Below are 61848 nucleotides of genomic sequence, written 5' to 3' on the forward strand. Positions count from 1 at the left end.
ACCAAGGGGTTTTTATGATTTTTTAATGCTCTGATGACAGATATATGAAAATGAGTGCAAAATGCACAGAAGAAAATAAGACCTCACCGTAGAATTTGCATAGATAAAGAAGAAAGTATAATTTTCTAGCACTGACGACAGCATAAGCACAGAGTAACTTTCAGGAGAATTATTTTTGCAAAACACCAGTATGTTTCACATGCTTTGGTTTCTAATATGTCATTGTTAAATCAAAGAGTATTTTTTTTTTCAGGCATGTAGAAGAGTTAAAAAACATGGAACAAATGGTAATACTACCAATAAGGCTTTTTAAAAAATGAAGTAACTTGCTTATATTATTCCTGTAGATGAAGCCAGCAGATAAAATAGCTTACAGTTTTCCAGCACAGTACATAAGCATGCAAAATATGGTAATTAAATCTTGCAGGAAAGTTTTATATAAAAGTGTAATTATATCTGACATTTCAGTTTATCACTTTCTGAGGATTTATGCAGGAGATAGGTGGTAGACAAGTCATATCTTCTTATTGTATCTGAGCAGGACTAAATTTCACTCTGTTTAATCTTTGTTTACTCTTCTCATTTTGCATACAAAACATTAAGTAGCTCAAGCTAAATTTTAGGGAAATTACATAGTTAAGCTTTCTTAGACCTGAGGGTTTGTCTACAGTACTCTATTCCAGACTACCTATAGCTGTGTGATCCATGCATGGATCTCTCAAGTACAAAGACACATTATTCTGTGTTAGGAAACAATTCAGGATTTTTGCTGATTTAAAATATTGCATTCATATCACACAGAAGAACTGAACATATGGTTTTATTTGGACATCTACAATTCAACTGCAATTGAATACTGAAATTAATATCACTGATGAAGATAATCATACTGTTGCACTAATCTTCACATACATGAAATGGCTCTAAATTTTAAGTTGCATGTTATCTTGCTAGCAGTTAATCCAACATATCGTTTCTGGCTATCATTTATCCCTACAGTGTTATAAGCACTATAATAAAAACAAAAATATAGTATTCCAAGAAATAGGAATTAAATTTCTATGAAAACAATTTGGTTTCATTGAGTGAAATTGGAGAGCAGCTTAAATTAGCAAGGTACCACACCACAAGTCTAGTTCCTAAAAGCAGTTAGCAATGATCATCAATCAAGCTATTGAGTTTTCATTTTGTGTAAAATAATCTTTGCATTTGTATGTATTCTATGTCAGAGTACTTCTCTGCTATGTTCCTCGGATACCATGTTTATATAGCTCCAATATCCCACTATATTTTACATCTTTTATTAAGTCGTACCACATCCTAGATACTTTGGGCACTTCTATGGATACAGGTATAAAATTACATTCCATGGTCTATAGCAGCAAATTTGCCATTCTACAAGGGAGTAAAGATACTTTAACCAGTCAAGGTGTGGGTTTTTTTTAATGTTAAGAAATTAAAAGTATCTAAGCTTGTGCAAAATTTCAGCTGAAAGCATGCAAAAAGATGAGGGGTTAATGAGACTAGATCAAGAAGATGTTATTTTAAGGAGTGTTAAAAAGACACCCAGAATTAGCCAGTACTGTGTCAGTGAGCTACAGTACTTGTCCCCAAGCATCCCCTTAGCCTATAGGAAAAGGATAATTCCAGGAGCATCTCTCCCAAACAAACAGAGAAAACTAAAGTTGCATGACTCTGCTATAAAGCAGGCACAAACACTTTCAGGGCCAACACATAGCAAAGTTTAAAGTCAGAGCAGCCTTACAGTGTCCCAGCCCAAATTCTGCAGAAAAATGGCTGGTTAATGACTACCTTACAAGGCTTCTGGAGACTTCAGACACCCTGTTGTCCCAGAAGAAATATCCCATCCACACAAGCTCAAGCTACTCCTTGCAGAAACCTGCAAGTAGTTCACAAGCATGTTGCTAAACTTCACCTCCAGGAAGTTGGGGAGGAGTAGGAATAGCCAAAGTACATTCTGAGTGTACTGCTCAAGCGTTTCTAAAATTAGAAGTAATTATATGCCAAAATGATAGCAAATAGATTAGTAATAAGACAGAAACTTTGGGAAAGAGGTTCACACTACCAAACAGAGGAACAAATAAAGCCAACTTTCTTAATATTGGTTCTTGAGTTTTAAATTTTCAAGAAAAAAAAAATCCTGAAATCTGTGACCCAGGTTTACCTCCTCTAAACTATAATTTGGGGTGTTACACCTAAAAAACTCTTAAAACTTTAAATAATTTTGATTTTTTACTTCCTGTAAAATCCAGTCTTATAACCCTGCCAGCACCCCAGTCTAGCTGAAAACTCCAGGTGTAATAGCCCTGCCATGTCACTTCATGTCGTGACTGGGTATTTCCGAAGCAATTGAAGAGGCTAAAATGTAGCCCAGCCCAGACTGAAGCTGGCACAGCGACACCAAAGATTAATTTGGTTCAGTTTTTTTCAGTTTCATTTTTGTTCTCCTGTATTTATGCTTTTAACATGAAAATAACTTCAAGGAAAAAATCTCCTAGAATACATTTGTTGGTTGCCAAGACTGTCATTCCAAGAATTCTGTAATGAAAAGAAAAAGGATATCAATTCCAGAAACAGTTTCTTATGGTAACTTTTATAGGTTTCAGTGCAGCAAAAATAAGCTTGGAAGCAATTGGATTACATGCTGTATCTTTTTCTTTCATCACATTTCTCCTGCTTTGGGGGCCTGGATAGATGGTCCGATAGAAGTTTGCAACAGATCTCAGTGCCCATGAGAGAAAGGTCAGTCCTGTCCCCCCAGGTCCCTACAAGTCTTTATGGCCAACAGCACTGCCCACACTTCACCACAAACCAGGTAAACAGGCACTTTGCTCTTCTGTTCCCTTCTGTTCCCTTCGGTGGGACGGGAACGTTGCACCGCCCCGGGGTCCGGAGCAAGCCTGCCTGCCAGGAACCATTTTTCAAAACAGAGGCAACTCCCCATAGCTTCCCAGAAGAATACAGGCAGGCTGGAATACAGCACAGAGGTATTCAGGCAAGGTTTAAACAAGCTGGATCAGCACTGGAATCAGGAAGGTATTTAATGCAGGCTAATTTACCTGGTTTCTCAAAGGGCACTGGAAAGATTTAGCAGTTAATTCTGTGTCAAGGCAGCGTGCCCGGGGCACTGTGCTGTGACAGGAGGCAGAAGGACCAACGTGTTCTCTGCTCTGGAGCTGATCTGCTTCGTAAACATGAACCACTTCACCTGCCTTTCCTCCCCTTGTTAATCTGGCTTGCTCATTAAGCGTGTCAGGTTTTTCAGGGCAGGGCATGCTTTTCGTCACAGGTGATATCCCCGATGTGTTGCAGTCAACAGTAAAACTCTGAGCTCTAAGGACTCCAGGTTTTAATTCTATGCATTCATAAACTGTGAGGGCCCTGCTTCAGTTTCCAGGTGCTACAATGCAAGCAATTCTAGCTATAAAGCATCTTTGAAATTATGATTTTAAAGCAATAGAATCTTTCACAGCTAGGAGGGTAAGTTTATTTATCCAAATATTTGATCAAATTTCAAGCCTTCCATAGAGAAGAAAGTAATTTTTTTTAATCCTAAAAGAAATACATCAATAATAGATGTAACATTTTTTCCTTATTCCCTGACTAGGCCTGCTTCACATAGATCTACACCATATATCGGGACGCAGATGATGTGAGGCGTTTGGAAGAGGGAGGAGAGAGAAGAAGGGGAAAGGTTAGGAAAAAGTTAAAAAAACAGCAGACTGCAGGTTTGGAAGACATTTGAATAGTTTGGAATTCCTTTGAATGCTCCACTCTGAGTTGTTGAGGTATGACAAATTTGGGCGTTTTTTTAAATTGGCATACTCTGCTGTTACTGAGAATGCATTTAATATTTCAACTTAAAGATATCCTTTAGGGTGACATATTGCAAACATGGTTTCTGTTTTGTTTTCACATTTTCCTATGTTGTTGGAGTTGCAATGTAAATATACACCATATTTTCCTCTGCATCTTCCTCATTATATTCATTTTTTAAAGTCTTCTCTATGAAGTATCTTCCTCCCAGCACCATAGCATATGGGAATATATGTCAGTAGCATGACTATATTCTGCCTTTGACAATGAAATTAGTCTCAGTACTTTAACTATACAAGGCAGAAATTGTGAAGGCAGGCAACAACATACGAAACCTGTTTGCAAACATTGAAGATGACTTCCTGAGGGGGCCACAGCAAAACATGACATAAGCAAACGATCAGGGGGGCGGGGGGGCAGAGAGGAAGAGCTCCCATGTATGATGAAGGCAAAGGAAAAAAATGCACGTTTATTGATGCAAAGAGGAATTTCCTTTTGCATTCCTGATGCAGCAAGGAATTACTTTTATATCCCTCTGTTGTTCCACTGTGGCGCTGGTTCCTTCCCTGCAAGTCTCTCCCTTTTCTCTTTTACTTAACATGAGAATTAAGAAACTCAGGTCTCCTTTAACAGCCTGTTGCTCCATTTCACTCAGCAGCTGCTGCTGTCCATTTCAACAGGTTCAGTACCGTGACACATGCTTCCAGGAAAGTTTTGCTTTCCTTATTTTTCCTGAATTCACTCTTATTTCACACAGTCAGCACCATTCTGTGCCATCCTGTTTGAAATCCTATGATGACTTTATGTTTACTACATAAGCAGGTTGGTAGCTACCAGAAGCAAAAAACAGAAGGGCGCTCACTAAGAAAGGAAACCTACATTATGTTGTTGCGACATGCTTTTGAATTGTATTTTTTAAACTGCAATATCTGAGATAGCTATTATGTTACCATAGCAACTACAAGTACTTGCTGTGGACCACCGTGCAAGGGACCGTGCAGAAGAGAAATGGTCCTTGCTGTAAGTTCTAAAAATTCTAAGAGGAGGCTACAGATGCTTGGAAGAAAAAGCACAGATTATTGATCCAAAAGATAGTATGTGATATCACTGTATCAGCAAACTAATAACTGTCAAATTTATTGTAGATGTCACAGTAAAGGAGAGGTTTTAGGAAGAGTGGAGACTAAGGACAAAAGAATGAGTGTTTGAATATGCTACCTGGTATCTGAACACACATGTAGGGTTGTCAGAAAGCAGGATTTGCCACTTCTAGTAATGAATAGGATTGACAGTATTCAACACTTTCCTAAAATTCCTGACTAATACTGAAAAATTGTGTGTTATTCCTGTTAAGATTTATCATCAGTTGTGGACTTTTTCACTTTCATACTTCAACAATTTTACAAAACTTTGTATCACTACGACCAAAAATAGTATCAGAAATAATTACTCTACCATACACCTTATAATTTGTACATTAGACATTACACTGACCTTGCGTGTTGAAATTAGTTGTGTTATTTTTGTACTAAAGCAGTTGTCATTGCTTTCCTGAATTTAAATTTGACTATAAAAAAAATCTGTCATTAAATTTTTAAACATGCTTAAATTATTAAATTTCAAAACAAAGCAAGAAGCGAATTAAGTGCTTGGGGAAAAAAAAAAAAGCATTAACTCAATCTGTCAGAATCAGAATTGTCAAATGCATCACTAAGCAGCACTGGTTTTGCCATTTTCCTGTTTGTCTTTAATACCTTTTTTGAATAATGTTCAGCTACATTTTCTGCTTTGTTTTTCTAAGAGAGCCAAACTCATCTTTCATCTTGAATTTACGGGCACAAATCAAACAAATTTCATTGTTCAGCATGGTATAGGCAGAGAGGGGTTCTCAGCATCCCGCTACTAAATTCAGGAAATGACAAGGCATCACTTTTCTCATGCTGAAATACAATTTAGATACTTGTTTCTGTATTTTCTGGCCCAATTCTACTACTATGTAGAGAGTAACCACACTTTCAGTTTTCTGAAGGCTTAATTAGAATAACCGCTTCACGAATTTGTAAGACTCCATGCTATTTTTAGTATCTGAGTTCATGAAGGTAAATGAGATTTGTACTGGAGAACGTGTCTGTTTTCAAACAAATTTCTTGAGAGATTCTTATGTTTGATCAAGCTTACTATTTTAATTTTTTGTTCTGAAGATTAGAGAAGCTAATCACCCACTGCTAGGGAGTAATTCATTTTTACTTATAAAATCATTGGTTACACCCAGGACTTTTTGTGGGATTTTTTGTTATTGTTGGGTTCGGTGGGGTGTTTCCAAATATGCACATTTCAATAACTGAAAACACAAAGTTTTATCTAGATTTTGATTGTGTCGTACTTGAGCAACTGTTCACATGCATCAGTCAGTCTTTATGAGGAAAACTGGCCAGTTCTCCCACAGTTGTCATGTATTCATCATACTGACTCCAGCTAGAAAAACTGTCAAGTTGGAACCACTGTTTTAGGAGATGTGAACATCCTTTGTAGCAATGCCATTTGCAACATCAGAGTAAGTCTGGTTTCATTTTCAAATGTGAATATTAATATTTCAAAAGGAACAAGAAAGGGAAAGTAGTCTTTTGTGGAAAATTAGCCCATTCATGAGTGCAGCGAGGAATACCCGGTCTGAGTTGCAAGGTAGATCAGATCGGATTTAGATCCTGTGACAGCTTCCACACACCTTCACCAAATCACTGCTGATAGACACAGTTTTCATGAACTGTCTTACATTCATCCAAAACACTACCTAGCAAAAAGGCACAAATAGAAGTCTATGATGAAGAATTACGCAGTCCAGGACAGTTTCCATATTCACTGATTACATTTTTAAAGTGGCAATTACTGCTAAAAGTCTTCCCAATACTGGTCCTTTTAAACACTCATCCTCACAGACAATGTATATAGAAAACACACAATTTGTAAGCTGTTCATGCTTCCAGCACTTAAAGTTTGGGTTTTTTCCCTAATAAGAAAAAGGATGTATTTAAGAAATAGAAGAGATAAGTTGACACAAGAATAAGATAAAATGTAATTCTCTCAAACCAGATGATACGCTGAATCATTTAAGAAGTCTGCAGCAAAATCTGCGTCTTGGTGAACTGCTTAAGCATATTTCTACTGCATTGATTTGTCTTTTTATTTCCCCCCTGGCACTTTAAGATACGGATGGTAGATTCTAGCATTTTTAACTATCTGGTAGTTGTACCCCTTCATTGTCATAATATACACGCACTAAGAAGTGTGAAATACTTGCTTGGACTATTTTCCTTCCATTTCTTAAATTCACTTTTTCACTACAAGGCATTCTAATAATATATTCTCACACCTATTTATTTATTGTCCCATCTATTCCGCACATCATTCTACCTGCCCTGTTTGAAGATTACACAAACAAAGTACAAAGTACAAAGAGTACAGCAAAACACCCAGGTACCCTAAAATATGACACTGAATAACAACCTACAGAGAAATAGAAGTTCATACATTTATTTATGTGCAATAGTAGGCTGCTTTTTCATAGAAATTAATTTCATGATCTTGTTTGAAATTGAGAACTACTCAAAGATTGATCAGTGAAGGAATGTGGAAGTAATGGAAGTACTTTGTGTATGGTGTGAGGGGAAAAAAATTAAGTCAGATGGATTTAAAGAACTGAGACGTGAACAAAATGGGAATAAAAAGATTTAACAGCACATTGAGCAGACATAAACAAGACGGAACTGAAAGGGATATTGACACAAGTAATTTAATTATAAGTTCCAGATGTGTGAATGAATAAGAAGAGAGAAATTTCAATTACTTATGAAAAGTTATGTAATCTTTAACTATGACCAAGATGTGGGGATCACAAGGAAAGGCTAATAAAATGACTGCTGCATAAATGAGAGACAAAGGCTAATTTTGTCACAGTGATTAAGAAGGAAGAAAGGAACAAAATGTTGAAAACACTAAGGACTTTGCATTAGCCATCTTACATATGAACTAAAATTCAAACTGCAAGTTCATGCCAGAATATCTGATGCTTTCGTTTGTCTGTAGGGAAACAGGTGTGAAGGTGAAAAGAGTGAGAAGATGGATCTGTATGTCGTCTGCACAGCAGCAATTCTTGAAGGACAGGTTCCCTGGCTAATGGAAAGGGCTTAGAAAGCACAAAATGCAGGAGGCCAGGCACAGCAAGATGTGAAGGAAGGACACCTACCACTCCCAGAAGGATGACACCACCAGCCATAAGATTTTGCTTGGATGAAGTAGAGGCTTTGGCAAAGGTGTTTCAATTATGATTGAGGCATAAAAGTGTACAGGAGAAGAACTAGGATGAAGTAGATGTTGCCATCGTCTTTTCTAAAAGGAGAGAACACTTGTATCTTTCTGGATGAGAAGCTTACCATTATCACTGACCATCTCTCAGCTTCCCTGATCCCACAGCATTATAGTGGGAGTCTGAGAAGCCGGAGACTGTGTTCAGTCATACAATTGCAGAGTGCATTTATAGTGAACACCAAAGTCTGACTCTGAATTCGTCATTATTTTCTATGCGATCTGACTGTGTACAGGTGTGACAAACCATGCCCTAAGACTTTTACTGCAGGTTTTAATTTCTAATACCATTCATGCGCTCATTCGCAGGTCTAGACCTATAATGCTTTGTTAGCTTTAACAGCTGTGTTTTTATGGCTGGACTAGATTTGAATGAAAGTTTAAAGGCTTGTGTGTGCTTATTGTATATGTCCAATTAATCTTCACTCTGCAAGGATGAGGTTTTCCCCTTCTTTTTGCTACATCACAGTTCTTATGCTTGCTTTGGACTGCAAACCTGGCTCACACTTCCAGTTAACAAGCTGAGGTACTGCCCTAATAATCCCTAACATGTTTAAACAGATGTTTATAGCTGCTGGCATACCGAAGCTCTTGTTTTAATTCATGAAGTTACTTGTTAAACCTGAGTAAGACACAGGGCTTCTGGTGATAAAGTGTAATTTTTGCTATATTTGATTGCTGGTATATGAATGCCAACACCTGAAACATCGCGAACTGTTCAAAATAAATGACTAATACAGGTGTATCAGGTTTAAATCTCATAGCAACACAGCAGAATAATTTTATCTTATTCATACTATAATGTCTAGAAAAGCAATCAGGACTTTGTGCTGGCTACTACATGTATTAGAAAAGGCATTTTCTTCATCAGCAGACTAAACAGAAGGCAAAACTGACATCTCCTGTCCCATTTTATAGGCAAGTAACTGAAACACGTACAGGCTAAATGGTCTGCCCAGGACCCTGCAGCAGCCCGTAACCCAGCTCTTCGGGACACTGGCAGGACCTTAGTCTAGACCAGTCTGGTTTTCTGACAGTTTGCTACAGGCTTGCCATCACCTCTGATAGTGCAATCTAGGCCAGTAAACTTTAGGGTTTAGACTCGTGTCTTCGCTGCTGCCTGCTGCTTATAGGTATTCCCATAGTATAGACTGTGGTCAAAATGGACCACTGTATGTTGGTATGTAATACCGCCAGTTACCATAACTGACATGGGACAGAAGGCTGGCAGATCAGGACTCCTGTAAACATAACTTCACATGGGTATTTTTAAAATCTTATTTCAAATATTTTGTGTGTATACATGTACTTTAAATTAGGACAAAGCATTAAAAAGGAATATATAATCTGATCAAGATTGCAACTGTGTAACAAAGGATTTTCTGATAAATTTTGATGGAGGCATATTTAAAAATCCAGTTCTGGATTTATAAAATCCATATGAACCTGCTTATTCAAAAAGGGCCAACAGAAGATTTTCGTAACTCCTCGTTTAATTCATCAGATTGCTCTGCAGATGGCATTTTTCTATTTAAAGAGTGTCTCGCTTCATCATAATCAAGGAAATACAATTTCCAACTTAACCAAAAACTTGGCAAGGAGAAAATGCTGCACTAGCACCAAGTAATCCCATATAAAAAGCCCGTCTCCCATCTTACTTGTTTTGCTGTGCCAGAAATATTTTTAAAAGACCACAAAGTAGATTTTTCATCTTTTACTGTGAAATATTCACACTCGCTTTTAAACATACATGCTCTCGAGACTCCAGCAATTGGCTCAGCCTGACTCGCACCACATGAAATAGATGTTTCCCGTCCCCACAAACAGGTCTGTGGGAAGCTAGAGCATCTCTAGGCTGCCAGGAGAGGGGCAGGGCAGCATAGCTGGCTAATTGCCTGCTCAGGCCATGTGTTGTGAAGGGGAAACACCCCGGGGGGAAACCAAGGTCTTCCAGAGCACATCCTCAAAACTTTCAGATACAGCTGTTGAATCATTTTTCCACAAAGGAGAGAAAGGGAAGGGCTTTCCCAGAAGACTGGGAAATCAGAGGATCCAAGACAAAGGAGGGGAAGATAAAAGTGGAGAAAAGCTGCATTTAGCTCCAGGAGGAGCACAGAGCCACTAGGACAACATACCCTGTTTCCAAAAAAAACTGGCAGTAGACAGCAAATCTGAGACATTTCCCTGGAGCCCTGGGACAGGAGCAGGCTGCAGATGGGGTGAAAGTCTATGCAAATGGCGTGAAAGTGTATGCAAATGGCTTTATCAGAAAGGTAAGTTCTGTATCCTACCTCACTTCCACAGTAATATTTGACTGCATTTTGCTGGAGGCTCCTCTGGGAAGAAAATGGCAAACAAGGAATACAGAGCTGACACTGGGGCTCTGCGAGTTTGCTTCTTAGCTGTGTTATCAGTGCCGGCTGTTTTACAAAGTTGTACTTCCCTTTACTTGCACTTACATGCTATTCCTGTGACAGTGAATTCAGGACAATTATCATTCAAATATTTTAGCAGAGCTGCAACTTTAACTGGAGAATTGTCATCACCTGGAGCAAAAGAGAACTACCACCACTCTTATTTGTGCAGCTCTCACTTTCCAAAACCAACTTCTATACAAACATTTTCGCAGTAAAAATTAATGACACCTGCACATGCCTTCTCAAGATTGCAGATTTGCTAGCAACCTATGAAACAAAATCTTGGAAGACTCTGAAGCATTTCTGGTGACTCTCCAAAAGAATACTTAGCCATGTTAATTCATCTGCTCAGCAGATATATTTTCCTAATCAGGTCGTTCTTGGTTTTAAATGAATATAATTTCCTTCAGTAAACAATAGAAAACATCTCAGAAATAATTTAGCAAGTCAGTCAAAAATACAGCTACAGATATTACAAATATTTCCTCACCATCAAAAATGGCTTAAAAGTATATTTACAATTGTAATATATACAGCAGAAAATCTTTGTAGTATAGAGTTTTCTAGCTCCAAACCTGCTGCTAGGAATGAAGCCCTCAAGGTAGAACCAAGGCAGAACTTTGGGGAGCTAATGGCATGAGCACAAACTGAACTGCTGGAAGGTATAGCATGAATATGCATAACTCGGCAAATGACAAACAATAGTCTATTGTGTGCAGCTAAAATGTGTGTGTACATTTAGGTTTTCTTCAAGGTGCAAAACAATTTAACAAACAAATACTCAAAGCCTTTTATTAAAGTAAGCTTCATCTTGATTTTTCATATTTATTATATTTAGATTTGAGGGATCTTTCTAGATTTTGTTGCTGCAGTGTGGCAGCATCTCCTGTACTAATGGCAATGGGACTAATAGTTTCAAAGCAAACATAAATGTACATTTTAAATGAAATTTAGTAATTTTCACCATGGTAGAGGAGGGCAGGAACCTGAAGATAGCAGCATAGCTCATAAGCTACTTCAAAATCTAATTGCTAAATAATTTTATAAAGCAAAATCTTTACTTAACCTGAACACTGAGTAATTATTTGCCAATACCTGGCAGTTATTGGCAGGGCTTCTTTTACTCAGTTGCCAATCAAAATGCAAAATGATAACCCTTAAGACAAAATCAGCATTATAGATGAAACTACTCTTTTGTTAAAAGTCTATCTAATTGTAATTCTACTTTGTTTAAAATATCTTGAGAAATATAGATGCTTATGCCTGAGGCAGCAAAGAATAACAAAACTAAACACAAGTCCTTCCTGTAAGGGTACTACTGCAGTACACCAGCTATGCTTCAGTGGGATTGTTTATCATCAAATATACATGAAAAACCAAGCCCCCTACTTGACTAGACATGACAATTTAACATTGCCTCTTCCATTGCAGTGACACAATCATAAACATATTATCAAGTCCTGCAGTGTGATCAACAACAGATGTAAAATTAAGAGTTGACAAGTTTTAGCAGGTAGCTGAGCCTTACATATCTTCTGCCACATTTAATTTTGACTTCCAAAAATCTTCCAGGAAACTCTTTTTTTAAAAGACTTCAGAAAGTACTCTTGTTTTTCTTTATTCTTGCAGTTCATACCAGTGTTCTGAAAAGTTAGTATTCAGATGTTGTTTCTTTCAGGACAATTTGCCTTAATTTTATTATTTTGCACAGAAAAGTGGATCCAGAAAACAAGTTGCCTTTATTTTTATTCACAAAGTGAATGACAACACACTGCATGAACTAAGGCAAAAAATTAAACTAGTAAATGATGTATTGCAACCCTAACTTTTAGGAAATACGTAAGAAACAAAGACATACTCTAAGGGAACATTACAACCAAAATCCAGCAGCACAAGAAAGTGCAAAGGAAAAACCAAATATAAACATATATAGCACTAAAGACATGTCACACTAACAGTCACCAGCCAGTAAGCAGGTAGTCTAACCCAGACTCTTACCAGAGAGACAAAAATGCTGCATGAAGCTCCTGTTATCTATTTGGAGTTGTTCATTTGGTTTTACAAAACCGAATGATCAGAAAAGATGTTAGGCTACACCTGAGCATGAATTCAAACAGCCTCAAACATATGGCTGTGCAAGAAAATATGTATCCATACCACAAAAGTGCCAGCACGATCTCCCTTGGTATGACATAATACCAAGCAGATCTTAAAGGCTTGTGCATTACAGTGCATTCATTCTTCCAAATTATTCTTTCTTCACTTGTAACAGATACTCATCATACTTAACTGGGTTCTTGACACTGTGATATAAAGGTACAGCTTTGTCTCCCAGGTTTAAAAGCACTGAAGTCTGCAGTGTTGTTTGAGTATAATTCCAATTCATATCAAATAGACAAGAATCTTACGAAGTTCAACAAGGACCTGGGAAAACATAATACAGGCATGCAGCACAGGCTGGGGTCTACCCAGCTGGGGAAGCAGCTCTGAGGAAAGGGCCCTGGGGGTCCTGGTGGACAACCACCTCAATATGAGGGAACAGCGTGCGGCTGCTGTGGCAAAGAAAGCCAACAGGATGATGAGTTGCATCAACAAGGGCATCACCAGCCAAGAAAAAGTCATTACCCCACTCTACTCAGCACTTGTCAGGCCACACCTGGAATACTGCGTTCAGCTTTGGTCAAAAACAAATGTGTGGACAGGCTGCAGAGGGTCCAGAGAAGGGTCACAGTGATGATCAAAGGCCTGGGAAGCTGCCGTACAAGGAGGAGCTGAGAGACCTGGGCTTGTTCAGCCTTGAAAAAAATAAGGCAGCTTAGGGGAGATCTTATCACCATGTTCCAGGATTTAAAGGGTGGCTACAAAGAAGACGGAGACTCAGTTTTTACAAGGAGTCCCATGGAAAAGATGAGGTGCAATGGGTACACATTAATCCTGGGCAGATTCAGATTAGACAGAAGAGGAAAATTTTTTGCAATGAGAACAACCAGCCACTGGAATAATCCATCCAGGGAAATGGTGGATTCCCCAATACTGGACACTTTTAAGATTCAGCTGGACAGGGTTCTGGGCCATCTTGTCTAGACCATGGTTTTGCCAAGAAAGGTTGGACCAGATGATCCTTGAGTTCCCTTCTAACCTGGTATTCTACAATAATAATTAAGCAATAAGCCATGACAGGTAATGCACCTATTATCTGACGGTGAACTCCCATGGCTTTATAAAGCATGAGGTGCCAATGAACATGTCTGTTCCCTTTGGATATAATTATATTTCAAAAGGCATTTCCTGGAGTTGCTGGTATAGTTTCCCCTTGGCTAAGGGTTTCTCTATCTTCCATGGATTACACTGGTATTTTTCTTAACCTGTATACTATGATTGACAAGCGTTGATGTGAGGATTTAGTTGTGCTATGTCAAGTTCAAAGTTTAACGTTCAGTCTATGATATGGCTTAACTATGACAGTATTACACTGAAACATGAACACCAATCTTCTAATTTTAATCTTAAGATAAGCATCATTCATACTTAATAGTTGAAACCTAAAAATAGATGTTTCTGATCATTAATTCCTCTATTGGGAGTTCACCCCAAAACCCATGTTCATATGGTAGGAACAATGGTGCTATAATGATCGCATTCATGTGATTTATTGAAGGTCTTTAATCTATCCAGTACCACTGTAAGCTGTCTTTTTTTTTCAGTCTAAAAAAGCCAAATCGGAAGGCAGCCATCTGCAGCATGGGGAAAAGAAAGGAGAAGGCTTACTCCAAAGTGTTGGGAGTATTTAGCCTAAGACATTATTAAGGCCTAAAACACAATGGAAGAGTGAAACATGAACTGTAGTGCCTGGATCACTTAAGTTAAAATGGGTGTTTACCTTAACAAAGGAAATAAACACCTATTGTGGTTGCTGAGAAATAGCATCTTTAATTAAGTTACATTCCCTCTCAATTATACTGAACTTCCATGTCATGGTATGGCCAAGAAACCCGTAACAGAGCCATGCTGACAGTGTATGGGCACACATCAGCCATTGGAACCCACAATAGGACACGACTTTTTTAGAGCTTTTCACAGTCTTGCTCAGATTGCCCTAATATCTTTATAGATATTTTTTTTTTACTGCTCTCAATTGCAAAATTGTTTAAAATGTTTTTAACTGTGACATTTCATTTAAGTGTTCCCCTTCTTTGAAATTTCTATTTGCAACCTTGTACAAGTCACTCCTCCTGTATACAGCTTTATAAATCTGATTTTGAAACTTGAAAATACCTTGGGTTTAACTACTTGGGTTTGTAAGATGGGCTGTAAATATGAGTTCAATGAGTGTTTAGGCCATTTAAATTGAAATTTTTCAGGAGCTTGAAAAAAACCCTGAATTTCTTCATAAGGAAAAATACTTATGGTTGTGTCATAAAGTACAAGTAGTGAAGTGCTGATGCAGATCAAAAGGTTATGAAATCAACCCTTATAAAAAGATAGTGATAACTATAGGCAACTAAGAGAGAATATTGGAATGAATAGGTGATAATCCAGTTTAAGAAGCTTGGAACAAAACCTGAGAATTGCAATTAATGAATTAAACAGAATTGAGGGGAAGGGGGAAGGGATAGCCATAAAAAAAAAAAAAAATCACGTAAAATGAGTTTGTCATTTCCTCTAGTGAATGATGGGGACCCAGACAAAAAATGTTAGGTTTGATCTGTTTTGCTATACTTCTTCTGAAAAACAAAAACAGAAATCCTGCTGACAGATTCAGGGCACACTTCACAGCAGTTAAAAGTGGTGATTGCTCTACTACTATTCCTTCCCATTTTGTTCTATTCGGTTATGACTTCTATGACCTCTGTCTACACCTCCCAAAAAAGGATTCCAGGACACCTAACACAGGAAAGCAGTCCTAGCTAGACTTATTATTTCCAGTTATTGAATAGTAGATTCACTACAAATATCTCAAGATTTCTTTTCTTCTTTTTCATACATTTTTATGCTATATAATTTTGCTCCTTCTTACCTTTATTTTTTTAATTAATAACTTCCAACTGCCACTGGTTTGTTTTATCCATCATTTCTAAATCTGGTCTGATACCTCAGCCATTCACTTTGATATCAGTAGGCTACAACAGAAAGCTGCCAGTAATATTCTATTATTCTGAGATACTTCACTTCTTCTATTCTAAATTAAATCTTGTAAGCTTCTTCATTCATTTGAAAGATATGGTACAAGGGAAATGTACCAACATCTTCATGATACTACAACATCTCTAACCATTCAGAGGCCTGAAAGCCACTCGCCCCCAAAAAAAGGAAAACCTTACCTCTGTTTTCATTAATATTAAACTATTCTGCTCTACCAAAAAAACCCTTTAATTTTTGCCACCTTTAATTGCCAGATGTTTACTACTTAAGAACATGCAATGTTACCTAAGTGACAGATTTGTCTCAGTTCACATTTCCTCCAAAACACCAAACTCAGATATGCCCATGTTTGGGAGAAGAGTGTTACCAAATGGAATGAATCACAGATGAAAATGAAGTCAACTAATTGAGTTACTATTTTACCCTTGTTATGTTTAGGTTTTCCCAATTGGTAGCAGTTATGGAAGAGAATATACTGATCCCAGATCTCATGATCTGCCAGTTTTTATTTGTAAGCTGCATAGAGATTGAGAATTAAAGAACCAGTACATTTTGTAGCTCATCTGCACGTAAGCAGTTCTGTGCCCTGAATCGGCGTAGGTGCAGATAGGTTCTTTCAAGAAGCTTGAACACATTTACCTGAACGTTTTTCTAAACTGTAGAAAGGCATCCATATAACACTTTCACACAGATGAAACTTTTGCCAAGATTTGCACAGAACACTTCAAAGACTTTTGGAAAAAGTCCTTTTCAATACGCTGCAATAGACTCCTCATTGAAACCATCCATTTGGTTACGTATTAGGGTATCAAAAAAAGCACTCTTTTCAGAGTTGCTGTCTGGCATTACCCTGGTCAAACAATTAGTTTCCTTCTCCAGTGACAGACAGCTACCATGTGTAGGTTTTGCTCCTTTCCCTGTTTGCCATGCCACAGACAGCAGCGTTCTACCACCCTCCATTCTTTTTCATTCCCTCTCTCCCTCCCACTCATTATCATAGCCCTTGCTACCTTCCCTGCAAGATGCACATGCAGATCACTGCTTTTTATGGAAAAATAGATCATGCTATCACCATATAAAGGCAAGAGCTAGCCTTAGCACTTCGGAAAATCCAAGGCTAAACTGCATAACAATCTAGTACCATCTCTTGTTACAAAACCCATTAGGAATCGCAAAGGGTTAATGGAATTTTAATGTTTGTGATAAGTTCTCTAAGAAAGCAAGATTTATGTCACCTGCCTGCCCCATCCTAGTAAATTTTGCATCCATTACCCAGCAAAGAAGTAGAGCCTAATCCTGGTAATAATATGTAGAGTGTTGTAAAAATAGGTTGATGAGTAGATGGCCCTTCCATGGGGAAAGGAGCCACAGCACATCAGCTCTGATTAGAAACCAGTGCAATCCATGGGGGGGGGATGTGGAGAACAAATGCTCCAGAGGTTTGGAACAGCATTTATACTTTGTTGCATGTCACAAGACAAATTCATCAGAAAACAGAACTCACTGGTACTGCTCCTTGTTAAATTAATTGCAAGGTCAAGCCACCTGTTAATAAGTTCATTCAGAGAGATTAGAGTATGGAAGTCCTGCATTATTTTTAGGTATTATTAGTATTTTTTAACCAATGCAGTAAAGATCATGTAGTGAAAGTAATATTAACATTTTACAGTTTTTTAGGATTATGTTATAATCAACATTAAACCATTTATAGTTGAATGCATTGGCAAGAAACACACTGAACGTCTAAATGGGAAGATTCAGCTCCCAGTTACGAGCTTCAGTAAGCACCGTTAGATCTGTTGTTACTTTTGCAACCCCTTAGCACCACCACTGGATGCGGCTTTATGTTTCTCCCATTTATTAGCAAGTGAACTTCAGGTTAAGATGAAAGCATTTATAAGTAAATAGCCAATATTAATAGCAGGCAGTAGAACTAAATTTTCTCTGCAAGATCTGAGCCTAATTTCACCTAAAGATAGTGCACATATGGAAAGTTTCACAGAATCACCCCAATATATGCACAAAAATTGTTAAGTCAGTCAGTACAGCTTCACCTGTAGATGGGGGCTCGTTCTAACCTCTGCCATCCTCAGCATTTTTACTGCGCCTACGTATCTGGTATTTACAGTCTGCTTATCCATATTCCTAAACGTTTTACGTCTTTTCTTCATTCATACGCAATGACAGCACAAGACTTACTCAAATGCACCAGCAACATATCATCAGTAAACAATAACATTTCAGCCATAGTGTCCTAATTAGGTGCTGATTAGGTCCTAATTTGTTTCCAACAAAAACTCAGAAATGCTCAAATACTGCAGTTATAATTTATGTAACCCATTCAATTCAAAATAATATAATAGGTTATACAATATTTAATATGTAACTTTGATTAGTTATACTGTGACATTGCACGCTATTATGGACTTCAGTAACCTTAATGCAGAATCCTTAATATTCCATATGTTCTGTAACAACAGGCCTCAGACATTAAATATACATCATGTGTCAAAGCTAGTATGACTTTATTTTAGTCTGTATTGTAGAAATGCTCTTTCTACTTACACTGCAATGTCTTACAACATAATGAAGAATTTTAGGGTTTCTTTTTTCCCCAAAGTGAGCAAACAGTGGAAATAAAGCTTGACAGTCTGCAATGGTAACATTTTTCAAGTTTCAGTTCAGGTTGCACAGTAGATAATTCTCCAAGCTACCATGCAGTATAAAACCAGCTCCTTACATGTATAAGGGTATCTAAAAAAAATTTACGAAGACATACTATTGTAGTATACAATATGAAGGGAATACATATTGAGCAAAGTGCATTTTTTCTAGAACTTTCAGTAATAGTTTGTTGGGTTTTTTTAATTTAAAAATAACACCTTTCCCACAAAAGCAGATAAATGTGCTAGATTCATGGTAGATGGGTTTCCCTCCAGAAGCTTTCCTCCTACTAAACTGTCTTATTTAAACATTTCTTCTGCCTGAACCTGAATCTGGCTGGAAAAAGAAAACAGAATGAGAACCAAAAAAAATTGTGTTACTTACAAATAAGTAAAAATAGATTTTAAACTTCCAGTTACCAGTTCATCATGTACAAACATGGTTAGCATTTGATCCATTGTCTTGCCATCTATTTCCTTCTGGCACTTCCATAAGTCAAAGCCTGACAGATCTTCAGATTGAGTTTATAAGACAATCATGATCTTTTTGATGTTATAACATGATCCAAAAATATATGATAAAGTAAAAAATAGGGTTTCAGAGTTACCCACCCACCCCCATCTTGCCTGCTTCTACTGTTTGCATTCTGCTGTCCCAGTCATTATCTTTTGCTTCCTGAGGTTTTTCCATCTCTTCTGATTCTTTAGACATTTCATAGCTGCTAGTTGGATGCTATTACTATGTGACATGTTCAACCTTTAAAACAAACAATTTACTTTGAAAGTTGAAAACTGTTAGACTGATAATTCAAATGTTTATCACAGAGTTCTTCAAGCCTAAAAACACTGTCAAACTCTAAAACATAAAACTATAATAAAATATTTTCAAGGTCCCAAAATGGATGGTAGGGTTCTTTCTGGTTCCTTGCTTAGTCCTGTGTAGCCTGCCTGGACTGGAGGTGCTGTTTGCAAAATAACGTTTTCAGCTTTTGTCTGACAGCCACATTTGAAATACACACCAGACAAGCACCATGGTGCTACCTGCCATTCCCATTCGTGCTTCTGTGGGAAGAGTGTCATATAGCTGAAGCTGGCAGCCAAGCCAAAACCAGAAAAAGAAGGAGCTCAGACAGGGTAAGAAAAGTTCCCCAAATCCCAGAGCACTGAAGTGGCACCAAAGCAACAAGCACTTCTGTTGCAAGAGAGCATGAGGAACTGCCCTGCACAGTGGAGGACGCAGAAAGAAAAATGGTGCTTAAATGGTTGTTTTCTGTCTTAGCTAGCCTGAAAAAGTGCTGCAAGAAAACATATAAACAGTTTTAGTTACTTCTGAAGGAAGCTGCTAAAAATGCAGAAGCTTACAGTTCCACCAGCCACACCGCAAGGAAGAGATGAGTTTTCGGTCAGGCCTGGGCGTGGGGAGGTTATTCCCTCTACCATAGCCTCAAAGCCCCTCCATGACTTACTCCAGGTAGGAAGAGTTCTGTTGCAGCAATGTAACAAGTCTGCTCAGGTGCAAGTAGACACCACGTAAGCCGCACAACAGTGGACCAAAAATACCCGGATTAGATCATGGGAAGAGAACAAGTCATGCCCAAATTCTCTTCTCTTGCAAGAGTCCTTCAGTAACATGGGCATTTCTAGGAATTTAACTATTGTTTGTCTATTAATCAAGTTAAACAGCACTAATCCTCCACTAACACCATTTTCAGGTGTCACAGATGTGCGGTTTTTAGCTCCTGGCATTTTGATTCTAGGGAGACATAGCAGCAATGCCTTAGAAACTGAAACAAGGACCAGGCTTTTTACCTCAAGTTTTTCCTTAAAATCAAATCACGTCTTTTACATCTCAGCTGAAAAGGCCTTTCTGCTGACAGTAGTTTGAGACTGATAGTGAGTGTGATTGAATTTAATAGTAAGTTTAGTCATTTAATTTGGCATCGGGTCTGGCTCTGAGCCTTAGAAACGAGTAGGCAGTTAACATCTAATGTTGTTGCTACAATGGAAGGAGATAAAAGCTGGACAGACTTCCATTTTTGCCAACTGTAACAATTCTGTTCTACTGTCCAGAAAAAAAAATAGTTTGGGATGAATTATTGTAAAGTGTTTGGATAGCTGCATATCCTATAGAAACTGCTAAGCAGAAAGATGCTGGAGACTATGTAGAATAAGGAACTGTGCTAAATATGCCAGTGTTGTAATATGCTTTTAACACTTCATGCTTTCCATGTGATATTCAGAACAGCAAAACAATATTCTAACTTATTTTTCTGCATGATTTTTTTTGTACCTCCCAGTGAAGCTTTTGGATAGGTTTGAGGGTTAAAATTTTTTTATAGAGTTCAAAAATCTCTTCTTCTGAACTGAAGAAAGCAATCATTGCCTCCAACTGTAAACGCTCTATTACTTCTATGGTATTTAGGACACTAAAAGAAAAGAGCCCATAGAAAGGGGCCAGGGATTTTTAATGTCAGCACAAGGGAATGTCATCATTTGTTTCCTTTCAGTTAAAATCTTCAAAAAAGAAAAGAAAAAAAAGAATAGCAAGCATTCTTTGCTGTAATAACACCTTTTTATATAAAAAGGGACAATAATTCTACAGGTTTTCTGAAGTTATGTAAATAGTATACAAGAACCACAAGTAAAACAACATAAACAGCAGTGTGAGTTTTTATTTAGCATTAGCTTAATATGTTTTTAAACCCTATTTATTTCAACTAGGTTCAATGAGGACTGGTTTTATGCTTCAAGTATGCAGCCAACATAATTTGGGCATGCAGCTAAGCCTGGGCATGAAACGTTTTCAGGCCAGAAAAATGTGAAATCCTACATGTAACTTCAGACTCAACAGTTAATTTCCCTAAAATGTAAATACTGTTGATAAATACAAAGAGCTTCCAACAAAATTCTGATCATTCTGTAGCATGCAATTGTAATTCCCTAAACAAAGATTAACGCTGCACTTTATTAGCTAAACTAGAACCTCAAAATTTCACTCTAATTCTTGCCATAATTGTCTTTCATTTAAGTTGGATAAGTTACCAAAATCTCCCAGGCAATAGTTTAGAACTGTCTATAATAGTTAATATTTTCTTCTCTTTTGCTTCTCTTTTTACTACAATTTTGTTTCTTCTGTCCCCATACGTGCCCCCCTTTGTAGCTTTTTTGGTTTGGTAGTTGTTTGGCTGGGGAGTGTTTTGGGGTGGTTTTTTTTTGGGGGGGGGGGGGGGCTTTTGTGGTTTTTTTATACAAACTCAATATCAGAGTCTTTCTTCAGGAAAAAAGGGAAGCTTGATTTGGACCTTCAGATTGCTGAAGCAACAGCAGAGTAACAAGGCAGCAGGCATTGTCAAAACACATTTAGAGACAGAATTCTTCAGAGAGCTTTGTATGAGCAAAAAAGGAAAAAAATTATTTGATGTTACAGTACCCTGTGGGTTCTGATTTTTTGTTATGTTTTGTTTTAAATCAGGAAATACTGTTCCTGAAGTAACAGCATATTGATTTATTAAATCTCTGATTTAAGAGTAGCTTTTTAAAATTGAAATGTAAACGGTCTATTTTCTTTGTGAGTTAGGGAAGTCTTCAGAAAAAGCTATCTTCTAAGAGACTCTGCAAACATCAAAACATGACACATTTGTAGAACATTTAGTCAAGAAACATTGGACATGTTAGCAGGAATTGATGCTTTCTGCCAGGACAAGATGCATAGCCATACTAAACTACACAAAATTACTAATTTACAGTTTTGAAAGACACACCAAGGCAACCGCACCAGACCATCTTGTAGTAAGAGGAAAGAAATACTGGAAGCCAGAGAACTACAAGAAAGCAAGTAAGAAAATCTTCAATATAGATGGTGTAGATCAAAAGCAAGCAGGAAATTAGACCTTTTTACAGTTTGTTTTTTTCACTAAAAGGGGGACATTTTAAGCCAAAATTAGTTCTTTCTTGAACAACAGTTTGATTCGGTACTTGAATCAAGATCAGAACTTACTATTTGTAACTATGCCTCCCAAGGCCCAAAAATCTGTTGTCTAGGTAGTGAGTCTTCTCCCACTGTTGTTTGTTATCACAGATTGTTCCCGTATTTCTTTGCAGCTCTGGCTTTAAGCATGTGAGTACTTGCTATGCCCATGCTATGCATCGCTCTCTCCTAAATAAATGGGAATAACCAGGTCCTGTCTGCATCTTAACTTGCATTTGTCCCCTCGGCAGGAGTGACTAAGATCTATTTGATTTGTAGTTGTCCCACCCTCTAGTGGCAGAGAGGCCTTAGTTCTCACGGATAAGAAATGGGAGATACATTTTTATTTCTGTTCTAGTCAGCTGTGCTGCCTATTTACAGCAAGCTGATAGAGAACTCAGATTGGGGTTTTGTTGGTTTTTGGGTTTTATAAAGCTGCAGATCATGGTGCTTAATAGGTATCCATCACTTGTAATGGAGCAATGCAAAATATGCTGACCTGCAGGCACTGAAGTGATTTAAAAGGTGCTAATGAAGGGTTACTGCGTGCTCAGATGCACTCCTTCAGTTATGAGAAATGACTGCTTTTAAAACCTTCCTATGCCACCACAATTAGTAGTATTATGCTTCTGCCTGAAGACTAACAGAGATAGAAAATATTTTCCTCTAAATTCAAATGAAATAATTAAACTCCCTATTAAATATTCATTTAAAAGCAGAAGACACACTATCTTAGTTTGATCTCCAAGAAAGACTTAAAATCATAAAACAAAGGTTTTATGAAAACAGAATGCTAGCCAGATATTAGGTGAAAATTTAATACATTTCCTATACTGCTTTTGAAAAAAAAAAAAAGTATTGAGTAATTTTGGCTCCCACATAAATTTTTCTGGTTCTTTACAGGATTAGACCCTTTGAAACAGAATTAATTCAACCCTGAATCATTTAAGTTGGTGATAGTCTTGTTATTGCTATTTGGTATGTGCAGTTGGACCAAAAGAGAACAGAGAAGGCTTTACTCTTTGCAAAGAAAGTATGTGACATGGCCAGTATTTACTCATAGGTAGCCATTGACTGAATAGAGAACTCTGAAGATAGTAATCAGCTAGAAATTAGTTCCAAACAAATTGTTTTATTAAGAAGAAAGACCTTTGGCCATATTTTAGAGAAGGATGTATAAAGTACAAAACCACAAGGAGCAGTAGCTTACCTGCCCATATGCTAGTACATTTGTTAAAACAGTTCTTTTTAAAAATCATAATTCTTACTTGTAAATATGCTGTTGTTAATAATTAGATCTAAATTAGATCTACAGTTCTACCATGACACATGAAGCTGTGATTTTTCGAGTGATTAATAATAAGTGTAGATTATGATGCATCATTCTAGTTGCCTACATTCACCACTATGATGTTTCCTTTACTGATGCTTTGGCCTCTTGCAATTTGGCCAGACTTTGGCCCACTGGACTTTCCTCCCATGCCAATACAAAATAAATATTAGGATAGATATTAGAAAATTAGGATACAGAAAGCTACAGTGTTTTTGCTACATCCAAACATCCTACTGACATTTAAAATGAGAAATCTTCCTAGTACAGCACAGAAAATTTTACATCTGACTAGACTTATAGGACTCTGAAACATCCATAAGAAGCATGAAGTCTTTATGGCTGCTCCAAACACCTGCATCATCAAGCAACTACATAGGAATGTGAGCAACATTAAGATTCACTGAATCCAGAAAGCCCAAATTGGAGAATTAGGGTGAAAAATGGGTTTAGCAGTCCATGCAGCATACAATGCCAACACTACTATTTTAATTCCAAGCATGCAGTAGCATTTTTGCAAGAATACTGGCACACTTTTGCACTCATTGTATTGATATAGTCATCAAGAGTGTCTTTGGAAAGACTTCTGGAGAAAGCAAACCTTCAGAGAGAATAGCTGACAGTCACAGAGCCCAAGGTTTAGGCTCTGGAGTGAATCTGTCATCTTTGGCTACAAAGTCAAGGTTTAACCTATTGCCACACAACACAATGCAGTCATTGCTGGCTAAATCTGAAATTGTGCAGCCTTGCTGTTACACCATGTGATACAGGACGTAAATGCTGCCTTGGGTACAGCTAGTTCAATTAACCTACATCCCTACTTGTTGAATACTTTCTCAATTTTCTTATGTAGTTTATAAGTTTCTAATAAAAAATGTTTTACTTAATGTTTCCTCATATATAGGTCTCAAAGCATAGATAATGGGAAACAGATGACATTAGCACATATAAGCAAACTCATTTTATATACATACAGTAGCTTTCAGAAAAAAGATTGAATTCTTGTGAGTGGGATGGGTTTAATTACACCACAGACTTTGATCCTGTTCACAATTCCAGTGCAAATCTGGGCAAAACTTCACTGAAGTGATACAATTACAGGCAAAGGTAAAATAAGAAAAGTATTCCAAGATTCACAGTGCAGCAGAACATCTGAGGAAAGACGGTGCTGTTAGATAGGTGGTTAGAGCACATATGTTTTACCTGTGTACCAGCCTACCACCACTATGTACTGCAGAGTCTACATAGTGAGTATTCCAGATATGTACATAAGTCCATTAGAAAACAATAAGGCAATACTAGTGCACAGGGAACAAGCCATGTAATAGTCTAATAATAGTTTTATTTTTGTGTTACATTTGTCATCATACTGAGAAACTTTGGATTCCTGTCTCCCAGTACTGTATACTGGATTTCACTTATGCCACATTAATGATAACGCATGTACTGCAGCGATAGCACAGGGATACCTACATGCAGGGGAAGGTTCCTCAGGATCAGTGGGAGTGCTGCCACCACTCCTTGCTGTTAAGGGCAATACACAGACACCTGATTAATGCCTGTTGCACTCACTTTGACAGGCTGCTGATCTTGAGGGTTGCTGCAAATAGTGTTGATTAATTCCAATCATTTGCTCCATGTGTGTAATGGTAAACATCCACCTATGATCCTGTTTCCCTTTCAAGTAAGATGTAGTGCAAAATCAGGGCATGTGAATGAGGATCACAGGGACTCTGCAGTTTGGAGTCTATAGGTCTGCTTGTCTTGAAAGTTGTTCAAGTGTAATCATTGCCTAACTTGATTAAAGACAGGAGTGGCACTGGTATGTGTAAGGTCACGGTTGGCTGACATTCACCACAAAGGAATTTGCACACTGGACAGCACTATGTTCTAAGGAGCCGAACCTAAAGCTCTTCAGTTCACAACCATTGTTTGGATTTAAATGTGCAGCATGTAACACTTCCTTCTGGGGAAGACATAGCTATTCACCTGTTCAGTCTCCTATTGCTATTATTTAATATCAAAATGGAGAACAAAAGATCAAAGTTTACCTTGGATTAGGGTCAGACTAAGTCTGCAGAGTACTCAAACCACACATTCTGAATTTCACCTGTACAGGGCACAACGCAAACAGGACATTACAAAACAATAACATATATGCCCATACCCGTATTCTGCCTTCTGACATCAGTAACTGGTCAGTCATCCAAACAGTGTTACTCAGGAGGGAGAATAACAAGAGCTTTCTGGAGCGTCTGAAGAGAAACCTCTCTGAATAGGACAGCCGTTAGCACTATAGGTGAGGAACCACCCCAGGACATACTCCCCTATTAGCCAGAGGAAATGGCAGCCCCTGTTCTGACACATGTCAGCATCCGTGCTGAGCAGGGGAGCAGTGATGCAGATACCGGCACGTGTTCCCACCAATGCGTTTGCTCTCGGTGCATTTTACAGTCAGAGTCAATTAACAGTCACCACACAAGGGGATTTATGCTCTGGGCAAACTATTATCCTACTGAGGTGACCACGTGGAACTGCGTGCAGAGGGTGGAACTGGGGTTTTAAACACTGTTAGCATGGTTGTGAAGGCACTGTTGGACTCTGCTTCCCTTTCCTCTTCAGTCTTTGGGTTGCCTGCATGTTTTTACCTGAAGGGAAGGAGCATGAAACCACTTTCACTTGTGAGCAAGGAAATCAGGATCAAAAAAGCCTAGAAATATTGGCTTGAGTTTGAAACAACTTTTTTCCACAACTATCTAAGAGCTGCCCAGGCTGGTTTTTGCTTATCCTCCTCACAGCTCAGACACAAACTAAAAACCCCAGTGGTTTGTATTTATACATTGGCAGCAAAAAACAAAATCTGGGCATGTTTTATTGCTGCCTCTGTCTCTCATATAGCTACTTTTAAGTTGTGCTGAATATTAAGTATCATAATTTGGAAGCAAAGAAGAAATAACATCTGTTGTAACCTGAAATACCAAAAGTAGGTCTTTTTATTCCATGCCAATCAGCAAATTAATAACATATGTGCAGAATGTATTTCATATATGGCAGTGACATATTTGCAAAATATTAAAATTATCATTTCATCCTTTGACCATTTGGACTCTTGACCATTAATGCAACGGCTTCCATTTGTTCTAATGCTAATTTCGAAGCAAATACAAGCACTAACAGCAAACAAGGTAAAAATCAGCAGCTATAGGGATAGTTCACTAGTGTTCTAATAACATACCTGAAAATCTTCAGAAGGAAACAGAGTTGGTATAAACTATGCACTAAACTGATTTTATTGGTTTATGCCTCCAGTTGAGTACTGCAGATAATTCCATTTAAATACATTTCAGTGGTATCACACAGGATAAGAAAGTTAAAGACATGCATACAAGTTTCCCCAACCAGGATCATAGTGTATGGATGCAAGCTGGAAGTAGGAAAAGGAGCTTAAATCAGTTTTTCTTATCAGGGTTCTGCTGCTCATTAGCATCATAGCACATTGCACGGGAGGGTGCCAGGCCAGCAGCCCTGCTGAATTCCTGCAGCAGACGTCACCAGGCAGGCTCAGCATACAGAAACATCCGGATTTTGCTTTTCACCTAACAGCTCCGAAGCCAGAACACTGTTTGCCCCAAGTGCTGGGGTAGAAGTTTCATCCCTTCCTCCACCCAAGGCTCCCAGGCCTACTACACCTTCCCCTCCCAAAAAGCGGCTTCAGGCTGCTGGAGGGCAGGATGGGCACGGGAGGGAAGGTGCCGGCGGGGCTGCCTCCCGCACAGCCCCCAGCCCCATGCCGAGGAGAGCACCACACAGGCTGACCAGCACCTTGAGGGCCAGGATCTTGTTCCAGCTTTTATTTTCTAAGCAACTTACTTAAACAGGTGTCCTTAGCCCTGTCCTGGGAGGAAGGGCAGAGGAGCCCCAGCTGCAAAACAGAACCATGAGGGGCGGGAAGGGGGGGGAGGGGCAGGGGGGAAGAAAAAAACCAAACCAAACCGTGAAGTATTCCTTTCTTACCAAAAGCCCACCATCCTGAGTCCACAGGGATGGCACCGGGCCCTGCAGCAGCCCGGCTGGGGGCAGGCTGCAGTACAGCGCAGCTCAGGGGGGAGCAGGGCCTCAGGGTCGAGCTTCAGTGGCGCCCTGGGCCACCGGCGGCGAGGGCCCAGGTGGGGCTGGTCAGGGTGCATTGGGGCCCTCTGCCCAGCAGGCCTGTGGCTGGTGCCACAGACCACAAAGGCCTGAGAATTAACAAAAGGAGTAAAAGCTCCGTGAGGGAAGCAGCCAGAAGTAAGGTATGTTCAGCCCTAGGGTTTATACCGGTGAGGGATCTCACAGGCAGGCGCGCGCTGTGCCGGTAAGGCAGGCGGTGCCGTCCTGCACGGACTGGCTTTACACAGGCAAAAATGACACAAAGGAAACAAAACATTCAAAGGTACTGAAATAAAGTAGCAAAAGAAATTGGCTTGCTTGAAGTAAGGTTTTTGTAATGAAATATTATTTCATTTTATAGCAAAATGCTTCAGAGGCCGAAGAGAGGGGCCTTCAGAAAGTAGTTATTGGAGAGCATGTTTCCAAAAAATGGTTTTCCCTGTTACTTTTAGCTTCCAGAAACAAAGAAACAACAACAACAAAAAACCCTCTAGATATTTTTAGAACTGTTCTGAACTGAATCTTAGTTCTGTAAAATTGTTTTTTCACTCTTGGTATGCATTACTTCATTTTTCAGTTTTGCTAAAGACCAAAAAGTCTAATAGCCCATTAAAAGACTATTTTTCTGTGTCAGAAACAAATGAGGAAATCAAGGAAATTTAATCAAAAAGCTACAGTTTTAACCAGAATTCAACAGTCCATTCTGGAAATAGGTTGCCTTTAGACAGTTTTAATCTGTTGCCGTTATGATACAATGGGGCAAAAAGATCTCAGGATCTGGATGTTATTTATAAAAGATCTGAGAACTCCAAGTCATATAGTCTTTTAATGATACTGATTTAGTGGTAAATTGTGATTTGGAGAGCCTCTGAATTTAGGTCCATCCACAACACAAGCAGTGGTTTAAAATTAGTGTTTTGAACCACTGATTACTATATATTTAGTGTCATGTTAGTGCTCTGTTACAGTTTAAATAGCAGAAGAAATTGATTCCCTCAGGACAGTTCTACCATTGCTGTGTGTGGAAAGCACTCTGGGCAGATAAACTATTTCTAATAGTTTGTAATGAACAGCAGCAGCTCTAGCTTCTTAATTTGCTCCAGACAGATTCACAAAAAGTGTATTTGTCCAAGGGTTTGATTATTAAGAAAAGTTTTGAGACAATGGGATAGGAAATCACTTCAGCTAATGTATTTACAGCTGTCTAGGTAACTTCATATATAAGAAGCAAGGCACCTTCAAATAAAAAAAAAAAAGCAGAAAGAAAGCAGTAGCTTCTTTAAGACTGATTTTCAGAGCCTCAGTGCAGCAGCACTTTATACCAAATGTGCTAGCAGGCACATAAAAGGCACACAATCCTATTCATGTACTTTACAGTGTCCATTTAACTTTCTTTTCTGTAGCCCACTTTTTCTTATAAAGTCAAAAAATACTCTGCTGGCCAGCCAGAAAAGAAAATGAGAGGTATTGTCTAACACTTGTGGCCACAGCCTGAACAGTGATTATGCAAGTATCTTTGCAAATAAAAATATTCACCTCTAAGCTGCCAAGTTGGTTACTTTCTAAACCTATCTTACTGTCCCTACTGGCACTACATGCATGATTCTTTGTTGTGATGGGATATGTATTTGTTTGGTAAAGTTAATTATCCTCTACAAATTAAACAGAAATCATGAGCCTGTATATGTTTATGACTTGTGATATAACAGTAATCAGTGCTCTCAGCTTTCCTGATGTTGTATTTTATTTTACTGATTTTAGGATATTGGGCAACATTTTCTTATTTTGCTAGATAATTATTGCTGAAAAATTCTTTTTACAGATCTTTATGTATTACGTCTCGCTTGTGGGATCAAGATGCATGTGGCAAAAGAGAGCTACTTGATCATTTACTCTCAGGTAAGTCCAAATTCCTCAAGGAAAATGGTGAAATATTATTCATAGGATGATAAATAGAAAACCACCACATCTCTCCCAGTCACTGCTTATATTTGCAGTCTGATAACCATTTCTTAGCTTGTTCCTTCCCTTGTTATTTATTTGCTATATGCAGCTGTCTCACAGATTCAAAACACTGCATCTGTTCAGACTCAGAAATCTGTATCGAAGTGTAACTGTATCGAACTGTAACTGAAGTGCAAAAGGGAAGCATTTCTAACTTTTATTTTCTAGCAGTAAAATAATTATTGGCAGTATTTTTATCTTCTGTTAAAGTCCAATTTGAAAAGCGGGCAAACTGGAAAAGAACACTGATTATTTTCAAGCTAGACCAGACCTTCAGTCTAGCCCTCTGCTCCTAGCAGTAGCAAATACCAGAAATCTCAAAGGATGCTTGCTCGCAATCCCATTTCCAGAAACAGAAGCGCATTTGAGCCAGAAATTATTGCAGCTAAAAAGCTATCATTTCTAATATTAATCATATTAGTTAATATTAGAATTGAATGTATTTTATATCATTTGTTATTATAAAATCAATTTGTAGAAGGGAATACTCCTATAGTAACATGCAAGCCGTTAATTCAATGATCGTAGTAGATTTATTTTCCTAGATAATACAGGAAAAGCTGGCAAAATAATCTGTACACTTAGATGTTTCAAGCACTACAATTTTTTTGGTCCAAAGCTATGAAAAGAAAAAAACATACAAAAGTATAAATTCATAACATAAAAACTACTCTGGAAAAATGTTTTACTGTACAGGAGTATCAAAGCAAAAATTATGACAACTGCCTTTGCTAGAAAGTGTAAGCATGGAGAATTGCTTCCTATAGGTTTGAATGACTTAAATAAATATGAAAGTACTGGTTATCTGAAGGCAAGACAAGGATATGTATATAGGTATATGCCGAGATAAGTCTGTGTCAAGTGAGAAACGCAGAAGAATTGTTCAACATTGCAGAATAACTGAATAAAGTCTCCAACACTATAGTAGCTTCTGGAAATTCCAGTAGTATAATTTGTGTCTTGTGTTTGGGTGAAGGAGGAAGAAATATTTTTAAGTCAATTTAATGCATGTGCCAGGTGCTTGGATTAGCAGCTCTGAAGAATGAAGTCCAAAGCACAGAGTGACGTGGCTGTCCTATATATCCTGTCTCATTCTGAAGGTTATGATTTCTTTAGAGACAAGAGAGTAATTTAATCTCCATGTTCACTCAGCTCCTGGCTCAAAGCCCACAGAATCAGAGAGAGAATATTCACCAGTTTCAGTGGGCTGCAGTGTCAGCCTTCTGTTGCTTGACCTGGTCCTGCAAGCCGTTTCTCTGGTAATTCTGAGTAAGATGTTCTAGGACTGCACAATTTGACTTCTTTTTCAAGACCAAGAGTGCAAAGAAATGCTGCATCTAGATGTGGATATGTATCCACCAGGAAGACCCCCAACATATTTCTCACTTGCAACAATCCTGAAAACCTACATTTGTCTTGCATTCTCTCAAATCTTGTCTGAAATCCTTTCTTTCTTTCTTATATAATGCTGTCGTTTCAATATGTTTACTCTCTCAACGTAAGAGACAGCTCTTTATCTTTCAAAAAATTTGGATTGGCTAATGCAACTAGTCAGATCAATCACAGCACTATGTGCAGGACTATCTCCAGACAAAGAATAGTGAGTGTTGTTGAGAAAAATCAAACCTCAATGTCTCTAACCAGACACAGAGAAGTAAAATCCAGTTTTGCCTTTAATCAGTGATGATCTTGCCATTGACTTCAGTGGAGCTAGTATTTCACCAAAAGTATTTAATTAATATATTTTTCTAATTTAAATGAGGTGAAAAAAGCAGCCCATGGACAATAATGTATAATAGAAATATGCCTTTAAGTATTAAATCAGGGGGAGAAGGAATCCAACTTATTAAAGAATGCAGTGATTTACAAAAGAAAAAGCATAGTAAATAGTTTTTTTCTTGGCCATAAAAACCACCAAGTTCTTTACTGATTTGAATAATTAATGTTTGTAATATTTTCCTATGGACAACAGGGGGAAACCACATTATGGCTGTGACACAAATAATTGCTTTCCTACATTTACTTACTTTCTGCAGTAATAAACACACATAAGGCTCAGTTTAAGAATTTCACAATAAGCTTAAATTTCTGATCAAGCTGATTTGAATTAAATCCACCATGCTAACCTTTTTCAATAGAACTTTACAACATACTATAAAACTGTTGTTTAAACAATGCTTCCCATAATTGCCACCAATAAATGATACCTTTTTATTGCCGTTAGAACACTCTTGGTTACCGGTTTCCAGAGATTGCTGCAGTAATCTGTGCATAACTTTGTGTTATGTTGTTAATAATTGTAGGGGGGATTTTTTTAGAATTCAGAAACTGGAAAAGTTTAAGAAAACATGCAAAATGCTGAGGATACATGTAAGTGAAATATTTAATGTCCATCATTCATAAAAGTTACATTGTTTACATAGGGTTCATTAGTATATAATAAAAATGTCATCTTAATGAAAGATTTTCTGGCAAGTCTTTTATATGTTAATTTGTTTAACATACGCTTTGGCTATACAGCTAAATAGGAATAATATATTTTTAAAAAACTTTCTGCAAATAGTTGCTTAACAGTTACAAAACCTCATTATTAAGAATTGGTTATTGTTACACTTGCTTGTTGGCTTGTAAAAATCATCTGTGATTTGGACTGGGAATCTTAGGACCAACTTATTGTACCATACTTGCTCATTGCATAGTGACCATGTAAACAGCTCAGGGATCCACAAATTATATCCTTGTACTCTAAAAGTCATTGAGGATTTTACATACTGTACTGCTTATGTTTTCTTATATTGATGAATAATTTGGGGATTGTTTTATTGTTGATGCTGATGGGAATTTTTTTTAAAACATGTCATTTTTATACGAGAAGTTAAAAAATTAAAAAGTTAACACCAAAAGAAATAATTTTATGCTGTGCAACAGTATTGCTACCTCATTCTTTTTGATTTTAGATATATATAACATATTGGAACTGCACTGTACTGCTTCTTTTCAAAAATTTAAATTAGTTGGAACAATTAGCTATGTGTTTACATAAAGTTAACTATGTTTGCATCAAATAAAATGTTTATTAATGAAAGCTATTATACAAGAAACATCAAAGAGAATTTCATCATACAGAAATGTACACTATATGTGACAGATGGAAAAGTGCATGCAGATTTGTCTCATTTAAAAAAACCGAATTCAGAAACAATAGTACTAAAGTTACTGGGTTTTGATTCCTATGATCTCAAATGAGTGAAAAGTTCTCTTTGAATTTACAAAAATCCATTTAACAGATATGACTAGTACACATTAGCAAGCAAGTGGAATGAATGCACTCAGATTTTATTTTACAAGTACTTGTGCTTGACAAATGTGATTTTTTTTTAACGTAAAGTTTTCTTCGAATATGGGCTGGGTAGATTGCTGCCAGGTTGCTCTGGTTTTATACATAGTTTCTCTAAATTTGTTTTTAATACCACACAATTTGTTGAAGCTTTCAGTTCTGTTAATTAGACACCATAAAATAACATATGTTTTGTTAACATTCAGGAAATGACATCAAGTCTTTTATTTTTATTTTTTGGCTCAATAGATTTTTAAATGTATGATTATCATAACCTAATATTGTCTTTGTCTTCACTGCAGTGGATTTCCGATCAAACTTTTCCCCTTCTTTTAATACTTTAGGGAATTTTCAAACGTCGGGATGTTTGGCTGTAATGCCCCATGATTTGTTCTCCCTGAAAGAAATCATAGTGACAATTTATTAAACTACAGAGCAACCTGGCTTTTCGGGGTCTGCAATTCTATTTTGTGCTCAATATACCTAGCATTAAATCTTGATTCATTTCATCATATTATTTAGGTTATATTTGTCATGCAATTACTTTAGCTGCTAGTTTTCTGGCTTTTTTAGCAGTCTAATAGAGGGTTTCATTATCAAATCAGTGGGGCATTACTTTGCATGTTCAAAAAAGGAGGTTAAAAGGCTAAAATCTAAATTGCACCAGCAGTAGCATATACATTGAATATGAAGAAATTGAAAACCTAAGAAGGAACTATCATATTTCAAAATATTTAAAAGGCTCTGTTTCCGTGTTTAATACCAATTGTTCACAGGTACCATAAAAGCAAAGAGACGCACTGGTACATGTAGGATTTAAATTAAAAAAAAAAAAACAAAAAAAAAAAACAAAAAACCCCCCCACAAATAAATAAAAAAAACTGATGGGAAATAAAACTCCTTAGATTCAAAATGGTTTATTCACACAAATTTAATAGGATATATCACAATTGTTTGGTCCATAAATATTTAGGGGAAATAGTTTCTATACAATGCATTTATCAATAAACAAAGAAACATGGACAATTTTGCTAGACCACTTACTGTACTATAAACACGAAGCTCAATATATAAGATTATTGGATTTATCAACTATATCTGAAAGAGTGCACAACTGCTTTCTATGACATGTTTGTCCCCTCTAACAGGATACACCATAAAAAGAGTTTCAGAAATAAGAGGTAAAACAGTACAAAACTAGTGAGGTGTCAAAAGGGCTTAAAACAGTTAATTTAACAAACAACACATATATCCTGATTTTTCACAAACTTACTCCCAAGGTATATTATAAGGCACATAGTAGAACTGAGTTTTAATTAGTCTACTTAATAAAGTAGATCTCTAGTACCATATATTGTTCTGTCAAAGAACAAAATTTATAAGTATCAATATTTTTACCTGTAAAAGTGTATTAATAAAGATCTCAGCCTTACCAAGGTCGTTTGGTCTGGTTAGTGGTAAATGCCCATAAGGTAATAGAAATAGGAAAAGTCAAGATTTAATATCCATAGAAGATGATAACCATACTTGCTAAATATATAATGGCAAACACACCTTTCTTCTATTACAGTGTTAACATCTCTTCCATCATCTTTTTTTAAAAAATAAGCTACTTTTCTGTGCTAATTTTCTAAAAACCCTGAGCAAAAATTACAATAATGCACTTTAATGTGGGCAGTGAACTGTCAGTATGTAACCACACATTTATACAGCCAGAAAGGACACCTTTAAAATATATTAAATAGCCATTTTGACCACCAAAAAAGAGATTTGATGGTGTATAAAAAGTGGGGTATATGTGCAAAGTTATTCTTAACAATCCACTAAAACAAGACATAGATCTTGACTGGTTTTTGTTCGGTTTTGTTTCTAAGACTCTCCACAATCTAATTGGTGTTCAACTACGATAAAAGGATACAGATGAACATTCACCACTGCCCAGACCATTCAGACTTTTAGCTTAAATAAAATTAAAAAAAAGAAAGATCCTACTGTAAACTAAGAAATGTATTCAGATCAGCATCCACAAGGCTTCTGAGTTTATCTGCTTTAAAATTATTTACTGCCAATTCCCATTTTTGTAAGAATTTTTGCTAACATTTTTTTTCTTTTATACAAAGTTTAAAGAGTTAAAGTCTATATTAGAGATATTAATGAACTAAAGATTTTAATTTCATGTGTTAAACAAAGTGTCTGATATAATCTCAGGAAACATCTAAAGTAAATGAAAAATAGTAATGTGTAAAACGTACTGAAATAATTTTCCTTAAACATCTTAATCAAGTATATTTTGCTTATTTCCATTTTCCCTGAAAAAAAGTATGATTTATCAAAACCTCATTTTAACACTATACATGCATACATCTTCTTGGAAATTATTTTTTGTGCTCACTAAAGTAGCTGGGCAACATCCTGTTTGCTTTAATGGTATGCCAACAAGGCCATGTAGCAAACCGCACCTATTTTTTTTAATTCCAAATCAGAGCTGCTTGACAGACAAAAATGAAAAACCCTCCCTGTGTGATATTTCAGATCAGCAGGACCCTTCATTTGTTATTCTGTTGGGTTTACTTTAATAATATTGTAATAAGTGTGAGGTAATTCTGGAGGGTCTTTTCCAGATCTTGCCTCCTTAATGTACAGGCACAAGTTTGGAGACCCACAGCCTGATCCTGCCATCCCTAACCACCAGCACTCTCGTCACAGGGTCTCTCTCTCCAAGCCCTCCATCCAGGCACAGCTTTCAGTGGTGGCTAAGGACATCCCAGCCGGGGACGAACTGGCAGAGGAGCATTTAGCTATCCCAGTGACACTCCCCGGGGCTCAGGGAGGATCAGGCTTGTGGCTAATGCATTAGGAAAAAGCACTGGCACTTCCAGTCTGACTATTTCAATTATTAGTTTAATTCAGTTTGTATTTATTTTCCAACATTTAAAAAAAAAGAAAACCAAAAACCCCACATACAAAACTTTTAGACGCATTATAAAAATAAAATGAAATTTGGGGTTCCTAAATGCTGTAAATAAACATAAAATCCTGAAGCAGCATTGTTTTGGATATAATTAAACTGATTTTTACCTGGTTATCAAGGAGGGAAAACAATCTGGTTGGGGGTTTTTTTGCGGTAGTAATATTTTTTTTCAAGATTCTGGAAATAAGTAACATACAATTTTAAGAGGCACTTACTAGAATGATTCATAACCTTCTCTTCAGTTTTTGAAGAATTTTTAAAAATTGAGTACAATTTAACAACAGCAAATGTTCATTTATTATAGCAACATATTACTTCAAACTCATTTGCCAAGTGGCTGCAGATGCTACACATCAAGCTGTTTATTTTCCCAAATATTTTGTGGGTTTGTTATTTTAAAAAAAAAAAGGCTTGAAAATAATAAAAAATTAATAATAATAATAATAATATAATAATAATAAAGAAGAAGAGTAAGAATTAAAAAAAAAAAAAAAAAAAAAAAAACTGAACTGTTAGAAAAGGTTCGTTAAGGTAGTTTGTGAGGGGCTCCCGGATTCGTGGCTGTCCAAGTTAGAGGTCACTGATGTCACTACAGTGATAGTGGGATTGGTCAGGTCTGTTAAAGTGGTCGCAGTGCCGGGTGGAGTGAGTGCGCCGCTGTCTGCTGAGGGCGGTGCCGGAAGTGAGGTGCCATCAGCTTTATCGACACCCCCATTCTCCTGCCGCAAAAGGTTCCTTCTGAATTTGGCTCTTGCGTTTTGAAACCAAACCTGCAAACCAATCCCAATTGATTTCTTTACCGATGCTTGTTTCGCTTTGCTTATTTTTGTCTTTTGTTCTTGCTTTTATGTCATTTTTTGATGTTTGTTTTTGTGTGGCAAGTCACCTAAGTCACTCTATAGATTCATTTGCTGCTGGTGGAACCGGCTCTTTCACAGGTGGGACCCTGTGTACGAGGCCCAGTGCTACAGGTGCTCACCAGTACGTTGCAGCCTGGTGTGCAGACCTCATAGAGCAGCCTTAAGAAAAATCTGCTCGGTCACTCACCCAAAGAAAGCAACTTTCTTAATGGCCATGTGGTGTATTCTTAAGTTATGTCGGTTTGGGGTCAAGACACGTGATAAAGATCGAGGGAAGGGGTGAATGAGCAGATTTTTGCCAAGGCTGAAAGTTTGCCTTCATCATTTTAAAAGACTGAAGAAGGAGCGGTAATTACACCATCCCTATCACACAGATTGTTGATATGGGTAACCTAGTCTTTCTGTTCTGTAAGGTTCACTGAAAATGTTTTAGGTGACATGTAACAGAGACAAGGAATTGCTGCTAATAGATTCTCCTACCTCGATCACTGCCCTTCTTTGGCACTCTGCATATAATACACACCTCGCTTTACCTTCATGGAGCTAGCACACATCATATAGGGATTTTTTTAAAGGTAATTCACTAGGCTGTCCTTCACAGGGAAGTGACTTTTTACTGTGTGGGCCCATTAAGGTAACAGCTGTCTGACAGGCATTGGGAAAGGGAGCCGGCTGGTCTTGGAGGATCATGTTGGTGAAATCTTGCTTCCTACACATTGGGGGATCTGCTCACTGAGGGGCCACATTAACAACTTCAGGGGAGCCCAAAGGCTTCACCCAGTGTGTATAAAATCAGTAGATTGGCTACCTCTACCCTTAATAAGGTCACCACAGAGAGACTACAGGTCCCAGGATATCTACTGGGCTGGTAGACTCTGGAGTTGGTTTCCTCACATTGAGGCTGTCACTAATTACAAATCACGTTTTAGTATTTGGCTGCCTTGGAGTGGTAGGGCATACATTCGGCACTCCTGCCATGTAATACCTTACCCCTCTGCACACCCACTAGGGACACACCTAGCAGAAGTGTTTCTACATGCATTGCTACCATTACACGTAAGGGAAATGCTATTGACTGGCAGGGGTAGGGGAACATTCTGTCAAGCCTGTGATGTGGCTTCTTACCTGCAGAACTCTCTTGGTCAGGCCTGTTTTCTGGGCAAGCTGCTTGAGGTCCTTGGCATCTGGGTTGTGGTTGATAGCAAAGTAGGACTTCATGGTACGAAGCTGGTGGTGTTTGAAGGAGGTGCGCATGCGCTTTGTCTTCTGGGATGGGGGATAAGGCTGCTGGTCTCTGTCCAGGTGATCTGCCTCATTCTCATTACAACCTGGCCAATGAACAAAATGAAACAAGGTGTTAGTGGCTATGCATTGTGTAGGATAAACAAACCAAGGCAGAAATCTTGAGTCATGTACTGTTTGGAAGGAAGGAAACAAGTGAGAAAGGAAGGAAAAAGGGAAGGGCTAAGATGGTGCAAGGATAAGTATGATGTGGTTATTAAATAAGACAAAAAAAATCCAGAAGATTACCTTTTCCTATTCTTAAAACATGCTATGTCCCCTGGGCCTGTACCTACTAAGGGCAGACTTAGAAAGTTCTCTCTCCTTTGGCATTTATTTTCAAACAAGTATTTTCCCTGTGGTGATGGTTTTGCTTTGGGCGCTGAAAGAGTCATTTGAAATCTCATTCAGATTTTGAAATCTCACTCATTGAAACACTCTTAGCTTGAGAGAAGCATAAAGGTCAAACCAGCATTTTGAATGTTCCTGACTTTTTCCCTAGGTCACAAGCACCTATAAAAGGAGATGTACAGCAGGAAGGTTTGTTATGACAGTTCATCAAGAAAGCATGAAATCTAGTGGGTTTTTGCCAATAAAATAAATGCTTTTGGACTCTGCCTGGGAGTTTATATGAGCTGCTCAAAGACCTTCATCTGTAAACCATGTCTAGAAAGCAGTTGCATCAAGGCTTGATTCAGTCCCTCAAACTCAATCCAAATCAGCAGTAGCTCTTAGTTGGTAGTGATTTAGGACACTTCTGTGAGCAACCAGCTAGTGGCTCAAAACTTTGAGAGAATTTCCCTGCTTTCCCTGAATCAGGATTTTCAAAGTGTCTCTCAAAGATGAATTTGTTTCTGATTACACTTTTATGAGTGTGAACGTACACAAGACTTGCAGCTGTTCAGGAACCATGGCATCATTACTTTATATTGGGGAAAAAAATAACAGTATTGGCAAAAAAAAAGCAAGACAGGCATCTATATTTTTCTTTTCATCTTAAAAAAAAAGGGGGGTTACCAATTTATAGGATCTCATTTTATAGAGATAGGTCAGTCACACAAGAGAAAATGAATGATGTCATCATAGCAGGGAATATTAATTAAAGAACAGCTAATTAAAAATGTTTCAGAATGCCTGTAAACTAGACCAAGTTTCATTAGTTGCTCGTTTGCATTTTTTAACTGCTTTGCCATAGTTATTGGATTATTTACTAGGCCTAGTTGATCCCTACTTCTCAAAAAATAAAAAGGAAGGGGGAGGGAGAAGGTGAAAGAGGGGGAGCACACAATGCAGAGACTGATGCTGACAGTGCTAAAAACAGAGTCAAAGCAACTTGAAACCAGGAGAAAATAAAAAGCTTCTTGAAGGTTTTTTCTCTTTTGAATTGTAAGACAAGTCAACATGAACAGACGCCAGTAAGACAACACTTTGACAGATAATCAGGTGAATATTTAATTACAGCTAGATTCGCTTCTAGTCTTGGTAAGAAGTATCTGCACTTTCAAAGTAAGCTGACACTTCTGAAAATACCAGGGGTTGAAAATTGCCTTTAAAACAATTTCAGACCAGATTTGGATTGTATTTACTCCTTGTTTTCACAAGCAATCCCACTGCCTTCAGTCAAACTACGTGGGCCGTAACTTATGAGCTGACATAAATCAGAGTACCAGACTTCAGTCCTCAGGTTTTACTTCAGAGAGTTGCAAGCTGTTTGTTTGTGTAGTTTTCTTTGGGTCACTCAGGTTTACAGCAGCAAAGCAAACTTCCTTGGGCTCCCTCTGTCCTGCTTACTGCCTTTGTTTCTGTGATCTACTTTTCTGTCTGTGATCTACTTTATTTTGGCTTTTATTTTCAAGAGAAAACAGGAAGAGGGCTCCAAGCATCCTCAGACAATCCTAGTTTATACAGTGATTAGCTCATTCTCTGTTTTACAGGAGTGAAACAGCATTATGTGGTTTGGCCACCTCACAGAGCAGAGTTTTACACTATCGCCTGGAGAACTAAGGGGAAGCAAAAAATCAGGCAAGACATTATTGCTCATTTCTTTGCAGTGGGACTGGGGGGTTGTTTAATTTTGCTTTGGAAAGAGCTAGAACAGTTTGCTTTTTATTGCCAAGAATTCTTCAGCTGTACTCTTCGTAGTTTTTCACACACACACACATACACACGGAGACATATATAATGAAATAAGTAAACAGCTCTTTGAGTAACAGCTGCGTAAAATATTTTCCTATCTTCTTCACCATCTCATTTCTATATCCTGTGGGCTGTAAGTCAACACAGTTTCCCTCAAATTACATATTAATTCTATGATATAAGAGGTAATATAGAGAAAGCCTTGAATGTTTTAAGTACTTTTGAATAGTTTCTTCCATTTTTCACATTAATTCCAGACAGCTCACAAGTATGAATGGCTTTTACCTCATAACATTTTGAGTTATTTATCGTTGTGTTTCCACTTTACAACCGAGGAGCCGAGAAACAGAAATTAAACTACTAAACAAAACAGAGACTAAAAAGCCTGTTGTAGACCCGGCAGCAGAATCTGATTTTCCATTCTGTCCCTGTGCTCAGCCCCCCGCAGCAGAACGCGCGCACCAGTCCGAGCCAGGTACTGCCGGGTCGCTTGCGCACACAAGTGTTTACGCTCAGCGTGGTGAAGTTATTAGCTTAATCAGAGTTTCGGGTTTAAGGGTTGGGCCCGTTTCCTAGCGTGGCTTGCCATATGGGTGCGGGCACCCTGGGGCGCGGCTCCCACCGGACAGCGGGCGCAAGAGCTGGGCCGAGCCGCGGCGGGCTGGGAGGCGGAGCGCTGCCGGCCCTCGGCTCCGCTCCAGCGCGGGCAGGTGGTGCGCGGCCAGGGGCGCCTGTGCCCCAGTGGACCCTCCCCGGGCCGGGGAGCCCGGAGCGGGATCGGCCCCGCGGGGGCTGCGGGAGCCCGGCCAGCCCAGCCCGCCCTGCGGGGCACCGGGCCGGAGGAGCCCGCGGAAGGGCTGAGGGGCCCCGCTGCGGGTCCCACCCGCCTCCCTTCTCCCTCGGACGGCGGCAGCTATGTATCCGACCTTTCATTTTCCGTGGACCGGTTGCCCTTTGTAAACGATTACGTGCAAGAGCAGTTACTGGATCACAGGGCACAGAATGAAAACTGCGTGCAGGAAAGCTGCTGCCAGATATTTAAAGATATTTTTTTTCTTTCGAGAAGCGTTTTCATCCACTGCAACTCATTTCGTAATTGCTAGATACTCGCTTTCCTCCCCCTGGGTCTGGAGCGCAGTGGGTTGGAGTCGTTTGCACCGGATGCACGGTTTGGCTGCAAACTGTATTTTCTCGGGACCATGTGTCAACCCTGGACATTGCTAGATAATATTTTAAAAGAAAAAAAAAAATCACAGCCCAAACATATCAGATTTCTCAGCCACCTAGCCCCAGCCCAAAGCATCAGCTTGAGCGTTTGTTGCTTTGGGCTTTTTTTCTCTCCGTTGCCCGGAGAATTGTGAGATCTCAATGCAGTGATCTGGATTTTCTTAATGGGTAGTGCTTTTTAATCTCATTTGGAATCAGTGGTATTTCCTTTCTGCCCCGTTGTTGTAAAGAAGGAGAGTTTTAAGACTAGCAGACAAAAACTACGATGGCGTTCGCAAACAACGTCTCTCTGGAGTCCTGACCTGGAGTTTAAGAGGTGTTCTATCATATCCACAACTTTTTTTTTTTTTCCTCGATTTCTGGTCCTAATTCTAACGATAAATTGTCCCTAGAGCTATTTCCGTTTAGGGGCCTGGGGAACGTGGTGATGGTGTGCGATCAGAGACAGCGCAGACCGAAGAGAGGGCGTAGGGGGACCCGCCGCCCGAGTCCTGGCTGCGCTACAGGTTCACTTTTCTTTAGCCGCTTTCAGCATTGATTGGAAACCGCTCCGTAGCCAGGGATTCCAATGTCATCTTCAATTAACAAGGAACAATTAGCGCAGTGATTACCCTGGCTCCAAGGTCTACGCATCAGAGGAGATGAAATAGCCTTGCACAGCTACCCAGTTCCCAGCTGAAGCCCGTTTCAGACGCAGCCCTAGAGGAGGTGCCGGGGGAGGGATGGGGGGCGGCGGGGGGCGGTGGAGGATTGCTTGTGGATCGCTTGTGGATCTCGATGGCGGCGGGCTGAACTTGGGTGGAGGGGAGAGAACTCGGGGCCGAAAGCCGTGCACTTTTACCGACCCGCGTTTGTTGGAAGGGGCGGCCCCGAGCCCTCTCCCGGCTCCCTGGCGCAGCCAGCGGTCGGCAGCTACGCGCGGTCCACGCCGGAAGCCCCCTGCCCCGGCCGGAACGGCTCTCCATGGGGAAGCCCTTTGCACCGCTCCTGCTTCCCGGACGCTTCTTTCCTCCTTACCGTCCGTGGGGAGCTTCACTTGCACTGAAATAGTTTTTGGAGTGGGTAGCTCGTTAATTCGCATTTACCCTTACTGTTTTCCTCTTCCGTCTACTGAAACGCCGCTTAAACTGCTCGACCATACCCGAAACTTTTACCTCTGGCCCCTAACACGGTGTGTTCAGACACGGTTTGGGCACTTAAGTGACTGGAGTTCGGGAAGGTAATTAAAACAGGGCAACACTTGTTTCTTTCCTACCGTTGAGATAGCAGAAGCCGTTCTCCTTAACTGCATTTGTTAGGGCTTAGTTACAGGGAACAAAATTTATTCGTTGGCCTGATGTACAGTTTGATCGTTTATGTAAACAGAATTATTTAGCCTGAAGAACTAATTACTGTAAACTGAATGTCTAAATCGAGTTATGTCCATACTGCGTTGGCATTGTAGGAGCTATATACCCTAACCTTTATTCTATTTCTTTTTTTCCTCGATCTGCCCGGTTCCTTCTAATTTGAGGTCTCACTGGTGAAGTGCTTTTTGCTACTAAAATACAAATAATGATAACGGTATCTCGGAGGTTCCTATTGAGAAAGAGTGCTGTGGTTTTAGGGCTGGGATTTTTTTTTCTTTTTTTTTTCTTTACCCTGGGAAGTGGCTAAGTTTGGGTGTTTGACATTGATAGGCAAAGACAACCTTTGAGGAGGGCTGCTGTTAGCTTTCCTGCAAACGCTCCAGCCCTCAGAGGGCTGTTTGTTTGATTTTCCGGTGGTTAAGCAGGATGCCTAGCCAAGGGAGCCCGAGAACGCGTTTGCTGGAGGCGCGGGAGCGAGGGTCAGCGTGCGGTGCCCACCTGAGTTGTAGCTGACGATGTCCACTCCCAGGGCAGGGCTCTTTCGTTTCCTGGGCCTCCCCTTCTGCACTGTGCCAGTGCCGTTGAAGTAAGGCAGGGCCAGCCCTCCGCTCTTGGCAGCCAGCTCGGTGTAGCTCAGCTGAGGGGGATATTCTCCTTGCAAAAGGGACTCGAAGTGGGCCCTGCAGTAAACCAGGTTGTCCTTCATGCCAAAGTGATCGCCTGTGGTCAGAGTCTTGTTGCAGGTGGTGCAGGTGAAGCAGCTCAGGTGATAAACCGACTCCCTGGCTCTCATGACCATTTCAGAGGCTGAGATCCCAAGGTGGCAGCGGGCACATCTCTGCACGGAGAACCTTCTGAAGGAAACAGAAAAGTGGGCATCACCTAGCAAGGCAAAGGCAGCCTTGCCCCGGTGCCGCCCGCCTCCTCTCCCGGTCAGGGGCTGTCGGCGGGGCGCCGGTCCCCGCCAGGGTCGTGCCCTCCCCGGCCCCAGCACGGCCCCTGCTGCCGGCCGCGGCCCCCGGCCCGCGCCGGGACTGGCTCCGGGCCCACCACCGGCGAGCCGGCGCCGGGGTCCCGGGGCAAAGGCCGCGCACTTTCCGCCGCGCTGACCTGTCCGCTCCGCACCCTGCGCAGCGCCCTCCCGCCGCCCGGGCGCACGGAGAGCGGCGCGGCGGGGCACGCCGGTCCCCGCTCCCCGGCCCTCCGGCAAAGGCAAGCGGGGCCGCCCGCAGCTGAGCCCCGGGAAGCTGTAACGCACAGGCAGCGGGTGCCCGGTGCGGGCCCCCCGCGGGACAGCGGCGACGCTGGGCAGGGGGCGGCGGGCTCCTGAGGGCGAGGGCTCCGCCGCCCCCCCCCGGGCCCGCTGCCCGGCCCGCGGGGAACCAGCAGGCTGAGGGCGGGGGGAGCTTTCGCTGGGTCTTACGCTGGTATTTACGGAGGGAAAGCGCGGAGCGGCGGGAGACCCGAGGTCTTCTCCTTCGCCTGTTTGTGCACCGCCACGCATTCCCCGTCGGCGGGTCCCCTGCTGCTCCTATCAGTTTGCAAACGTGTGAGAGTTTTGGAGGGGACACGTTTCCAGGATTAAGGACTTGCTGACTGCGGCAAGCTACCTTTGAAAGCCCACGTGAAGAAAAGAGCGTTTCGGTTCGTAATGCCTTTTGAGGGGATGCGCTTTTGAACCCGTGGGGACTGGTTGCTGTACCTGTAGTAATCCTCCTTGCAGTAAATACTGCCGTCCTTGGCAAAGCAGGTGAGTTCTGACTCCAAAGCCAGTTTACATTCACAGCACTTAAGACACCTGAGGTGCCATTGTTTGTCAACAGCCAGCAGGTAATATCTGTCTGAGATCTTCCCTCCACAACCAGCACACAAAGCAGGCTTCTCGGGGCTCATTGGGGGCATGTTCTGCAAAACAACCACACCACAAGGGGATGAGACAGGGACAGACAGGCAGGGCGGGGGACGGGGTCCTGGCAGGGCCCGGGGCTCGTACACAGGGACTGCTCCCCGGGACCCCTCTGCTCCCCGCGGGAAGCGTGAGGGGCAACCGGGACCATCCTCCCTAGGAAAGCGTTTGCCGGGGTTCAGCTTTCCCGTTTGTCCCGTTAACGGGCTCCCAGCGATCTAACGTCACTTCGGTGGGCGCAGCAGCCGCTCAGGCCTCGGCGAGCCAAGCAGAGCTGCTCTCCCCTGCGGGACCGTGGGCGAAGCCTCCAGCTCCCCCTTACATTGGGCGTTTGAATCCTGGGCGCCCCGCAGGAGCGGCATTTTAAAGTAGGCAAATAGCGTTTTGCTGCAACAAAAGTTTATGGCAGAGGGTGCAGGCTTGCGCCGATTTCCCGGTAAATTTTCACCCGTGCTTAGCCCAGCCAAAACCTCGTCTCTAACGAAAGCCAGGCCGTGTAAAACAGAAGAGAAAGGAGACAGGTGGATGGTGTAAAGACCGGTGAGCACGGACGCTTACCACCCGGCCAGGGCAGTGGACAGAAAGGTGGCACAGGCTGCTTTCAGCTAAAACTAGCATCTTTTAAGCAGTAAACTTCTGCAAGTTCCCGTTAATCTCCTCCCCACGAGGAGTGTCGCTCGGGACAAAGGGAGTCGAAGGGACAGCGGAGACAAAAGCTCTGCCCTGAAACTCGGGGCAGCGTTTGCTGATAAAGTAACGGGGGAAAAAAAGCCTCTCGAACAGTTCGTTCTAAAGTCACAATTGTTTTAAAGTGGCAACTCCGTAATCATTTTCCAATCTGAAGTTGTGCTCCTAGCCCCTCTTTCCCCCCCCCCCCGCCCAACAATTGAAAAGGCGAGTTGAATTTACATTGCAAATACTCATATAACAAAGCGGGAGTTTATTTAAGAGAAGGGAGGAAGGACTCCGTGGATCTCGAAGCCTGAGAGCAGTTTCCAGGCCGTTACTTTATGTGCAGAGCCTTGTGCGCGACCGGCGGAAGCCCTACAAGTCAGAGAAAGGAGCTGTGGCTCTGCAGGACGCCCAGCGTGGCACTCGGCTCCTCGCCACCCGGCAGCACGTTTCTGCAGACCCTGGGCCTTTGGCTAAGGGAAGCGGAGATGCTACTGCTCAGCAAAGGAGCCGGCGGGCAGAACGTTCGGAGGGAGCGGTGCCGCGTTGTATCGATCCCGCACCTCAGACCAAAAAGGGTTACGAAAAGTAAGCGGTGGCGGTTTGCGGTTTAATTGAGGAGCTGCCAGGGGTGCAAGGAAAGCAGAGCGCACCCCGGGAGCTCCGGCTGCAGCCCCGCACGGCCGGGGCAGAGCGGCCGCAGCCGGCCGAGCAGGGGCATCAGTGCTCCGCTAGAAGGGCTGAAAAGCAGCCCCTGTTCGCATCGAAAATATTTTACCCCCGTTACTCCAGAGAGCACACGCAACGACATTGATTAGACAACTACAGAACTGAGCCTGGCCAGCAGAGCAGCCAGCACTACGGGTGGGATTACAGGGAGCCTCGGAGGGGTTTCTACAAGCAAGGGGAGGCAGGGAAGGGGCAGGGGAGGCAGGGAAGGGGCAGGGGAGGCAGCGTCTTTCTCTTCCCCAAGGCCAGGGTCTGTCCCGCAGCGGGTCCGTGCTTGCAGGGATTCCCTCTCAAAGAGTGCCAGCTCCTTTCTTACCGTTTCTCGGCCGTTCATCTGTCCCCCTTTGGCCAGGCGGGACTCGGTCTTGGATCGCCTCTCCATCTCCTCCATGATTCCTTGGATATGGCCTCCGGAGATCCCGTGGAAAAGCATGGCTGGGGGACGGAAAGGACAAGTATTTTCTTCTGCTCTGCACCCCACTATTTCCATATACAGACCCCAGAGTCTTTAGATCATCCAAAATGTTTACACCGAGGCGCACAGCGCAGGGAGGGAGGTTGCAATAGGAGCTTCTCTTTGCACAAGCACCGAGGGCTTCCTGAAGATGTGCAGAAAACAAACAAGGGGGAGAAAATGTAATAATAATTAATTTAAAAAATAAAATAATAAAATCGAGCTAAAGGATCTGTTACTGTTCTGGAGAGCTGGGGCTCCTGACTGGAGAGGCTTGGACCTGGGGCAGTAGAATTGGTCGGGAAAGGATATAGTTTTGAATACAAAGAAAGCAAAAAGAAGTGCTATTTTCAGCAGTCCCTGGTTGCTTTAAAGTTCCCAGTGCCTGTAGGTTGGATTTGGGACTGCTGCTTTCCGGAGCTCTGTCCAATTTGTTAAGAGACTAAAGCCAGCCCATTTTTGATAATTTAGTAGGAGGAGTTCTCTCCCTTGAGCTGCCACTGATTTTTATTCAGACAACAAAGACCTGTCATACTCCTCTCAACCCCTAGTGATGGGCAAGCAGTGACAAACATTACGGTCGGGGCGGTGGGTGGGGTGGGCTTTATTACCTCCCCCAAACACAGAGTCCCGGGAGTTGGTGGCGACGGCGCCCGGCGCGGGGCAGGGTGGCCCGGGGGCCCCGCTCCCCCCGGGGCCGCGCCGCGCCGGGGAAGCTCCGTCCCGCGGCCCCTGGGGCTGGCACCGCTGTCCCCGGCTCCGCCGCGGGAAGGGGAGCGGGAAGCGGGAAGCAGGGCGCCGTGGCGGGGCAGCTGGGCGGGCGGAGCGGCCAGACCGCTCCCCGCGCCCCGGGCCCGGGCGGCAGCACAGGGGGCGGTCAGGCGGGGCGGCGGAGGGGTGCCCGGCGGCAGGAGGGCACGGCTTCTCCCCGCGTCCCGGCCGGGCCGAGCGCTCACCGGGCCCGACCTGCCCTGCCGCCGCCGGGGAGTGCCGACCCGGCGGGACCCCCGCCCGCACCCGCAGGACCTCCGCAGCCTCCGCGGGCAGCCTGCGGGGCAGCCCCGGCCGCGCACGGGGCGGGCGGGCGCGGTGCGGTGCGGTGCCGCCCCGCCGGGGCTCCCTCCCCTCGCCCGCTCCCGGCCACGGGCCGTGACCGTTCATTGTGTGCAGGGGACTGGGCGATGCATTCCTTCCCGGCTAATCTCTCGCTGTGCTCCCCCCCCTCCTTTTTCCCTTTCTCCTACTTACTTTTCACACCACTCTTCCTTGCCTTTCCCTGGAACAGCTGCCGGCTGTTTCCTGACACCTCGATCCCTACTGAAGGATCTTCCTGGCGGCAGTTCTGCGCTCCCTGTTCCCTGGGGGACGCTCCACACCAAACCCGAGCGCGACTAGTGAAAGAAGTACCCCAGCCCCCACTTCCTTTCCAAGGCATCCCAGAGACATCCTGAGGGGCTCCTCGAGTCACCTCTTCCATGTAACCCAAGATTCAGGCGGCCGGTTTCCTCCCTTCTCTTTCCCCCTAAGTAGCTAAAATTAATGTTATTTGCAGATTGAATGTTGCTACATTCCTCCGGGTGCCAGAATACAGATCATAAAACTCAATTTCACACAACGATGAAGTCAATCAAGTGAAATAAACCGGGATTTTTTTTCACTGTTGGCACACTAGACCCTGGACAGCAGGGCTGCTATTTACTGTAAGTAATGTAATTAGCCCTTTTGGATGGAAATCAATGTGTTGTATATGTGTGTGTGTGTTTTAATAAGAGAGTAATAGCTATAAAACCAACGAGACTCAATGGGGTAAGGGAATCACCCTTAAAATGGGTAGATCCCTCCACAAGCCGTAGTCTCCTGCAGAGCATTCCCGGTCGGCGGGTGGGGGGTGGGAAGAAAAAAAAAAAGGGGGGGGGGGGGGGGCCGGAATCTCTGTGTGGGGAAGGAGGAGGGAGATAGGCTTTCCTTGGAGAAAACGAGTCAATTAGCACAACAAGCCATCGCGACGAAATAAACAAGGTGATTCAGCCCGGGATGCAGGAGCTGTTTGCTCGGGACCCTCCTTCCCGCCGTCCCCCCCGCGGCGCCCCGGCTGCTCCGGGAGACGGGCCCAGCCACCCCGCGGCGGGACAGCGGGAGCCCACCCGCCCGGCCCGGCCCGGCGGCGGCGCCCGGGGAGGGGACGCGGCTCTGCCGCGGGGAGGCGGGGTGGGGCGGCAGCGCCCGTGGCCTCGGGGGGGGGCGCCAGAGCGGGGAGGTCGGCCCCGCTGCGGGGTCGCCCCGCGCCCACGGGCGGCCGCAGGCATGCGCCTACCTGCCGTGGGCGGCCGCGGTGGCTGGTGCCGGCGGAGGTGGGACAGTCTCACCTGGAGACGAGTTCATCTCCCGCGGTTCAGTGTAACCTTCCCGCTCCGCGGGCATTCCCGGGTCTGGGGTTTCCCCTTTCAACGAACTGTTCCCTGTTCCCGTCCCGGTACCCTCAGGGGCGATCCCCCGCCTCAGCCGGCGGCCGCGGCTGCCCTCGGGGGGACGGGCTGCGCTGCCCACGGGGCCGCGCCCGCCGCAACCGCCCGCCCCCGCGACCCGGGCCGCTCCGCGGACCCCCCTCGGCCGCGCTGCCGCTACGCGGTCCCTGCCGGGCTGAGGCGCCCGCTGGGAGGGGTGTGAGACCCCGCCGGGGTGGGGGGCGCTGCGGGTGCGGGCAGCGCTCCCTTCGGCCCCGCTCGCTGCAGGGCTGAGCCCCGCGCTGCCCGCAGGTGCAGCCGCCCCGCGCCGGGCCGCGCCGGAGACAGCGAAAATAGCCTTGTTAAAGTCCCATCTGTGCCCTAGCTCGACGGCGCCGTTAGGAATAATTGGGCGGACTCATAACAAAACTCAGAAATGACTAAACCTCCTCGGGTTGGGCACACTTAATTAATTAGAGGGTCCTTTCTTTCTGCTCCATCAGGTACGGTTAAGGATACGCTGCCAGCTACTGCTGCTCCAGTAAAGGAGGCCAGGCGTTTCCGAGACGTATCTGATTAACGTCCTAATGTTGGCAGACCGCTTCTTACCTAAAGGGACACTAAAAGTTTGTTCCCAGCATCAGACGTGACTTCTCCGTTTGCAGCAGGCCTGCCGGAGATCAAGGTGGACCTGTCCCCGTGCTCCTGGGATCGCTCCTCGCCGCAGACGAGCCGGACTGGCAGCGAGCGGCTGCCCCCGCCGCACGGGGGTCCGCACGGTTCGGCTGCTTTGCTCGGGGAGGGGAGAGAAAGGCTCACAGAGAACGCGACAGGGAACCTAGAGTCCAAATCTGCCCGTTTATCCCTCACGAATCCTCTTGCATTAGCACTTCTCCCCCGAACGCCGTTTCCCGTTGAGGGGTGCCTTTACCTCCCCTGGCCACAGCGCCTGGGGACGGAGACGTTCAGTATCCCGAGCGTTTTAGCTGGGTGCCGGGCGCTCTCGGGGGTCCCGCTCCGTGCGGCGGGCCCAGGCCCCCGCGCTGCCGGGGACCGGGGGCTCCCGGCCGGGGACTGCCGCAAAGGGGGCGCCCTCGGTGCCCGGCCCGGGCGGTGGCGCTGCCGGAGCCTGCCCCGGGGGGGCTGCCCCGGGGGGCCCGGGCGCTGGCTGGAGCCGTTTCCACCATCGTAATCAGCGTGTGCCCTGGCCAGATTTCAGCGTGCGGTCACTGGGACCCGCCGTGCGGTAGAGCCCTGGTTCTTCCTGGCCACGGGCGACCGTCTAAAGCCCATTACAGCGTGAACGATCGTGCGTTTAGCTCTGAGGATTTAGGACAAGGTCTACATGCAAATTAATAATTGACCAACAATAATTAGAAGAAAGGGGAGGGTGTTCAGGCGGGGGTGGGGGTGGGGAGGAGGGGGAGTTCTTTAAGCAGAAGTGGTTTGGATTTGCTCGGTCCCGCGTCAGGCCGGTGGTGCCCGGGATCAGCCGCCCCCGCACCCGGGCGCAGCCTCCCGCCTCCTCCCCGGTACCTGCCCTCCCCAAGGCACTTCAGTCTAATCATTTCCAGAAATTTAAAGCCCGTAGTAATAACAGCAACAGGATTACCATCCTGCTGCCTGCGAGTCGGGTGGGTAAAGCCAGGTCTATTTTTAAATCCTGACGCTATTTTCTGCTCTACGAGCTTGTGGTAGAGTATAGTGCTATTAATGATCAGCCTCGCCTCCCTGTGAAGTCCGCGGCTAGTCCAAGCCATCTAGACACAAAGAAGGAAAATCTGAATAGAGTTACATCTCTCGGCGGTGGCATCAAATGTAGCGAATGTCGTTTTCAGCACTTAAACGGGTCGCGTTTTTTTGAAGAGCCCAACGTTGCTTAAAATTCCCCTTTGGTGTCAGAAACAGCATGTTTTCCCATCACCATCCCTCTCCTGCCCCGAGTCCTCCCGAGCTACCGCAGCCCAGCTCCGGGAGCACCGCGCCGGGGCAGCGGAGCCAAGCGGTGCGGGGTCGGGACGCGGCCCGAGCCCTCCCGGCCGGGCTGCCGGGGCGAGGGGCGAGGAGCAGGCACGTGGCGTCCTCACCCCCAAACATCATAGAATTAAAAAGCCCGAACCTCCAACGCGCTTGTACTCCCGGTAATCTGAAAACGTATCAATTAAACCATGTATTCATTTGCTTAAGGAGATGATATTTCGCTAATAAACAATTGGGTGCTTTGCATGGTAATCCCAGGCACATAGCCGAGCGCTGTGACTGACCACAAACCAGTGGTCACCCAGCCAGAAGAAGGCAGGAGAGACAGATTATTGTCTGACACGAAACTGTTCACCACCAAGGACCTCGGCATTGTTAGCTTCTTAGTTGTCTGATATTAACCGTAATCTCATTTGCACTTCGGTTGTAATTAAGCCATTGGAAATCATCATATTTTGCTGGTTTTAAAAAGGACTGCTTTACAGGCTAGGTTCACAGACAGGTGAAAGGAGCCATTCCATTACCAAAAAAAAAGAGAGAAAGAGAGACAGAGACAGAGAGAGAAAAGATTTTTTTTTAAAGAAAGAAAAAAACCCACAGGCTTTTTTTTTTTTTTTTTGCCTTTTTTATTATTTTTAGTGATCTGAATGGCTCAGTCTTCCCAGGCTGCTATTTTTCTAGATTAAACCACAGATGCACCAAATGTTGTCTGCGAATACACCTGGGGAAACGACCATTCTGTGTTGTTTTTTTTTAAAAAAACAGCACCACGCCAAAGAAACACCCCGCAAATGACAACCTTGAGGTCTAAATAGCTGCATTGCTATGGAGGCTCATGCAGGAGCTTACCTTGAGACCTTAGAAGCTTCTTCGAAAATTGTACGCTCCTTAATGAGTGATGAGGGACGGGTTTTGGATGGAGAAGAGACGCAATGATCTAGCCAGTAGATGGAGGTTGTTCCTTGTTCCTAGCAAAGGATCCCTATGTTAATTAAAATAAACAAGCTGCTTGGTGGAAAGATTCCCCCCCTTCTCTCCCTCTCTCATTTCCCCCTCTGCATAGCCTGCAATATAGAATTGACGTGAATTTCTAACCTCTGACCTCGCACCAACATACACTTATACCTGCCTTTTATTTTCTATTTGTTTCGAAATATTTTCCAAAACAAAATAAATAAATAAAGGAGAAGAATGAATGAAAGCAAAAATAAATCCCACCTCTCAATTTTGGCTGGTTTGCTGGATTTTCTTGATTAGCTGTCTCAGCTCCTCGGTAATCAGGTGAGGTGTTAATGGGGAGCTGGTTGTAAATAAAACTAATAAAGCAAAGAACATATTAGGGAATTAAAAAAAGGCGAGGACTGAGAGGCTGCTAAAAATATTGTGGAGAGCCGAGCGTTTCCCCATCATGTCGCTTTTTTCGTTCTGTGCTTATTCACAGCTGAGCAGCAAACCCCGTGTTGTTGCCATCTCTCCACATTTTTTTTTTCCCAAATCGCACTGAACCAGCCACGGACTGCCTCAACCCTTCCTACTTTCATAAAAAGCCTCTCAAATGGAGTCGCTAAACAGCAAACTTCAGCCTGATCTGATGTGATATGATATACGGATTCGCGGAGCAACCTCGCTTTGCCAAACCCGATGAAACTGTGAGTTGTCATGCAATACACGCAGTCAGACCTGGGATAATTGTGAAAGCGAACCCAATTTAACCCATTAGAATAAAATCAGATGCCAAGATGAATCGGAATCATTGCTTCTTAGGTGACAGTACTGATGACAATTGATCCACCGGCTCAAAACAATAGGAAAATAGGGGCTCGGGAGTCATTGCTCCTACGGGGAGTCCCCTGCCCGGGGGGGGCGGGGGCCGCGGCCGAGCTGCGCGGGGGCTGCGCGGGGGCTGCGGCCGCGCCGGGGGTCGCTGCAAGGGCCCTGCGGCCGGGGGCTGCTGGAGCGGGAGCGCGGGGTGACTTGCCGCTTTGCTTTGTTGGCCTGTTTCTCGTAACTCCTGTGACAGTCCCAGTTCTTCTCCCCTGCGCCATGTGACCCCCAGGTCTACGTGGCCAGCTCGGTAATCTATTAAAAAGCAAAAAAAAAAACCAAACCCAAAACAAAAGGCCAGGCAGGGACGCTGATGGTCTTCCTTGTGGTCCGCGCGGGAGCGGAGAGCGGCGGCGTGCGGGGAGGCGGCGCTGTTCCCGCCGAGGTGCGCGGCGGCGGGCGGGGTCGGGCCGGGCGGCCGGGGCAGCCCCGGAGCCGCCAGGGAGGATTTCGACGGCAGCCGGTAACGGCGCGGCGGGGGCGGCCGCTCCGCCCGCCCCGGCTTGGCCCCGGCGGGCGGGGGGAGGCCCCGCGGCCGCAGCCGCCCCGTCCCGGGGGGCCGTGGGGAGCGGCCGGCAGCGCGTCCCGCCGGGCCCCGGCTCCTCGGGGGGAGCGGGGGGTGTCGGACGGGGGGAACGCGCTTGGCGGAGGGTGTGACAGCGAGGTGTCCCCCGCGCAGGGCTGGGCCTGGCCGGGTGGCCGCCACCCCCCGGCCCGCCGGGGCCGCTCTGCCGCTGCGGGGCCTCGGAAACTGTCCAGGTGCGGGTGTCATTGGGCCCGCCGGCCCCGGGGGGCTCAGGCCGTCCCGGGAAAAGGGGGAGCAGCTCGGGCAGGGTGAGCGGCGCCCGTCCGTCGGTGCCCGCGCCGGGGGCGGCTGGCCAGGCGGGGAAGAGGTGCCTTCGTGGGACTTGCTCCGTTCTCGGTCTCCCCGAGACGGCCATCTGAGCCAGGGCACAGTAACATCAGTTATCATCACCGTAATCACCGCCATGTTATCCCCGCGGCGCGGAGGCAGGTTCCGGGGCCTTGCGGGGGCCCTGGGCGCTGGGAGAACCCCCCTGGGCGCACCCCGGCCCGGCCCGGCTGGACGGGCTCTTCTCCGCTCCTCCGCTTGCGCTCCAAAGCGCGTAAAGACATCCCCCTCCCCCCAGTTACCAGCGCTCTAATGGGAGCAGGAGGCAGAGGAGTATGCAAGGCTCGTAATCAGCCACCTGCTGCGTCGCGCCTCACTAGTGTCGCGCTGTACTTTATCGCGACTGCCGCGGAGGCGACACGGCCGGCCCTTGCCGTGCAAGCTCGCTCCGACGGCCGCAGAGGAGGCCCGCCACGCCGCCGGGGCCGCGGGGAACGGGACCGTGGGGGCCCGCGGCCGGTGCCCGGTCCCTGCCGCCGGGGTCAGCCCGCAGCCTCGGGGCACAGCTCACCGGGCGCCGGTGGCTGCCGCTGCCTGCCGCGACCCCCTCCCCACCGGGCTGCATGCAGGCGCGGAGCTGTGTAACAGCGGTAACAGCCGTCTGCGTTACGCCGCTGTGTGCCCGCGCAGCCAGTCCGGTCAGCTCGGATCTCTGGGCTCTGCCCGTTCAGTGTAGCTCCGACCTATTGACTTGCCAGACGAGATGTTCATGCGGACCCGGTTGCTAAAACGATGAAAACAGACTAGCTCTAAACTGTGCTACTCGCCCATCCGACGGATGTTAACACACAAACGAAATCCATTTGGATGTTTTTTGTTACCAGAAGGCTGCGCTGACGTTCAAATGATCTAAATCTTAGCATCTGGAAGCCTGTACAAGCATCTTTTCGGAATAGGTTTCAAGACAGTTCGTTCAACCAAAGCTGAGGAAGGATCAAAATGGGACACCAGGCAACGGACAGTAGTTTCCCGTCTAAATGAAACTGGCTGATTCATTTGAAAACACACAAATGAAAAAATGCCCTTGCGTTTGCTGCAGCCCCTCCGGGTAGCCCCACACCCTCCCATCCAGGGTCTGTCTCGGAGCTGCTGTGTGGCATTGGGATGTCCCCAAGGCCGCCGCCTGCGACCCCCCCTCCCCCGCTGGCACGGTGAGGCGCGGGGCAGGAGACCGGCTTCACCTGAGGGACACTGGCCGGGCTGGGGCTCAGGGCTCTCTGGGCGCAGCGGGTCATGGCCCGTTCGGTCTCACTGAAGACCCGCGGGCGGAGCGGCCGCGGCAGCCGGCGCGGGGGTCCGGGCAGAGCAGCTTCGGCGGGGACTTGAGGGGACGCTGGTGTTAGTGGAACAGGGATGAAAGGGCTCGTTCAGGAGCGCTCAGCACCTCCGGGCTGCTCATGAATATGCAGCGTGCTTTACACTTCATATTATGTTTGCAAACATAATTCTTTTGTCTTTCAAAGGCTTTTACAAACTTGGACACCAAACAGACCGACGTTCGGTCAAATGCAAAGAATTTACATTATTCAGGAACCCATGAGATTCTGCCGGGCCTTTCTTTCTTCCATCCCCCATCTCAGTGCCTGGGGTTTAATCCGGTGATGAGGGTGTTAGGGAGCCTCCTCGGGCCCTGCCCCACGGCAGGATCATGCCCCGGGGCCGGGACGGGGGGTGGGGCGGCGGCCACGGCCCCGCCACGGAACCGCCCGGCCCGGCCCGGCGGCGGCGGCTTCCCCCGCCTGCCCTTGGCAGGGCGGCGGAGCCGGGCTCCGGCACCCCGCGGCTCAGGGCACAAAGGCGCCGGGGCGCCCCCCGGAGCGGCCGCAGGGGACGGGCTCAGTCCCGAGGGAGGGTCCCCGCAGGAGCGCGGCCACTGCCCCGGGCACCCGCCTCCGCCCTTGGCACCAGCGCCCGGCCCCCGCGGGGCGCTCAGCACAGCACAAAGCACCCAGCACCCAGCCAGCGCCCAGCCTCAGCACCCAGCATCCAGCACAGCACCCAGCACCCAGCACCCAGCCAGCGCCCAGCCTCAGCACCCAGCATCCAGCACAGCACCCAGCACCCAGCACCCAGCCAGCGCCCAGCCTCAGCACCCAGCATCCAGCACAGCCCCCAGCCCCCAGCCCCCAGCCAGCCCCCAGCCAGCACCCAGCCTCAGCACCCAGCACGCAGCACCCAGCATCCAGCACAGCCCCCAGCACCCAGCCAGCACCCAGCACCCAGCACCCAGCACAGCACCCAGCACAGCACCCAGCACAGCACCACACAGCCGTCGTCCCTCGTTCTCAACAGCCGAAACGCCTGGGCGCACCACTGTCATCAACAATTCTCGGTGCATACAAAAGTAACGCTAAATAAAACCGTGGGCTTTTAATGATTGCATATACTCGCGCTCTTCGTTCCTTTTAAAGTTAAATTAATTGTATTATTAGATTGTAACCCGTTGCTTGTAGCGCAAAAGAAAGGGAAAGGGGGATCAATAATGCGGCGTCTAAAACACACATGCACATATGGTTATGGTTCCGTTTGTGTTTTATTACAATTAAAATGCATTCACTGGGAGCCAGGATCAGGTACAGCAAATGCCAGTATTCCAGCAGCGCAAGCCACAAAGAGCTGATGGGTTTCGGTTTCGCAGCCGCTTTCGCAGAATGAAATACGTTAATATTCACACATTATTAAAAAAATAAAAATAAAAATAAAAAACCCCAAAGAGTTGAAGCGCTTCTTTCTGGACTGGTCTTTCAGGTTAACTTGCTCTTATGGACACTGCAGAAGAAATAAAACAAGTCGTCATTGCATTACTCAGTAATCAGTATGGAAAAGCCCAACCCTACTTATGGTTAACAAGAATTGTTAATGATATATAAATCATTTGATCTATTGTGCCCTCCAGACTAAAAGGAAAATAATGGCAACCCCAAGCAAATGGTCTTAATTAGTGTCCAAGAAACCACTTCCTAAATGTAGCCTTCCAAGTCATTCTAGTTTGACTGTCCAGAACAATCTTTTGTTCTTAAACGTCTTTATTTTGTGTGCAACTGCAAAAATGCTCTCCATACCGCAGCTCCGAAAATAGCTCATCTAAGGGTGCAGCACAGCACCAGGAGCAGGAGATGATCCCAGCCTCTCAGTGTCGCCTGTAAATAGGTCCCGATCGTTTGAAAGTTTTTATCCCCGAAGCCCTGCTCCTGACAACTCTCCTTAGGGAAGTACCAAAGGGGATTTCATGAAAGAAGCAGGTCCCCGCCGCCACTCAGGCGGCAGCACGAACTTTTAAGAAAGGAAAGCTAGCACGGCCGGGACACACGCCGTGCCGGTTCCAGCCGTCCATCACCCGCTTTCACCTGCTCTGCCCACCGCGTTAACGCGTGACCCGTGGGTTGCACACGCCGTGGGCATACCCGGTACAGCACGCTCACCGCGGTGCCCAGGTGAGGACACAGGCACCGACGGCAGGAGCACCCAGGGCCGGGCCAGGGGGCTGCTGTGGCCTTGACCTTGCCTCCACTGCCAGCAGCAGAACCTGGGCTGCTCGCTCCCACGGGAGGCCGGTTTCTTGGGTGTACAGAATACAAACTGGTATTTCTCATTAGCTGGGACACCACGTCCCTGATGCTTCATGAAAATCACCCACCCTTCCGCCGAATCCCACATCTTGCGTCACTTCTCTGTCCCACTGCAAAATGTAATTCCTAAAGTTTCAAAGCTGGTGCTGAAAAGCTGACCTACCTTGGTGACGAACCCCATCTTGGTCCTATCACCTCGGCTTTTTTAAAAAAGGGAAAGCTTGCTGAAAACAGACTTTCTGGCACGCTGGTTCTCTTCCTAGACGTGAAGGACTTGCCAAAGGGAACAGAACTTCTATAAAACGACAGTCAATTAAGTACCTCCTGTGCAGCGCTCTTCATGCTATTTCCAAAAGATAATGCTAATGGCAAATGCTGCAATATTTTATTTTAACTTCAAGAAAATCCGTCAACGACCTTCCTTGGACTTAAAACGTCCTTGACTCGTTTGACATCACGGTAAAAGACATAGGATGGGCTGCCAACTCTCACTACCCCAGCATAAACGATTTTAAAAAGTCACGGAGACAGTGTACAAGCTGTAGCCGAAAGGCAGGGCTTCGTACTCACACGCCTGCACGCAAAGCCACAGTGTTCACCTCTGCGAGCGGGCCCCTCCGGACAGCGCTGCGCAACGGTGCGGGGTCCGCAGCGCGCTGCTGGCCAGCCTTGCAGCACCGCCAGCCTCCCTCAGCTCTGAGGGATCTGCCGCTCTGAGAGGCTGGACATTGCAAGCGAGTTTGATGTTATCCTCTTATACGGCTTAAATGAAACGGGCTTGCCAGGCGGCTCCGTGGTTACTTACATGCGTTTATAGAGAAATGACCGCCTCTTACTCACAAAGCCTCAGCACGTAAAGAGCCGGGGGCAAGTCGGAGCGGTGAGGGCGGCGGAGCTGCCACCGCTCCAGGGCAGCCACGGCCCCGCCGTTCCCTGCCCGCCCCGCGGCGGCCCCGCCCGCAGCGGGCAGCCCCTGCGCCCTCCGTGCGGCGATGGCGGCGGCCCGAGTGGGGGGGGCGGCCGGGGCGGCCGCTGCGGGCGGGGGGGGCGCTGCGGGCGGGGGGGGCGCTGCGGGCGGGGGGGCGCTGCGGGCGGGGGGGGCGCTGCGGGCGGGGGGGGCGCGAGGCCCGCGGGAGGCGCTCACACCCCTCGCACCTGGGACGTTCCCCTTCTTTTCACGGTTTCCGCCTCCCTTTCCAAATTCCAGCTCCTGGGATTTTACCTGCGGAACGTTCCGCGCTGTTACAGCCCTCACCTGACGCCGCCTTTCAGAGCTCCTCGCTCAAAAGCAACGCTTACCCCGCAGCCTGCACGCCACAGGGAGCCCCGCGGCTGCCAGCCCGGGGCCGCCGGCGGGGGAGCAGCAGCGGCGCCGGGCAGCGCGGGACGGCTCCGGACCCGCCGGCTCTCCCCTCCTCCCCGCGGGGCAGCCGCCAGCTACCGGGGCCGGGGGCGCCCCTCGCCCAGGGCGCGCCGGCAACGCGGCCGCCGCTCGGCACAGCGGGGCTGGCCCCCGCCCGGCGGCCGGTGCCCCTCGGCGGGGCGCTGCGGGGGCGCGGCACTGGCACCGGCACCACCACCGGCACGGGCCCTGGCCGCACCGTGCTGCGGAGCCCGCTGACCCCGTCTGCGCGCAGCTGCCGGGATTACGGGTCATCTCCCCCGTGATGCAACCAGGCGCCCGCGCCGCGCACCGAGCCCCGCACCGCCAGTGGTGCGTGCCCTGACGGCGGGCAGCAGCGAGCCGGGGCCCGGGGGCTGCGGCCCGGCTCCCCCGTGCGACCCCTGCGCCCCCTCACCCCAGCTCCCCACGCCGAGGCCGAGGGGCTCGTTGTGGAGCTCGCCTTTCCCCCGCCGCCCCTGCTGGGCAGGGCGATAACCCCTCCCCGCGGAGCCCCCCGCTCCTCGCCGCTACCGGGGGTGGGACACAGACCCCCCGAGCTACCGACGCACCGCCGAGCCGAGCCGAGCCGAGCCGAGCCGAGCCGAGCCGAGCCGAGCCGAGCCGAGCCGAGCCGAGCCGAGCCGAGCCGAGCCGAGCCGGCTGTGTGGGACCCCCCCTCCCAGCCCCACCGCCGGCGGCCCAGCGGCTCCTCCGGGGGAGGCAGAGGCCCGGGGCGAGAGCAGCGGAGCCTCAGCCCCGGACCGCCCGGGGTCTCTCGGCGCGGGGGGGTGAGGGGTGGGGGCGGTGCCCCTGTTCAGGTATCTGGGTGCCTTTTTGCCTGGGGGTGTCTAATGCAGCTGCGCTCCCCGGGACGCTGCACGCCGCACATCTGCTGTAGCCGCCGCTAGGACTCCCTAGCCGGGGTACGCAGAGATAAATACGTGTCAGCGCCACAGTCATTTGTGTCTTTGTGCCTCTGCACTTCGGTACCACGTTCAATGTACAGTGACATAGTTTCTCTTCCCCTGTACCTACCTCCGACCTTACTTCCCCTGCGCACTTTCAGCACAACCTCAGGCTGCACGTGGTGCTTCCCGGGAGGCCGGTGCTGCCCTCGCAGCCTCCGCCAGCCCTCAGCCCGTCCCGCTCCTGACCACCGGGCCTGCGACCGAGCAGTTCTGGCTCCTTGCCCGGGCTTCTGGGCCCTGAGCCCACCGGGCCAGGCTGGGCACGGGCCAGTCCCTCCCAGAGGCCTGGAGCCGGCATGGAGAACACAGGGTGCAGGCGCCTGGGCGAGCTGAGGCCTTGCTGCTGGGCCAGCTCAGTCGTGCCCTTGACCCCAACTTTCTTGCTCAATCTTTTCTGGTTGCCCACAAGGATTTTGTCCCTTTTTCTCAAGCTGTGGCCTCAAGGTGACCCAAGTCCTTTTCTGGTTCCTCTCCTGTTGCCTGTTCCAGGGTAGTGATCATCTCTTTAAGCCTTTATTTTTTTGCCTTCCCAAACATGGTGGTTCTGAGGGAGCACAGCTGCTCATCAGATGTCCCTTTATTCCTCCTCCATGCTGAGCATCAGTTCATTGCCTCAGTTGAAGCCTACACTCTGCTCCCTCCTGCTGAAGTCCAACCCTTGCTGGTTCTGTGTGTACATCAGATGCTTTTCTCTCCCACAGGCTCTAAGGCCTGCAGGCACTGCAGACAGCACTGGAGAAAAGGCTTCTTGTCACCAGTTCCAGACCCAGAGTGTCTGGGAAGACCCCAGAACAGTCCAGAAGACAAACTGCAGATAAAGTTGTGCTTTACCCTGAATTGCCAGCGCTTCTACTGAAATGCAGTCATCAGAGAATTTAGCTGCACGTATTCAGCAGGTATAGCAGGATATGTGGGTACTCGCCAGGCGTGGTTTTTCACTTTATGACTTGGCCAAATTAGGATACATTTTCACTTATTTGGCCAAAGGCACATTCCCAACACACAGAGCTCCTAGCACACTATCTTCCTGCCAAATGTGTTGCTGCTCCAGAGCAGGGGACAAAGTCATTGGAACTATTACATGAGCACAAAAAGATATGTTTTTCATAGCCTTACTTACTTATAAAAAACAACAACGACAAAAGGTTATATCTTTCTTGCCTAAAAATTTGCAAAATATTTACCCTAAAGCCAAGAGAAGTCTGGAAAACAGGAGCTTAATATATTAAAAACGGTGCAGTTCTAAGGAGCTGAAAACAAGGAAGATGTAGGGCAGCTTTGCAGACAGTGAGATACTGGCTCCACCTATGAATTTATGAAAAGCATATTGTTCAGCAGCAGTGAATAGCTCTAAATAATTCTCTTTAGGATTAACTGCATCAAATTGGTTTCAGGCATTTAATTTATTTATAAATTCATGTAATGTTCTGTGTGGTGCTTTGCAGTATCCAAAAATGTGTGCAAATATTGGTGCCTAATCTGGAAGCTTGTTTTCTTTCCTAAGACTGTATTTGTCTGATGTATGAATCATCATCAGTCTAGTTCATAATTCATATAAATACTCCTTCCACTGGAGGTCACATTCCATAAAATCATTTCCTTATCACTGACCTCTAGAAAAATAATCAAGGAAATCAGCAGTTAAACCAATGGTAGAATCTTAGTTCACCTGACATTTACATCTTCAGTTATAAATGACTGTGCAGGTTCCCTCCTGATATCACTGATTCTGCCTTTAAATACCCAGTGACTTCACTGATGTAGATCCTGACGTGCTGCAATGGAAGAAGCGACCTGGCTCAAGCCCCACAGGAGTCTTTTGGAAATACTGCTCCAAACTTCAGCGCACACATCTAGGTCTTAACGGCCATAGAGACACAGGCCCTTAACTAACTTAAATTCTATACCTTATGTACCATATTATTGGAACTTATTTGAAAAAAAGTGGTATATTCAGGATAGGCATTGCAACT

General features: G+C 44.7%; 1 protein-coding gene and 1 long non-coding RNA gene across 3 annotated transcripts; both read right to left on the minus strand.

Moving 5' to 3' along the window:
* Positions 1-32236: 32236 nt before the first annotated feature.
* LHX9 (LIM homeobox 9) lies at positions 32237-47210 on the minus strand. 2 transcript variants are annotated; one of them, XM_055815804.1, is made up of 5 exons: positions 46656-47210; positions 44735-44937; positions 43531-43886; positions 38165-38367; positions 32237-36949 (listed from the first exon to the last, which is right to left on the minus strand). In XM_055815804.1, exons 1-5 carry the CDS (start codon positions 46827-46829, stop codon positions 36692-36694), a joined length of 1194 nt encoding a protein of 397 aa, XP_055671779.1. In that variant the 5' UTR covers positions 46830-47210; the 3' UTR covers positions 32237-36691. The 2 variants fall into 2 exon arrangements, with proteins under 2 accessions (XP_055671779.1, XP_055671780.1); XM_055815805.1 differs by having other exon boundaries at positions 32237-33605; positions 46656-47188.
* Positions 47211-56468: 9258 nt separating this feature from the next.
* Positions 56469-58509, minus strand: LOC114013451 (uncharacterized). Its single transcript, XR_003556423.2, has 2 exons — positions 57687-58509; positions 56469-56723 (listed from the first exon to the last, which is right to left on the minus strand). It is a non-coding gene; the product is annotated as an uncharacterized LOC114013451 (long non-coding RNA).
* Between the last annotated feature and the right edge of the window lie 3339 nt (positions 58510-61848).

This window comes from Falco peregrinus, chromosome 10 (genome assembly GCF_023634155.1).
Source record: "Falco peregrinus isolate bFalPer1 chromosome 10, bFalPer1.pri, whole genome shotgun sequence".
NCBI lineage: Eukaryota > Metazoa > Chordata > Aves > Falconiformes > Falconidae > Falco > Falco peregrinus.

Bases quoted from the DNA above. Each gene is read 5' to 3' on its own strand.
- LHX9 (XM_055815804.1), bottom strand. From the start codon at position 46,829: ATGGAAATAGTGGGGTGCAGAGCAGAAGAAAATACTTGTCCTTTCCGT. The intron at 44,938-46,655 runs GTAAGAAAGGAG...GTTGTTTTGCAG, and splicing joins AGATGAACGGCCGAGAAACG to AACATGCCCCCAATGAGCCC. The intron at 38,368-43,530 runs GTGGGCACCGCA...TTCATTGGCCAG, and splicing joins CATCGTCAGCTACAACTCAG to GTTGTAATGAGAATGAGGCA.